Here is a 63,188-nt window from a genome sequence, read left to right as displayed (position 1 = left end):
GAAATTGTAAAATGTGATTTTTTTCGATATCATATAGAATTTTATTCATGCAAAAAGGATAAACAAAATATAGAACAAAACGAAAAATTTAGTTTGGTCGTGTCTTCCTTTTATCAAATATATTTACAATATATGCTCGTGTGTGTTAAAATACAACCGCAACACGTATCATACCTAATTATCGTGCAATAAGCGAGACATCCGCGCTCTAAAACGGACAATGTAAACCTCGTGGCGCGACGTGTGGACGAGCAAAGACGAATAAACACAAAAGTCAACAAGCAATCGGCTCGATAGGCAGGGCCCCTTCGTTCTTCCGTACGGATCGGCTTTACGATTCTAAATGCCACGCCACCACCGGCCCGTATCGTATCGCACCACTTTACGATCTCTAACCAGCCTCGAATTTACGCGGACGTTTATAACCGGGGCCACGTGAGAACGGGTCGCGCGTTTCTGTTTCCACTTGGATTTCTGAAGCGCGCGCGAGTCGAAAAGCACGGCTCTTTACAAGATATAAATAAGGTACACACGCGCGCCCTGCCTTCTCACCCCCGCCCGATGCGACACAGGTGTGTGACGGTGCCGTTGATATGTTACGTGTTAATATACCCAAAATGCGCCGTTCGCCGAATCCGACCAACTTTCCTAATTCTAGTTCCTCAGGAAAGATATAATTTAAGACTGAACGACATGTTTTTTTTTTTTTAAATTTAATTTTTTACTGAAATCATTGCGGCGATCGTCACTTTGCGGTCATTTTGCTTATCATTATTGAACGGCCATATTAGAGTTGTTTGATTTATTCTTTTCTTTTTCATTCTTTCTATTTTTTTAAAAAAGATGCAGAATTAAATATTTGGAGGGTAAATTGTAAGTTTCCTTTACGCGCACACACAACATGTGAAATTTTGTAACAATTAGTTCAAAATTTTGTTGGGATTATTAGAACTTAATACAGGCAAAAGTACTTTTACTCTTTCAAAATTAAATCTTGTGCTTTACATAGGCATAATTTATGTTTTGCATTCTCAACTTGCGCCATATATATGCTTAGCAAAACATCTGCGATTTTATGATGGATCTTTATATTCTTTATCAGTCTGTTATCTGGCGAGAATTATGCGATGAAAATCCGAGATAGGAATCGAGGGCGAGAGAAACGATGGAAGGAGCTTGCAAGCGACACACGAGGAGAGGATGGTGAAGGTAAAAGCGAAAGGGACGAGGGAGTTATCTACCTACCTAGCGGAGGTAACAGTGGAAATGGTGTATATGTGTAGATATAACGTGTGTGGAAGGAGGAGATGGAGTAGAATCGGAGAGGAGTCGAGCAAGATGGTAGGTGACTGAGGGCGAGAGGGTGATACAGAAGGGGACGCGGTGACAAATGAGAGCGACTACAAATTGCGCTCTCCGGCTCTCGTTCTCATTCGATTCTCCTTTCGCCCTCGCACCTCCTTCTCCTTCTTCTTCTTCTTCTTCTCCTCCTTTACCCCCGTTTGCCTCTCTCATTCACTGGATCGGAGCGGATGGGTAAACGTTCTCTTGGCCCTCCTCTTCTTTCGTGTCTCTCTTCCACTTTCTCTCTCTCTCTCTCTCTCTCTCTCTCTCTCTCTTTCACGCACTTGTCTCATTTATCCTTTTTCGCAATAATACCTCACACTCGCGGATAACGAAAAGCACTCTCAGCGGGTTTTGCGCAACTTCAATTATCGGTGATGACGAACGCGATATACGATGCATATATTGAGCTCGTATAATAATATAAATTTTGAGTCACCGAATATCTTGTCAATAATTCAACATTTTTACGATTTGTGAACTATTTTCTAAATAAAAAAAAATTGTGTGTGTGTGTGTGTTATATGATGTGTTAAAAAATATTATGAAAAATTTTATTTCAAAAATATTATTTTCCTCTAAGAGAAAGAAAACAGAAGGAACACTGTACATATATACATATAATATATAGGATGGCCTATAGAGATAGGGTACAGATCGATTTCTATTTCACTCGTCGTTTAAACTTTTATCGCCGCACGTTAATCTGCACGCCTATTGATTTTTCGCGCTTCAATGTCTCCGAGATATATCGATTGTTTCTCTCTCTCTCTCTCTCTTTCTCTCTTTCGGTTAAAAAAAAAGAAAAAAAAAAAACCAGAAAGAGACATGCACTCGCGACGCCCCGTTACGACTGGAATGCAGCAGTCGCAACTTGTGTATTTACTCGGTAAGGACTTCGGTACGACGACGACGTTGGGACTGGGATGTTATATCGTGGCAGGGGCCAAAGAGTAGAGAGAAGCCCTCGATGTGGTATTGCCAGTGAACATCTCGCGTCGTGCCTCGTTGTAATAACCTCCGTAGATCATACCAGCACACGTACACGCCCACGTATAGCTGTTCTGCGTACACTGGATATATAACTGGATGTATACCTTAACATTTGCTAGATAAACGCTTTTCAAATTAACACGCGTGTAAACACTGATATGATGATTTTTATAATTTTTGTAGAGAAATAGACAACGCGCGTTATTATATTTTGAATCTATTTATTCTATCCTCTTTCTTACGCCATTTTTATCACTTTCTTAATCGGTGAAATCAGAATACATTCAATTCAGCAAAAAAAAGAAAAGTGAGGGAAACAAGTATGGCAATGAATAAAGATTTCATACTGTATTATAATCATGATGGTGTCTTCTCTTCGATCATTTTCTCAAATTGTTCATCAACTAACGAAGATTATGATATTTTGAAAGTTGAAACTTTATATATATATATATTTTTTTTTTTTTTTGACAGCTGTTTCAAATAAAAATTTTAATACTGATGAAATATATTAAGCTTTATATTTAAATACAATCTATAAAATATAAAAATTTAGAACAGTTTTTTTATAATTTTTTTTATACGGATGCATGGATATTATCCAAATAATAATTAACAAGAATTTCATGTATGCATATACGGTATCCGATGCTTGAGAACTTATTAATAGAGACGACGTGTTAATAAATCATTATGCGTCGGTCAGACCGGATAAAGCGAGGAAAACTTAAGATTAATAACGAGCTGCCGCTAATTAATGATTATCAGATGTTGGTTATCTTTGATAGTCTTGGTATTTATTACACTAGCGTGTAATCTATTTAAAATGCGTAAAAACCGTTGCAAATGCATACAATGCAACTCCGTGTTAAATGTTGCAAGAATAAAAAGAAATTAAAAGAAACTTTATAAATCGTATATGTATAAATTGCCTATATAATTTGTCAAATTATTTATATCTCGTATCAATATAATTTTTTTAAATGTCTTCAACAATTGCACAAGATATGATATAATCTAAACGCTAAAAATTTTTATTTTATCAATCAACGAATTAGAATTTTGCAGATAAAGGATTAATCGTTTGGTAGAATAAAATGATAAAAATTTCAAACTCGTTTTTTCTTACAGCTTAAAATAACTTGCGCTATTGTATGTGCATGATATTACAGTGATTTATTATTGGTATTACGTAGAATTTATATTTTGCCAAGCCAGTTAAAACCGGTCGAACATCATAGAAATTTTCTTTTGGCGAAAAATTTATCGTAGTTACTATCGGTATCGATCGATTGAAATTGTTTTTATAAAAATTGTTTTTTTTAAATTAGGAATTTTGATTAATCCCTCGACCAGTAACGTGAGACTTGAATCGCATTTATCGATTATTGTCGCGCGGCTTGGATTTAAATTTCGATTCGTCGTTGAACTTTCTGTAAGCTCGCGTACTCGCGGAACTATCGTTAACGCGATGATTTATCAACGGCTTTACGGAGGATTTACAACCCTGGACAGGAGCGGTAATAGGAGCCAATCGGCTGAGCTTGTTAATCCTCTTACATCGTTTTACGCCGCTTCCGCGGAAGTACGTCGGTGATGGTGTCCACGAGCTGCGATTCCTTCTCGCTTAACCGATTTTCACGCTTTTAACTGTGAGACATAATCGATAAAGATTTAATTTATAACACCAGAGCCAGCGCGTACTCTGTCCGCGCTGCGTTTTTAAAAACCTAATGGCAAGTCATAACACGATTAAAACTTGGAAACAGATTTGCATATTTGCAATGATAAAATTGCGATACAATCTCCTCAGATATAAAGTCGTTAAATCTGGTCTATAAGTATAAGGATTTTGCACACAGATTCGTATAAAAAACATATTCCTTTTTTTACTATTTACAATTATATTATACGAAATGTTTAGAAAAAAGAATCATATAGCGTATTCTGTGGTATTGCGAGAAGAAAGGAGGGCGGATAATTATTCGGCCATTAATTCACAAATTTAATTGAAGCGTTTTCCGCGGTCGCACGCCTTCATACGCACGTGCGTTGCGGCACGCGACGCGTCTGTACGCATACGCGCTTACGTGACAGGCGTATATACGTGCTACAAAAATGCGTGTTTCTTTGTAAATCGGGATATGTATACATTGGTGTTCTGGGCATCGGCTCCGCGTTCTTTCGTGACCGTCGGACATTAATTATACGGGCCGTGCCTTTTTAATATGAATCTCGCCTTTGTGAAGGGGAGAAAAAGGCGAAGGAGGAGAAGGAGGAGGACGACAGCAACGCACGAGACAAAAGCGCGTGTACCTGACGATGGAATTATTATTTTTTGCATCCACCCCCTCTTGCTTTGTCGCCTTTGACCTATCCTTTGTTCTCTTTTATCCGTCTTGATAGCGAATCTTTATCCGTCACGAATACTCGTCAATTCGCGTTCGGAAAAAATGAATATTCCTTCCTCCCTCTTCTCTTTTCCCCGCTCACTCTATCCATTACGATTAGCATATCCAAAGATTAGCATATCCAAAAATCATCGATCATACAAATTCACGCGGAGACACCTGGCCTCATCTCTATCGGTATCATCATATCTCCGGTGATCTTGCCTAGAGCCCGCGTGTCATCTCAATTCTCGATCCGAAAAATTCCGGGGTATCGTACTGTTCGGCTAATAAAATCATCCGCATCGAGACTGGGAATTATCTGATGAATTCATCTGCTTATCGAGCAATAAAACGCCGTAGTCGTCCCGATGCCGATGCTATCTCTTCTCCATTTTTTTTATCTCTCTCTCTCTCTCTCTTTCTTTCTCCCGTAGATAGATAGGTGCCTAGACACATTGTGGCGCCATGCGAACCGAACTCTTTCCAGTTCGTATATATGTCTCCCCTTTCTTGCTTACTTTTTTATCCATTCAATACGCCCCACGAGATATTTCCTTAAGTTCGGGGAGGCCAGTTTAATAAGAACCTTGTATCCACTATAATATATCTATAATTCACTGAAGAAACGATTGTTATAATCTTACCTAGAAATCTTGGAGCCGAGATCTCCGTCCGTCATTATTCGTATTATATAGAGAGGAGAACGAGGTAAAGAAGGAAAGGTGTATGTATTAAATCGAATGTAAAAATTTTTATTTATTTTCATCAAAGAAATTTATTTATCGTCTCTGCAATACGCGTCTCTTCAATCATATTTCATAATTTAGTGAAATCTTTCTTAAAGCACGAGGCTCAGCTGTCGATATAATATACAAATAATTTTGACACATATAGATGCTAATTGCAAAAATATTAATTGTTATAATTTTAAAAGATACAGTGAAATTGTCGAAAATGTCTATTGCGTTACATTTTTAAAGAGAGTAGGCGCATAATGTAGGATTTATCACACTTGAAATAAGTAAGACTCTTTATACATTTAAATATATTTGTCTTGTATATAATATATAATATATATATATATATATATATATATATATATATATATATAGTTTGGAGATCTTTTGCAAAACAAATATAATATGATACAACCATTCGTGCTGATGACTGATATTTTTTTTCCGCTATCGACATAATAAGCATGTACACGACGGAAATAATAATTATTACAAGAATGCTACACACTCTCACTTATCTACACTGAGAAAAATAGTTGTTAACTTGACTAAATCCATTCAATTAATTACTATTTTTTTAAATTGAATTAAGTATTTAAGTCAAATATACATCATGTTAAATTTGATATATCGTATTTGTCTTAAATATTTAAACATTTCAATTAAAAAAATGGTGATTAGTTGAACGGATTTGGTTAATTTAACAACTTTTTTTAGGCTCTTCTGAATATCCAGAATATCACACATAATAAATCCTATAAGTATCTTACATTGAACACTTACTCCATCATAATCCGCGTATGTTTACATTTTTAATTTTATATATGTACAAGATTTAATAGCATATTCTTTATCTTCGTATAATAGACATTTTTTTGCACTTAAAAATAAAGCATAATTAATCAATCTTTCTTGTTTTTTCGCTAATATTATGATCGTAGTCTATCGCTAGATTCGAGTAATATGATAAGCGCGTGTGAGGGATCGTTGGTTCATAAATGAACAGATGAGATTATGTGACTTGCGCTATTACTTGGCGATTAATAAATTGAGGCACGAGCGTGACGCGTATATTTTTATATGTCTATATTTGAACAATTATTTTATATCGGAAGAATTAAATTTTCAAAATGCCTTGCTTCACTATTTTTGTTCGAATGTATAAAATTATGAATATTTCTAAACAGTTTCTTCACTGGCATATCTTGGATCATCTAATGTCAGCAATACCGTAAATACGATAGTTTATAAAAAAAAATTTCTTAACGAGTTTAATCAAGCTACCTTGAAAATGTCTTAGATCGAATAAATCGTAAAAAATAACACAGTTTTTATTCTAAAAAAATTCAAGTTAACTGTCACACGAGTTCCACAAAGTGACTCGAAATCAAAATAATACTATATTATTTGATGCATCATTTGAAGCCTTATAACTTTTGTTCAAACATTTTTTTTTCTAAAATCTATAATTTTTTAATAAAAATAATATGAATATATATTATAGTTGTATAATAATCATATAATCATATATACATACATATTGTTTCGAATTGGATATCTTTTATGGTCAGCATATTATTCTTCTTTCGAAATTTTAATGTTATTTTCATTTTAAGGTTTTCAAAATTTTTCAAGATTATTTTCATTTTTAGAATGAAAATTTATGGTTTTTTTGACATTAATTAATTCTTCTTGACAATTTACGTTACGCATACAAATTATTAAAATACTTTGTGATTATTTCATGTGATTTCTATATATGAAATACGTTACTAATATATATCATATTAAAATGTTCTTAATTAATAATATTATATATATTTACATATATTAATATAAATGAAATAATTTAGAGAAATATTTCTTGTTAGAATATAAATCACAATATATACAAAATATTATCGGAATTTTTTTATGTGTATTTAATTATCTATCTATTTATATGCATGTTTATTTTTGTTTTGTGTTGGATTTAATTCTGCACAAGCACCTATTTTTTTAATAATAGTTTTAATTAATACACTGTTAATTTAAATTATATATATTTTATAATATATTTTGCGAAGATATATACACAAATCTATTATATATAAAATATTAAATATTGTAAATTGTTTATTTTTTGATTATGATTTTAATATCTTTATACGCGAAATGTTAAGAAGAATCGTTTTAATTTTTTTTTTTTTATTAGAAGAAAACCAATATATTAATTTTATCTAAAAAATAAAAGTGCCTTAAATCTCGAAAGTACTTCATGTAGAATATAATTGTACTGATTATATAATATTATAGATCTGTTTCTTTGTTTGCATTTTCCACATCCAGGTTTTTCGTTCTCTCTCTCTCTCTCTTTCTCTGCCTCTACAATGCCCGAATTCACATTTTATTTCAAATATAAATAGTTTTAAAAAATGCAAGCAAGACAAACAGATTATGTCTCTCAAAACAAAGTACATTTAAAGATTATTTTTTGATGCTTCTGGTCCCTTTTATTAATGTTATATTATGATGTAAGAAGCGAGAAATTATGAGTTTTTTTCTTTGCAAAATATATCAAAATAAATAATTTTCTTTTTTAATGCAACTATTCGTGTTCAATAATATGGATTAATAAAATACGCTAATAACATTTTTTTAATTCATGAATTATTAAATAGTTGTAGAACTTGATCAATCAAAAATACTTAGAAAGATGCTTTAAATATATTTTACTCGATGTATCTTAAACATCTGTAAGCTTTTTTATAAGATCAATTAGGCTACATTGATGCATCATATTGATCATATATGTATCATATATGATCAGACTCGAAGAAAGAATAATATTTTTGGGCTCAATTTTACAAAAACAAAATACGGTTCAAATTAAAATTTTTGATTGGCTAAACAAAAAAATTGCTTCAGGCTATTTTTTTGCTATTTTGTGTGGAAGTTATTACAAATTAAAATATGTTTGTTAGAAAAAAAAATTATTCTTTCAATTTTATTACAAGAAATATTACAGATTTCTCTGTTGAATTAAATTTTGATATATAAACTTCTTTTGATTCAAAATTATTTTTAAATCGAAATTATTTTCAGTATCAAAGTAATGACATTTGTAATCGTAAAAAGTAATGATAATAACGAGAGATTGAGAATTTTTTATAAAAAAATGAGAATTAAACATTTTTAATTTATAGATTTATATTATTTTGTTATATTCATCATAAGCTTAAAATTGAATCATGTTTGATTGATATAAATTGGGCCCATTTTGATTATCCTTTTTTTCTTTATTTGTCGAGAACTTGAATTTTTTTCGAAAGACTATTTTCGACTTTGATGATTGTCATTTGAATTTTTTTTCGTAAAATCGTCTTCATTTTCAGCAAGGCATTTTGTTTCATATCATTATCTCGCAGTGAGAGATATGGGAAGAAAAGAGGAACGGATTTTAGAAAAACTTCATTATGGATCTTGACGAGCGAGGAAAATACGAGTTTAACACCTCTCAATTATCAGCAAGCACTCTTACTGAGCGCTCTGATATTCCTTTGCTCGCCTAGATATCCTTTCTTTTACTATAGTTTATCCATTTTCTTAACTAAACATTCGTGCGTCATTCGAACTGAAAGCGCAGTTCATCGTCATACAAAAACGGAACGATACACACAGCCAATCCAGCACATCTCCAGATTTGCCGAAATCCACTTCGCTTAAACTTTGTTCATGGGCGAGCAAAAGTTTCGGTGTGCGTGATACCATAATATGCGGAACTCGAATCTAGGCTCTTCCGATAATTCAACCAACCAACAGTTTGAGAAACAAGCACTCTCCCGTTGGGCTTGCCTCGTGATGCTAACACTGCTTGTTGCTCTACCTACTAATTTTTTTACTATTTTACTATTGACTATGTTGACATTTATTCATTCAGTTAATACGCAGCTGCTTGAGGATGTATTAGCTGATTGAAATGATGTCCAAGATGATGTGGGGGTGGTGGACCTGGTAAGGGTCCTGGTTGAGGCCCGACCGTCGGCGGTTGACATACGTACCATTCCAACTCCGTTGTTCCGCGACTCGACGGATGATTCGTAGGCGGTGGTGGTGGGTTAGTCGACGTCGTCGTTGGGGCGACCGAAGGTGGTTGAGGCGATTCTGTATGATCCGTTACCGATACGCTACAGACGCTGCTGCTGCTTTCCTCGCCCTCGCTCTCATACATTCCCATCTTTCCTTCGCTCATCGTCACACCATGTATCTGCATGGAGAAAAACGATGTAAACAGTATTTTGTATTAGAAATTGCGAAATAAATTTTTTTTCTATAAATTATTATCTATCTGACAAAGAAAGATTTATTTCGCAATTTTATATATACATATATATATATAATTTATCTCCCACATATTTTTATATATATATTTATCCCCCACACACATATATATATATATATATATATATTTATTTATTTATTTATATACACTGTGTTTCGCAAAAGCTTGTAACGCTGAAATCGATCATTGGGATATCGAGGCAGGGATCATGAGGAGATCAGCGAGGAGAGCAGCATCTTGACTCGACCATTAAAGCCAAGACGAAAGTAACAGGGATCAAGGATTCGCTTCCATCTCTTTTGGTCCTTCCTTCATAATTCAGTGAGCAAATCTCAACGACCGTCTTCCCCGAATCACGTCTGCGAAACTGTGTGGAGTACTAAAATCGCTCCGTCAAAAGTAACATATCACGCATATATCTCGAAAATTGGTCTTTAAATCAGTTTTCCTATAAAGTATTTTATAATTAAAACAATTTTATGGCATTGTATTTATTTATATTAAATTATACTAAATGAATACATTGTTCATTTTGACTCATGATTATATATTTCTTTTGTTCTGTTGCGTGAATCTCGATATAATATATTTCAAAATATGATGCCTAAAGAAAAGATATACGATCCGTACTACAAGTACGTATTACGTATCATAAAGCGAGGCATAAAAAGCGTGAAGTGGAAATAAACATATGTATTATTATAATATTCCGACCGGCTTTTTTCTCTCTACACTGATGAGATTGGATACTGGATTAGCGATAGACAGTCTCAAAATAACACTAATACAAATTACACTAACCGGAAGCGCGCATATTTTGCTATCCTTCTTATCAGTTGGTTCGCTTAAAAAATCTATTTTTACAGAATGTTTTGCGTAAATCAATATTAAATTATCTATCTATTATAATTATAGAAACTTATAGCGACGTGATTTGGAAGCTTCTACTCTTCCTTCCCCTTCCCCATAGTTTGATATCTTATATAAGTCTTATATAAATAAAAAAATTGTCTTAAAAAAATATTGAGGAAATTTATAATGTATACGTCAAGTAAAATTTTCGAACGTGCGTATATCATTTGCGAAACACAGGCAATTAGAATGCGTAAATATTGAATTTCAAGCATATCCTCATCGACATGAGTGAGCATCTACATATGTGTATGATTATACTAATATATGATGATATACCTTCATGTGTTTGCGTAGCGAACTTGGATGAGTATAGGATTTATCGCAGCTCGGCTGTCGACAAATATAAGGTTTGTCCGATGTGTGAACGTGACTATGTTTCTTTCGATCGCTGCTGTTCGCAAACCTCCTTTCGCAGCCGGGGAATTCGCATTTAAAGGGTTTCTCACCTGAAAAAAAAAAAAACGCAACAATACAGATTCAAATAATGTTTCAATTAAATATAACGCATAGCAAGCGGAGCAAGAGGTTGCTGCTATAAACATAAAATATAAAATCGAGAAGGATCCGATAAATAAATTAGATTGAAATTAATTTATAAGAATACCCGAGAGAATAATTAAAAGTAACGTCAAGGTGCTAATCTCAGATGTGTTACGAGTGTGATGAATTGGAATAGAGAGAAGTCAATTCGCATGATTACGTAGGTGTCAGTAATTAAAGGATAGTAATTACGCAAGCGCGCGCGTTACACCATAGACGGAGAACCTCATCTTGATAATAGTGTATCTTGATGAGTGGCGCGGCGCAATTCCTTTCGATGGCTTCTCTTGGCTTAGGCCATGCGAAGAGAAGAAGAGAGAGATATCGAGAGATAAGGTCCCTTGCACACGAATGGCCGCCGTAGTCGGGGCGCAACGAGACCCCGCGCGCGCGCGCGCGGTGGCGTGACTCTTATTTATTTCCAACGGAAGTTGACTGGAATATATTTTACCGTGTCGGTCCGCACCCCCGCATTCTACTCCCTCTTCCGGAGCTTCTTCCTTCTGGCGCTCTCTCGAGAAGAGCGGAGACGCGCGAACAGGAAGCGCGAACTTGGCGGATTTTTTATGGGAAAAATGGCGACCGGTCTCATTCTCTCTCTTTCTTTTTTATGCTCTCGTCCTTGGACGAGTCACGGCTCGAATTGGGAATATGTGTTACCGAAACGCATAAAACCGAGATGAGCGTTAAGGGGAATAATTCTGAGAGCAGAGTTGAATCTGTATACAATATCTCGGAGTTTGAAATGGAAAAGCTGATGACGTAAGGCCTTCTTTTTTCTGCTCAAAATATTTCGACAAAATAATATTACTGGATCATGATCAGTATTAGAAATTAATAACTTTTTGATTATTTTGTATTTCTATTTCTATTTTATCATATATCTTTTTTTGCCTTTAAAAAGAATAAATAATTATTTATTGTTAATAAAAATGAATTCTTTTTCAAAGAGCTGTCATTTTATTCAATTTTATGAGATTGCGAATATATAATGGATTGTCTGATTGTCGCGATTGGCAATCTTGTGTTTCTAAACTTATTATTTTATATGCATAACGATATTATATCACTCGCCTTACGTGTGAAAAATATGTGTGATAAGATTATGAAGACAAGAGTGACATGTATATCATGATACGCATATATCATACAGATTATATTCAAATCGTTCGACGGCACGCATCATAAGTAGGTGTCTTAAATATTTATGAAGCCGTGAAGAGAGAGAGAGAGAGAGATAACGGTTTTCACGCACGGTGTCACCTGTTATCTCAAACTACTCTGCTGTAACTCGGTTTCATTTTCCTTTCCGTATTCGTTAAGGAGAGGAAACATCTCGATTCTCGGATTTTACGACATTTTGCTTATCTCGATTGCAAAATGCGTTTGCACCATGGAAATCATCGAGATATGCTTAACGATATGCAAAATATTTGCCACGATGTGAATATTTATAAGCATATAAAAAAGATGGCAAATTATTTGGAGCGCAAGTTCAACAAAAAAAAAAAAGTTTCTCAATATCGGGACATGATAGAACAATTTCAAAACGGAAATCACATGTCAAAAAAGAAAAAAAAAATTACTTTTTTTTTGTATTTGAAAGTAAGAATTATTTTCTGTTGAACTCTATACTATATTGTATCTATAATATATTATATAATATATTGAACAATTAGAATATTTGCGGCAATTTTACGATTCGCAGCGAATGACAGCGGCCGATATATATATTCGCGTGTCTCAATCTAGATCCCTGTTTTACAAAAGAATTGCCCTCGACTTTTTGTGGCCGGTCTCCACCCATCGATTCACACCTCCTCGAGAGGAACCCTCTCGTGCCGAACGAAGAAAGGGGCACGTTTGCATCGTCGCGGCCAATGCGCCATCGTCTGGTTAGCCAACAGTCCGCGTGAAAAGAAACCTCCTCTAGGGAGAAGGGAGGAGGGGAGGTGGAGGAGGGGAGTGGAGGGCGAGAAGCACTCCTTTCCAAAACAGGACGATTAATAACTTTTCAAATCTGTCCCCGGCAGGGCCGGGGAGACCTTCGGTAGCGCGCGCGTTGGCAAATAAATAGCGGATAAATAAAAGCGCGCGCGCACGTCTCTCCTACGTCGTTGCATTCTGTCGTGCGCGCGGGGTGCGTGTGCAGATGGCAACAATATGCCATGAAATATTGCCGGCGGTCAATGTGTGCTACCGCCGCGATACGTCACGCACACAGCGTCAGCGCGGGACGACGATCGGTTGAATATAGGGTGTCCCAAAGATGCTTTATATCTTCAATTTCAATAGCCGATCCTTCGAACAATCTCTGGAATCGATTATCTTTTGATTAATATGTCAAAACAATAGTTTCCAAATTAGCAGGCAGTTGAAGGCGGACGGCCTTCGCGAAATTATTCGTATTCTTCGATTGATGCAGAATCAAGTACAGGCAAAACTTTAACTAATGACATTTAAATAAATTATGCACAGATACACAGTTTTGATTCGAGATAATTAGGAGACATCTGAATTTGTCTCTGAGAGAAGAAGAGACGAGGAATCGGTCATGAAAGTTCTCATTCGGTCTTTCTAGACAGCCTGTATAGGAAAATACACAAGTGTTGTGCATGTAGACGTATGCTTGAAAGATAATCATTCGTGTATGCGTGTCGTTACGCACACGCATCTACGTGCACGGTCACAATACGAATTTGCGTGGCCCGAGATATATATATATATATATATATATATATATATATATATATATATATATACGTACGTACCGCGCGAAATGTGTAGATGCGGAGAAATCCGATTGTGTGTCGGGTTCGCATCCCCGGACACGCATACCTGCGCCAGACTTGAAATTCATGGTGCACCAGGTTACAACGCCGTGATATAGCACAGGCAAAGGGGAACTATCGAGGCAGTTCCCGAGGAGCGTAGTGTAGGCACAGACTGTTATGACTTTCAGAATGGGGAGGCACAATGGCCCAGATCCGCGCCGGATAAAATAGTTATTATAATCGTTTTGGCTACGCGCGGGGCTGAAATCGACGAGCGATACACGCGCGGATCCGCGCGTGTAGGTAACACATCCGACATCGCGTGGATGTGTTAAATTTAGACACTACATTTCAGATAGTATTTCATATATCGGGATATAGTATTGCCATACAAAAGATACTTACGATTGAATTGTAAAACAGAAATGTATATTTTAAAAGTTGAATAATGTCCTGCGTATCTAATTGTAAATAAAGTTTTAGGTATATATAACGCGACAAATAATTTGATCGAGATATTTAGGACGGATTATTTACATCACTATATTTTGCAATGGATGTCTCGTTTCTAAACATTTGTTGCAGGACTTCATAATTATAAATAAACATAATTAAACATTTTAAAAATCATGTAATTATTTTATATGTTAATGTAGAAGAAGAGAAATTGCATAATTTGAAATATAATTTTATATAAATCAGTTATTATATATATATATATATATATATATATATATATATATATATATATATTGTATTATTATTTTTACTTTAATATTTTTTTTTGTGTTTCCTTTCCTGGAAAATATTTTTATAAAAATTATATTTCCTGATTTTAAAATAGACGGATTTATTCTTAAAAAATAAAGGTCTTCTCTCTAATTCTTTAAATTTCGTGTGTTAAAAAACCTAAAATAACAGTACTTTCGTCGAAAATTTTTCGAACGAGGCAACAAATTTCCATAAAAGTCAGACTCATCCGATCGGAAGTGGTTCATCAGCTCGAAAAAGGCAAAAGAGCGTCGCAAAACCGAAGTATAGAATTTCGGCTTTTCTTCTCCGCATCTTCGAGGAAAAACTCATTGAACACCGGTTTTCGGAAAAATCGGTCGAGTGATATATGGGCGTACGCCATTGTCCAGGGGCCCGAACTCGCAGCCTCATCCTCTTCCCTCGTCGTCTCTCTCTGAGTCTCTCTCTCTCTCTCTCTCTCTTCTCTGTGTATAGTGCATCTCCCGCGTATAATGAATGATTTTCGCGGCTATTGTATTCGTAGAGGGCAGTCTTGGGGCCCGCCGGACATTGTTGCGAAGCTCGCCGAATCGAGAAAACCGAATCCTTCTCACCTTTACGGCGACCTTTCGACCTCCCTCCTCTTCCACGTTCTATTTTTGGGAGCCCCTCAAGTGGATAATTTTCTTGTTATACGTTCGGCATTAGTGGAGAGATCCCCGGAGATTCTCTTCTGTCAAACATATACGTATATCGATTTCAACTATCGCGATCGAGCAACGAGATACGAAAGAGTCGCAGCAATATCGTTGCGACTCGATCTTACTTGATCTCTACTTGATCAGGACCACCAGATATCTGGATCTCTTTACACGAGTCCGGAACGTCGTGTTTCGCAAATCTCATCTGCTGACTGTCCTTTTCTGTTGCCGTTCATATTCCGTCGAGCAATTTTCGTTCCGCGGCGCGAGCAGATTCGAGATTGGTGATTTTTTTTTGTTCACGCTGGAAAGTCATCGAAGTGAGAGTGATAAACGTTGTGATATGAATCGGGGATAGACATATATTCGAGAGGAATTAAAATCTCTAACCGCGCTCTACGGGAAGATAGTGATTTCATTTGCGACGTGATATCGCGGGAGAATGAAAACAATCGTTGCGCTTTAATCATCGTTCACGATGGCGGATGGAACGAGAGATATCATCTCTCTCTCTCTCTCTCTCTCTTTCTGTCGTAGATATATCTCCGAGAATTGCGAAATCCAGCGTGCGTTCGATATATTCAACGATTCTCCAATCGCGTCTGTCATTCCGGGTCACTCGACACCAGCTCTCCGCCAGCGGCATGTTTACGTAGCACCTGCATTTTGTGTACAGATTCGTTCACGATATTACAATCACGACGGGACAAGATCCCGGATCTGTATTAGCGAGAAGGTTTTCTCTTTCCGCACGAGCGCCTATTCGCGAGAGGAGGAGAAAGAGAGAGAAAGAGAGAAGAGACGGAAGCTCGAGATGTCCTGCGAACGTAACCGGAGTTTTTGCCAAGATGATCGCGCGCAAAGAGCAGATAACGGGGGAAGGGGGGGGGGAGGAGAAAGGGGAGGGAGAGAATAAGTCGGCCGAGGGAAAAAGAGCACGGGCGAGGAAAAAAAGAACCGCAGATCCGTGGGTAAACGTAACTACCGGTTGATGCGCCGATCATTCTGCCATGTTGGCTTTGAAAGGGAGAGCGCCATCGGCAGATGTTTCTTTGCCAAGGTAATTCGAGTGTTTGCTCGTTCCCTCTCTCCTTCTCTCTCTCTTCTATTTCTCTTTTCGTCTCTACATTCTGTTTCGCTCGCGCCAACGCTCTAGGTCGAGCCTCGGGGAGGCCCACGGGCCTCCATGATATACCCACCTTTTGATGTCTATTGGAAAGCACGAGGCTGCTGCTACCTCCAAAGATCGCGTCAGGATAAGATAACGGTTAACCCAAATAACGCCGTGATGGAACTAGAGGCGGATCTCGGTTTTTTTTTTTTTTTCCATCTCTCTGAGAACCGCCTAAGAAATTACTATATCATTCTAGATTTAATTACGTATCTCGAATTTCGGGATCGGTGCAAACGATAATGCTTAATGTGAAAAAAGATGAAGTTTATATTATTTGCTTCCCCTTCGCTATAGGAAAAAAAAAATACTCAGCGAAACATGTAGAACGATCCAGCAGCCCAAGGCGTATCTGCGCCTGCGGCGCGACGTAATAAGAAACGTCGTCATCCTTGATCCGGTTTCGCGCGAGCGTCTCTTTAGCCGCTCTCTATCTTAACGTTTTGTCGTGACTTCTTGAAAATTCGGTAGCCCAGTGTCCCCGCACGTAGGTGCAGTTTAGGACCGTATATCCCTGCGCGTTATCTGAGTCCGGGACCGCTACCGTTGCGGATCCTCTCACGGACAGGAACACGCGCGCGTGCATCCAGAAGGAGCGGGAGGCTAGTGTCGCGTCGGTTTTACACGACATTTATACGTGTTTATGTAAACGCCGCCGCCAGGTCCAGCGCGCGCGCACGTGGTGCTGCTGTCGCTGACAACCGATTTCTCTCTCTCTCTCTCTCTTTCTCCTTCTCTTCTCTCTCGCCTTAGTCTCCACGATCTGACCATCTCCGTCTCCCTTGTAGGAAGATCAAACTCAAAGATTTTTCAGAAACTGCTGGCATAAAAGATAGGGCGCCACGAGGCCCGGTATGTCGTTGTCCGTCTAGAGTTACCAGGGTCGGTACCGTCGACCTATCACTTCCACGGAACGAGGACATCGGTACAATTCTCACAGCATTCCTCGCGGCATTTTTTATTGGGCTGAGCTTTGGGCGACGCGAGTTATCATTGTGACAGATTAATTACATCGGATAACGCGATGTGATTAATTATCTCGATATTTATATTACAAATCTTATTTCTTTCAAGTGATTGTCGAAAGTGATGACGATTTTTATGATACTATTCGTTTGGAATAATTGGATCGATATCAATTGATTGATAACGATCGATATCTATGGACATCGCTGTGCGATCGATGAGAAGCGAAATTTTTTTTCCCGCGCTCCTGTACGTCCCTGAACGCCGAGAGATATTCGCATGCAAAGCGCGCGGTACTTATTCGCGGAAGGTGGCATTTTTTCGGAATGACTCACGTGCGCATATAGTTGTCACGGTGCGGAGTATCTCTTTGCGCCCATCTCTAACTCGTAATTGTATATCTTCGCTATACCGTAGGGAACGTGTTTCTGTGTTTTACGCATCTCTGAAAATCGTTCGGCCGCCCGTAAAACTTGTGCGAGCGACGAACGCCCATCCCGGTTTAGAGATCTTGCGAAATATTAAGACTACTGTAGGTGGTAGTGTGTGTGCGCTCCCAAGGAGAGCACGAGAGAAGAAACTCGACTCCGAGTTAAACTAGTTCGTGACGCAGATACGCGTTTCGTCGTATTTTCTAATTGACTTTACTCTATAAATGCTTAACTCTCATTTGCGAGGAGTATTCTCGTAAAATTTATCGCGACATGTAATTTAATTAATGCATAATCAATTTGCGTTTGTAAATAATTTCGCGAACGATATGATTTTTTTACACGTTTTTTGCACGCGAATGTCGGATCTGGAGAGTATCTCTCTGAAAGCCAACTGAACAAGCCGGAATGGCAATCGTCGCCGTTCGAGGGTCCTTAAGAGGGATCAAAGATTCTCATCGGGGCGAAAGGTACACGCGCGCCTAGCTCTTATTCCTCGTTCAAGGGCTACTGAAAGTCTCGTCAATTTTTGCGCGGTGGCACTCTTCGTGGAAACAGCGTGCAAACAGTCGTCGGCCGCATGCTTCGGCACGGCTCCGAGATTCTTGGAAAGGAAAACGAAAATAGGCCCCGCTAGGCAGGCTTACAGCAATGGAATTCAGCGACGTATTGTTGCAGCTTTGTGCACTGGTGCTAAACGACACTGGCAGAAGGCAAAAGAGAGAGAGAGAGAGAGGGGGAGAAGGAGGAATATTGGAATACTGACGCGACAGAGGGCTTGTTAGAGACCTATTGTGCCGAGAGCTTTTCCGCGTCGAATCCGCCGATGAACCGAAGATGCTTTTCCGCGGCCGTCTCGAACCACCGAGACATTGCCGGTTACATTTTTAAGAGGAAGCGAGAAGGCGAGAGGAAGAAGAAGGAGGGAGAAAGGGAGAAAGGAGGAGTGACCGGTCAAAGGGAAACATCGGCGGATTAGCAGTTTTGGGTTTTGAGAAGCGGAACGAATTGTGTTTCGAGTAGCAGCGTGTATATATATATATATATATATATATATATATATATGTATGTATACTTATATACTGCTATGTAGAGGTACCGCGTTTCTTCTATATATTTTCTTCTCATCTCTTTCTCGTCTACGAGTAGTATTTTGGCTATATTCCCTCGGGCCATTATTCGCGGTATTCCGTGGCCCTTTTGTCCTGCGCGTCTAATATGCCGCTTTTTCTTTTCTCGGCCACCTCTCGGCCGCCTTCGAGGATCAATTTTTGCGAGCGAGGAAAGATTTTGTGCGGTTACGTTGTCGTTTTGTATAACTTTCACTCTATCCGTTCATAGAGCGAGAAACATGCGGACAAGTTTCGAGGAAACAGCTTTCCAGAAAAGTTTCAATTCACCTTCCTCTCGTCCTCCCCCGCGCGCGTCTCCATCCTACTCTTCCTTCTTGTGGAGAGTCCTGCCAAGTACCCTCTCGCAGACGTCGAGAAGGAAGTTCATGATTTACGTACGGACAGGGATTAAGTGGGGAAACCTCGCGCGACGGATACTTGAGAGAATATAAAGACGAGGGGGGAAAAATGACAAGGAAAAGGGGGAATATATATATTAAGAATACGAGAATATACATTAACTGGTAACGGCAAGTAATCTCGGAGAAGTTTCATTAAACGTCATGGAAATAAAATTTCCTCGATTGCGCGAGAGAGTTCTTTTTCTGTTTAAACTGTAATTGTTATTAATGGAATATAAACTGCGATAATATCGAAAACAAATGATTTTTGATCAAAATAACTATGTGTATATTATTAGAATATTATTTTATTTTATTTTATTTTTTTTTTTTTTTAATGAGTTAGAAAACATTTATATTTCCTGAAACTTTTATTTGAAACGTTTGTAATATTTTTTAGATTTTTTTTTATACAAGCCTCCAGTATTGTCGGAAATATTCGTTTGATGTAAAAGCACGTCTCAAATTGAATGCAAATTGCAGATATTTAAATTAAACACTCGATGTTAATTCTTTTTTTATTAGCACAAGAAGATTCGCGTCAAAGAATATTATTAGTTCGTCTTGCAAAATCACTGGCGAATCACGGTCGCGATTTATCCGCGTGATAATCGGAACATAAAGCCGGGGGCGGCTCAAGGCAGAAACAATGTTACACGAGTACGGGGAATGCCGAGTTAAACGCACTTTAGTCACGGTTAATTTGGTTAGCCGACGTTTAGTCATTAATAGACGCTGGCGCGGGATCGATCGGTATTTATTGACGGTCGATGATTCGACGGTTTCTCGCGTCGATACATACTATGTATCATCGATGGATCTTTCATCTCCGGCTCGGGAGATCTCCCTCGGCGGGGCACTTCACTTCAAGCTGCTCTCGTGTGTGGGCCAGTTTTAGGCTTATTAATGAACGGCTCCGAAACTATCTCTCTCTTTCTCTCTCACACACACTCTTTCTCATCTAGCGATTAGACGCGAGGCGTGGCGGGAAGATCGCTAAATCAGATCGCGGATGAGTCGCAGGTACTTTATGCTTTAGACATCGGATAGACGCACGAAAATGTTATCGCTTTCGTGAATGTGACATTTGGACGTAGGTGTATTGTATTCTATTTCATAACGAGTGTATAACTTTTCTTAGACGATTTGACGGAATTCCATTTCTATTTTTAAGCACTCTACATAGAAAGAAAAAACATTCAAAAAATACATACTAATCAAAATACACGATACATAAAATAATAAATAAAATTCTATTCTAAATTCTTTTGAATATTATAAAACCTTTAAAAAAAGTAGGCTTAATACAGGCAGATAAATTTATATAAATTTCTCAAAATATCATAAAAGAAATTGTGCCTTTTCAAATATTTTATCAACGGCTGTTATCACGAAATAGGTCACGTCCTCGCGATTCATAAACTGTCCTTTTTCACCAATCATATTAGATACAATCGCGCGTAACGACACGGTTATATCGCGATCGACGGAAAAATTGATATCGGGAAGGCTGCGTTCGAAGCCGTTTCGACGTTAATACGATTGCGGTGCGCCGCGCGAATTTATTTGCGAATCGTGACGTCGGTCTGGACGTCGCGCGGGGGTGAGAAACGTGCGAGGAACAGGCTAGCGGGGATGGGGAAGGTGGCCCGTGTGAGAGGGTGGACAAGCGGTTGGGAGACACGCGGGTGGTTGAAGGTGGGAACGACCGGGGGGAAGCGAGAGGAGGAGAGGAAAAGGGACCGAGAACATAATGTTTCCCACAGCGCGCGGAGTTGTATATTTTACGATATGGCGAGCAATTTGACATCTCGCGCGAGGCATAATTCACGCCCGTGCAGCCCGTGCGTCCTCTCCGCACCCCCACTTCCTCCCCCCCCGTCCCTCTCTACCCATCGCTGTCGCGAAGATCGTGCGGGCGTGTGCGCCAACACGCGCGCGCGCATGAGGAATCGCTCCATGTACGCGTTACACACACAACACATGTGTGCACACACGTACGTACTTCGCGAGACAGGTACGCGTGCGTCCAAGCGCATCGAAACCATTAGAGTAGTAGAGACTCTTCGCAAATATAACACGGACAGAGAGAGAGAGAGAGAGAGAGAGAGAGAGATTTGTCTCTCTTCTTATATAGATGAAAAGCAGAGAAAGAAAAAAGGTGAGAAAAAGAAAAAGAGAAGAGAGGAAAGGAACTATTTTTCTCGGCATTCCACCTAATATTTAATTTTTTTTATTATTTCATATTTTATTATTACTTTGTTACCTCCTTCAAAAAGAAAAATGCAAAAAGCAGAGACAATTTTAAATATTCGTACAAGAAAATATAATATACGTAATTAGATCTTTATGCATTTACGCACATACGGAAATGTTTAACAATCTTCGTATCTTTCTCTCTCTCTCGTGTATATACATTTCGTAAAATTTTCATAAGATATACATCTTTAGCTAATTTCGTTTTTTACTTTTCTCGCACGATATGAATTCTGTGCATTTTATACATATAATTCTTATTGACACGCCGTCCGCGTACATTGCCGCAGGTTTCTTTTTATCACTGATACGCCGTTAGCGTGCCTGCACGTCGTTTCACGCTGCAATTTTATTTATCGAGACTTTTCGCACTCGCGAGATAATTTTGCTGTATTTCGCGTAAGAACTTGGGTAACACTTTTTTCGCGCGATAGCAATGACTAATAGAGAGACCGCATTGAATCTTTTATGCGCGTAGATCCGCGCTCTACAATAACGGATGTTTTTCTACATGCACTCTATTGTTGTCTAAAATATAAAAATTGTAATATACATAATACGATATATCGTAATGTTCAGTATTATTGCCCATTTCTTTAATATTTGCGCGGAAATAAATGGTCTTCCCTTCTTTTGTTACTGAGATTATTTGAAGAAACATCGTAAATTTGTCATTTTTATTTATCTACGCAAACGTCATTATATTTAACATTATAATTGACACATTTTATTTATTTTTGTTAATTAAAATAGCTTGATTCCAGACAAGATTATAATTCTACAAACATATACGTGCGATGAGTATTATTATCAAAAACTTATTACCTTCATTTAATTACGATGAATATAACATTCTTGTGTCCAAAGCTTTACGTTTATTAAGTGGCAATTAAATACGCTGCATAGAATTAACAATCTTCGCGTGTAACCCGCTGCGTATATTATCGCGATTCTCAAACAAAATATTACTTGTCATCTACCTATTTATTATTCAACAGAACTGTCATTGAAATTATTTTCGTAAGCAGCAAATCGTACTCTGAAATCGCTGAGTGAATTATAGTGATAAAGCAATTGTGCCTTTAATCAAATATATACCCACGACATATGATTATAGTACGATTGTGAGACATAATTTGTATCATTACATCCTTTATCTGCGTCATAAATTTTTAGACGCTCGTGATGTGTGTCGCTGCATACAATGTTAATTTTATCTGTCCACAGAAGAACTATTTCTTACGTGCATAGATACTTTTGATAAAGATAATTTTATCCGTGTTTGAAAAAGTTTCAGAGATCGTTGAATTTCATTTTTGAACATCTCGAAGCTTGAGACTATTTCGTCACCGAGCTTCTTATGAGAAAATTATAATGTATTATACACGCCCGTTATAATTTCCCAGGCAGAGAGAGAGAGAGAGAGAGAGAGAGAGAGAGAGAGAGAGAGAGAGGGAGAGAGAAGGGGGTCTACGAAATTAAATAACAATACACGAAATGGCCGGTGTGCCTCGTCGTCAAAACGGTCTGAGACATGTATCCGTATGATTTTTGACATGGCCCTGTAGGTCAATCTCTGACGTGAGTCCGTAGGACAGGAGGTTCGCCCGATCTTGTCCGTAGATTAGAGGAGAAATTTGTAGTGTTCATCATTGGCTATATAAAAGAAAAATAGACTAACGCGTATTTTTTATAGCATCAAACAAGATGCCAAGATAATAGAGTTTTATCCATTAAAATTCCAATATTATTAGATTTAAAATTATATTACTTATATATATATATTGCACGCGCGTGGATAAATTTACGAATTAAATTTATATTGAGGATAATGTGTTTTTTTTTTAAATATGCTACATTTTTGTCACTTTGTTGCGTTTTTTTTAATATTAATGACAAAAATATAATTGAAATGAGAACTGTATTTGTTCTCTTCAGTAAGTTTAAGATTGAAAATATAAAAAGGCAGGACATTCGCCAATAAATTATACACACACATATCGTCACCATTAGAACATCTATGTTAAATCGAATCTTGGCTTCCATCCATTTCTTAAAGAAAGAAAGATTACTCGATCACATATCGATTACTTATACAATCGACGTAAATTTGAAGATTAAAATTTTTATATTACATTTTGACACTCTGATTATTATTTTGAAGCAATTAAATCATTATGAAAAACATTATTTCCGCGCACAACGAGTTGAGACGAAATCAGAGGACTTTCCATTACGAGCTTTGTTTATTCGCAATAGCTCGTGAATTCGCGCTCGCGCGCGACGTTAACAATAGGAAGTCGATCTCGGTGCCGAGTTGCGAAGTCTCAGGAACCGGAGGCACAAGGTGGACACGCGGTCACCGTGGGTATACGACGCGAACGCGTCCCTACATCTGCCCGCACTAACGACCTATGTAAATGTTCTATCTGTTATCCTTGTCTCTTATCATTCCTTTGCTCCTCCTTTATCTCCTTCTTTCTCTTCTTCTTCTTCTTCTCTGCCTATTGCCCGACGACGATTCCACCGTGGACGAAAAGGTAGAGAGACACAAAGTGAAAGTGTGGAGGAGAATCCCGAGAGAAGGAAGGAGAGAGAACGCTATACGAGGAAGAGATGCAGGGAGGCTGCAAGAGAAAAGAGGATATTCGAAAAGAGGAGAAGAAGAGGGCCCCGGCATTCCAGAGCCCGGTCTCGACCCGCGACCCTCGCCCCCTAAATCATCCACCGCAGCTAGGCCGCAATTCCGTTTTGTTTTCTCCGCTCCTCTCTGCTCCGTTCCTCCTTTTTTCCTCCCTCCGCGCGCGCGTTTCTCCCTTTCCTTTTTTTATTTATATCTCCCCCCCCCATCCCTCCCCCTCTCCTCTTCTCTCCCTTTTTCGACCTTTTCTACCAGACCACGGAGACAACCGACCGATCCTCCGCCTCCTCTTTCTCCTTTCTCGTCTTCTTTCTTCTTCTTCGTCCGCCAATGTTCCTCCGGCGCGTTCTGACGGCAGAGAACTGTGGGAAAAACGTAGAGCCGCGCGACCGAGCTGTTACAAGGGTGACTGACGGGCTACGATAATGAGCCCCTCGTAAGGATTCGACTTGATCTCTGACTCGGTCGACACATCGTTCGCGAGAGATTGTATTACGTGTTTCGGTTTTTCTAAAGTTTGACGTTTGACTGACTGAATTGGAACAAGTCGATACAAACTGTTAATAAAAAAGAATTAGATTGAAGCTAACGTTGTAGCATATATTTAGTGTCAACAGTTATCGCAAAAATATGGCGGTGTACTGGCTTTCAGATACCTTAATCTCTCAGCTTATAAGGGACATTAATTGAGACACGAAATTTTTTTTATCCTGAAATATGTTGTTAAGCACATTAAGATTTAAACTATGTATACATATCTAATTTCAAAAAGATAAAGATAATAAAGAAATAAAGATGAATCATCAATGAATATGTCATTTTAGATTCACACCGGTGTATTACACAATACGAATGGTGTACGTTAAACGTTTATTGTATCCGAAGCATTAAAAGTCTCTCCTAATAACAAATCGCGCGTATTCTCGGAAAGAAAAAATCGCGGATACGATGGATCGATAGACGAATCTTGGCAATCGGCGCATTCCGTTCAAAGTGCGAGCACCCTGGATCCTCTACAAGGACGATCGAGAACTACTCACGATCGCGGTAGTTTTACGCGCGCGCACGCCTCGACACCGACGCCGGCATTTAAAAACCGCACCGAAAGTATAATGTTACGGACACTCGATATTTTCTCGATGATCGTCATTGTACGACGGCGTCTTTAACGTACGATCGGAGGGAAGCACCCCGGTATTATTCGGCCGGTAGCTACCGTACCGGACGATGGCGAAACTTAGAACGATTTACCCCATCTTCGGTTACCGGTTCGTGTATATTGATGCAAGATGCACGCTTCTTTCCTTCTTCCCCTTGCTCTTTCTATATAAAATGATTTCGCCGTTAAGAAAAGATCGTGGATTTGCAAGAGAGACTGCTCGATGACCGCTGCGCGGTCATTTCAACCCTCCGGGGCTATTCTTGCGACATAAAGTCAGGAATTAAATTCGAGAGATTTTCCAAGATAATTAGAGATATATGAGATATATATATTTTTTTATTTGTTTTTCGATTCTTGAACCAAATAAAACTAATTTGTTTTTTAATCAAAATTTAATTGAACAATCAACCTTTTCTACAATTTTTCTTTAATCATATATATATATATATATATATATATATATATATACTTTCTTTTAAAAAATTGATTCTCTCTCTTTATTTGTAGATTGTAATCTAAATATGAAAACAGTAATCTTGAAAAAAATTTCTGTGACAAAAAAAAGATAAAGCTGATTACACAAAATTCACTAAAAAAACGAATAATTAATGAGTAATTAGCGCAACTCCGTTAAAACTGAAGGATATATGCTAATTATATCATAATCTTTCTCAAAATCCTCTTAAATCAGGAGCATCACAGCTTGAGACGCGTGTATCGTTGAGAAAACATCACGTGCCGGAAAACGGGGCATTTAATCATCCGATAAATAGGTAGGCGCATTCCGCGCGTGTCGTTCAGCGCGCGTTCGTTAAAATCCAATTCCGATTAAACAGCAGTGTGGAGCACGGGGAAATATCACGCGCGTGAGCAAAAACGTCCGCACGGCCGCCAATGAGCAGCGGACTTTTTCGAGATCTCGCAACATCAGACCGCGGACGTCTGGCTACAAACAGAATAATATACAGTCGCTTAACCGGCGCTTAAATGCTCCCCCGAACTATTTTATACAACACCGCCGGTTGATCCGGCTCGCTCGAGCCACCAAGCAACCTATATCCAGTCGAAGGAAAGGACGGGAGAGCAATAAGAACAGAGTGGAAAGAGAGAGAGAAAAAAGAAAAGGCGTTTAATTCCGAACAGAAGAGCGGAGCGCGGAGTTATTTTCTTGTCGAACAGCTCATCCTCAGCTCTGGAAGATAACCAGAAATGTTTGATTTCTTTTAGCGCACGTTTCCCCTGCCCTCCCCTTTCCCCAGCCATCCCGCGCACGCGGCATATCTCATCCAGCATCTTGCACCTACGCATTTACGTCAGCCGGCGCGAAACCGCGCGCTCTCCCGGAGAGAGCATCTCGAAAAATTGGGAACGCACGATCGTAATTTGCGGGAAAATCGACGATTACGCATTTCTGCCACGCGATCGAATTTGCACAATCGAAGGCATATGTGTAATTTCGTTTCTATAATTATCCGTAACGTATGTTCGCCGTTTGCATGCATAAATGGTCATATATCGTTGAATAGTTAGCCCCTCAGCTGGTGCCTTTCGGTGTAAGATGTCTTACCGTGATATTTCTATAAAAGGCGACATATATATAATCGCAATGAAATCCAAACATTTTCACGCAGACGCGTATAATCGGAAATTCAAGGAATTTTTTCGCTAATTAATTTCTAATCGCTCTGCACTATGGAATGCGCATTATTTCATCGCAAGGAAAATACTCGACGATTTATGATTTGCTTGATAATCGCACGTTGATTTGCAACGATTATAACGAGGAACGCGCTGTCAATGCAAATAAGATTGCAAAGATTGACAAGCGTTAATATCCCGAGATGCGTGATGTGAGTCGCGAGTGTTTCGTCGCGAATGAGGGAGATTCTGTGTCTGGTAGCTGTACGACATCGCATCAGTTAGCAATTACCGTTGCGCATTCCAAAAAGAAAATCTGTCGTAAAACGGCAACGTTAATGAGAAACTTGTTTGTCACGTCGTGAATTTCTCAAAGAGACATTGTATACATACGATACACCGTATCAATTTATATGCAAAAAGATTAATGTCGATGCGACGATCAATTCAAAGAATCTTTTCGGTAATGTCAATGTGATGATATCGTAAGATGTAAAATTTTAATCATAAGATGTAGAATAATTTTCTTTTGAACGAGAGGAAATTATCAAAATCAAGGATCGATATAACCTTAGGACAATGTATGCTTTTATATTTTCCGGATAAGAAAGGCGAGCGCAAAAAACCAGATAAAAATCAGAAAAATAATTCGTAAATTGAAAATTACGATATGTTAAGAAATAAGGGACGTTAATTCTTAATTAATATTAAAAACGCGATGTTAATGATGGAAGTAATTTTATGTGTACATTGTAAGAGAGTGAACGTGAAAAAGGTCCGATAAACGTGGCACCTCGTTATTTTTTCAGCTGAATGATCAAGAGAAACCAGCTAATACAGGCGTCTATCGCCAAACAGTATACCCGTATTTAGAAAGGCAATTATCTCGTCTTGTTTTTGGAGAAGCCACTCACATGCTGTTCGACTCTTAATAGGGCTGCCTATAGTGATTGACTAATCTCTGTATACTGGAATACGTTAGCAAGACTCACTGGATGTGTCTAAAATTAAGGACAATATTTTTTATTCAACCGAAAATTCAGTATTTGTGTAAAAACTGCTAGAATATGCATTTACTCTATACAACAGAAAAGAAATTTAATATAAAATAAAATAAAACGGCCGCATTTTATTTTATTTTATATTAAAAGTAGAAATCTTATAACCAATTTTATCCCTCAATTTTTTAAAATTATTTTAAATTAAAATTAATTATACAATTGAATAATATCTAGAAGTGTCTGGATATTCAATAATATTTAAGAATAGTAATATTTAAGATATCGAATATTGACAATACCAATTTTCACTAATCTGCGTTTATATTCTTTGACGTTCTTGGCTTTCATCGTTCGAGTCTCGATTCAATTGTTTCGATCTTTATTGACTACCTGTCAATGTCGACACATGTTATCAATTGTATCAATGCTCTCTTTCGACAAACCAGGATAGACTTTGGGTTTATAAAGCGCAATCATGTAATCTCTCAATATTTAATATTTTAATTAATTTATAATAAATATTATATAAAATTTATAATATAAACATTAATACAATATTTTGGTTTTAAATTGTTCATTGATGTATGTGTTCTTAGAAAAAAGAAACAAACGTGTGTGTGTGTGTGTGTGTGTGTGTGAAAAGCTGTTGTTTTATTTATTAGAGAAAAAAATTATTTTCTTCTTAAAATATTAATTTAAAAAAAATGGTTTAATATAAAAACAATGACATCAGATTTAAGACTGTTTAACACTTACATTCTATTTTATTCGATTAATTTAAAAACACATGGTTACACATTTTACTAGCAACCATACGCGATATATAATAATAATGATAACAAACAAATAAAAATAAATGTCATCGTGTAAAATAAAAAAGTTTCTTTAAAAATGTTGTATTAATATAAAATATTGTGTTAATATAGTAATATTAAAAATATATTTGCAAAATTTTTAAATTGCAATATTATTATTTTAAGATAAAAATACGTGTAATTCGACTCTAATCAGCAATACATGTTATGCATCGCGTATGTATCATTGTTGTGTGCGTTAATCGTTACTTGTCTATTATTTAAACGCGTTTGAGCTCTATCAATTCGCATGAAAAATGAGTTATTCAATTTTTATAGACCGTTGCGAACTAAATTGACGGGTTAAGGGCGCACTTTCGGCACCGTCGCTGCACCACGTAGCTGAGATCGTTAGAGCTTTCATAGGTGAGAGAATGCCGGGGGCCACGACTAAAAGATGGTCTGACGACCGGACGCCCGCCACTTTTGCAACAAATCTTTCTGTCTAAATCAGTTTCGAGTGAGAGATAAGTGTTTCGACATCGGACCCTCATAACTCGAAAAGATGAAAGAGAGAGAGAGAGAGAGAGAGAGAGAGAGAGAGAGAGATGCTTGTAAATCAGGGCTACTAATTCAATACGTTGAGAATTATTTTCTTTGCGATAAAAGCTAGAGAATATAATCTAGATTAATAGAATTTACTTATATAACATGGTAGCTTTTTATACAAAGCATGTAGAGTATATGTCAAAGAGAAGATAATTTTTCATGCAAAAATAAATCGAAAATGTGGAATGATATTCTTTTGTAGAACTTTTTTCTAATTTACTCTACATTAAATTACATTTTTTACAATTTTGCAAATATTTATTTCTACACGATTCGTCAGCCTGCGATTCTTAAAAATTAATTTGCTGATTATTTAATATAATTAATTATAAGAAAAAACGATATAAATCTATTTTTACGTATGATTTTGCGTTGATTATATTCATAAACGTTACTTTTCATAATGTTTGGAGTCATATTTGTGTAGCACATATATGTATATTCGTATGTATACTCATATATGTATAAGGCTTTGGAGTACATTAGCTCTTGTTTGAAAACAATGTTTTATAGACTAGTCAAGAATGTGACGAAAGTTTTTATCGTTAGCAGCAGATTTGTTGATGTAAGCAAAGTTGTGGACAAATTCGAGAAATCCCTGGAATTTGCGAGCGAATAAATAAGATTACTCATGATAAAGAAACGTTTATAAAGCCCTGACAAATCATAAAAATAAAAATTAACAATGTATATATGAGAACTTAAAATAATATAAAGTAGATTAGATTAGATTGGATATATTGCAGTTATAAATATTGATTATTATAAAACTATATATTTAATTTTTCAAACATTTTAATTTTTGCTAGCTATCTAAAATTTTGTGTAGATAAATATTTGATATGATACAAGCTATAATTCAATTTAAAATTTCTATTTGGTACAAGTGTGAGCCATTTTATTCCAAGATGCCATTTTTACGATAAATGAATGTGATAGTGTTCACCAATTAATTTTTTGTATTCATATATTGGTATATAACGTTGCGATTCGATCAATTACAGTTACTTGTTCTTCAATAATATGTACAACGGAAACATAAAGTTTTGTCTCTCTTCGCTTTTTCTATCGTCTTGTATTTTATACTATCAAAGATGAGCAAACCCGCCGTGTCGGACGATCGATGAAAGTGTGGGCGGTCAAGTAACAAAGCATGCGGTACAAACAGAAACGAGGGGTGGTTTTTTATTGACGGCTGCTTTTCGAGGTACAGGCGCGAAGAGGATTGTCTCGGGTCCTTATCGACCCACGAGGTTGTTCATGGACTTTTCCGTGCTGTTTACCATGCTGGGCGATTCATTTTGCAGCGCATTGAGAAAATACAATCGCGAACGTTATCCTCTCTTGCGCACTTTTTTCAACACATGAAGTTTATAATTAAAAGAAATTTTTGAAAGAGAAAATTATCGGAGATAATTTTGATTATAGAAAATCTACTGAAAAATTTTTGCGCAGAGAATAAATGAAGAATGCGAAAACAAGGCTTTCAAACAGAATTATTATTTTGTTTCAAGTTTTATTTGGCCTAACTTCTGGAATATATTAGTTATTGTTTCAAAACAATGTTTTATAGAACGCTTGCCAAGAATGTTCAATAATAATTTGTATATATGTGTGTCATCAGTGCTGCAAATTTACATAAATAAAATTATAGGCATATTCGTGAAACTTACGAGCAAAATAAGTAATTATATTTTTCTTGTGAGAAAGGAAGAAAAAGAGAGAGAAAGAGATAGATGTGATCGAGAATGCATGAAATTCTGACGATTTTTTACTTCATGCATTTCATTTAATCTCGATAAGCAATAAATCAATGGACGCCAAAGAAGATTAATTCAAAGATTAATTTTTTTGTGTTTTGTTGCCGAGATGGTGTCAGAGATACGCAATGCATGCACGATCTATCGATCTTCGTCGGACATTCTCGAAATCGCAGATTTGTATTATCTGTCAACCGCAGATCCGCCATTCGGACGATAGCGGACCGATTTCACGATGTTTTATCTCCAAATCGAGTTTCTCGATCTGATCGAGGTGCGCGCGCCATCGTCTCGTTCCATCGATCTTCCCGACAGAAAAGATTCCGATAAGTCGTCGATACGATAATCTCGCGTTCGCATCGTTCCCCTGTCTGACCTCGGTGCAATGCTGCTGTCATCGTTCCTAGAAAAGTATTTCTCTCCACGGCTTTGTTACGCAAAACGCATAAATTTCGCGTGGCCTCCTCTTCGCCTAAATCGTGCCTCTCTAAATAGGTTTACGGTCTATTAACTTTGCATCTTTCCCTCCAACAACTAGCACAGAATGATACAGAAATCTACTCATCACCCCTTTCTCCTGGTATTTCGTATGCTTATCTGTTGATCGAAGTATGACTTATGCTCAAACTATTATAAAATAAATTTTCTGATGCTAATAATGTTATCGTTTTAAAGTTTTTATAGAACTGTCATTTATATTTCGAGATATGTTTCCGAAAGACGATATTTTGTAGTAAATTAAGAATGTAAAAATATAATGGTGTTTTATAGATTGATTATACCTTGTCAGACATAAGAATTTACATTAATTTTCGTGCAAGTTTTTCCGATTTATAGTTTTAGACCGAATCTCTCTAACATACATTCCATTCGAGCCATCTCAAACTTCTAGATACCAAAGTTTGATTTCGCGAGAATACGAATTCCGTGTCTCGATAAGTTTCTACACATGTTCCATACAAATCTGCGTGACTCGACTCGTTTTCCAAATATTTCCGAAAATGTCATTATTTACGCTCGTAAATAAGTACATCCGACGTTGTCGATCGCCGTCGATTTCCAGCCGGTAGCTCTGCGGTTGAGCAAATATCGTCTCGCGCTTCGGGCAACGCTCCTCGTGTGGCCTCGTACTTCTCTTCTCATAATTTCTCATGGCCTTTCTACCTATCCCGACTCCACCTCTTTCTTTCTCTCTCTCTTTTGCTTTTGCTTCTTCTCTCCTCTGTCGAGACGCATCTATCCTATCGCTCGACACGAAGCGAGTACGAGAGCGAAGCACCAGTTCTGTACTTTTCCGTTGCCGTGCCCGTTGTTTCTCTCTCTCTCTCTCTCTTTCTCTTTCTCTCTTTTGCCAGGATGTTTTACGCTCTATCCCGACGATGCAAGAGTATACGAAATATGCCAGCCTCCGCCGAGAGTAATTGCCTTTACGCTGGCTGGCGGCGACTCACGATCGCGAGCCCTCCGGATCGGTCGTGAAAACGGTAACTCTACCATAGCCATTTCAGGAGACAGCGTGACTTCCGGCAAAATGGTAGCGATTGCCGATGATATGTATTATTCTAAGATATATCGAACAAAACAGAAATATAATTCAGCTTCTTTTTACAAACATAGACATGCAAAGAAGGCAACAAATAATTCATCATTTCGATTCGCCTGATTCTCAATTTGTCATCCGAGTTCATATTGTCTGTTCATATACGTCTATATAAAAATTATCCGAAAATCCCGATAATTAATTAATTGAGACATTTAATCGATCTTCTTTTGTGGTTTACATTTATCGATTTTTCCCCAAAAAGAGAAATCTTATTTAATACAGATTTCAATTTATTTTGTATTACTTTAACGCATGAAGCCTCTCTTAAATTTCAAAAAAAAAACAAAAAAAAAGAAATTGATTCAACAATTCTTCTCAGAAAAACATCGACGAAATTAAAAAAAGAGAATTTAAAAAAAAATATTTTCCGTGTTTGTCATCGGCGGTGGACAATTAAAGGATCAACGAAACCGGTTCGCGTAACTTTTTCATCAGCCAAGTTTTGTCGCAGCTTGAGCGAATAGCCATTTACTCGCCTGTGTCGTCGCGCATTCTAGCTCTTCCCCCGACACAGTATTTCGCCCCCTACTTAACGCTTATTCTACGACACCCCTCGTGACGACTCATCCCAATATCATCCCCCTATTCTCCGTGTCTAACCCTCCGAAAATCCTGACCAATGGCGTATAAGCTAAAGGGATCCATTGTCGATCTGACCAATCGGCGTTGCTTGTGCTCCACGCACAGATCGGTTCTGCGCGTGTAACAGACTATTCTTCGCGCTTCCTTTTTATTTTTTTTTTTTTTTGCTCTCCCCCTACCGTTGCGAGAAGGAGTAAGCTGCTTTAAAATGCATATCGATTTATGCCTAATGACCGGGTCGTCGCATCTGCGGATTAATAGGACGGATCTTCTCTCCGGCAACGAAAACAATTCGAAGCAGTGTTCACGTTGTTTACCTATATTCACGGCAAACAGATTGCGACCAGTTGTTGACGATTTGCTTTTCATGTGCGCGAAGACCGCAGAGAGGACGGCAATATTTTAGTTCGTCTCAATTCGTTCGTATTCCGGCACAACAGTTACGGTACACTAGCATTTCGATACCGCGATTCGAAATCATTTCTATGCTAATGGATGCTGCGCTTCATCGATCATCGTTAAATGCAACGTCACCGAGTCCCGTACTTGACTATTTTGTGCTTGGAATCCTTATGGTGCTAAAGCACGATATTATCACATTATGATAATATCTACACAATCGTGATGCACTGTTATTATTAGAAAATAAATTATTCCTATATATGTTATATATACAAAATAAAAATATTTAGAGTTGAAGCTTATTATTAGATAATCGCGGAAAGCAAATCAATTAATAATTAAAAATAATTAATAATTTAAAGATAGAATTAAAAAGCGCTATTAATTCTGAGTTACATTTCAGAATTACTAATGTAATCGCAAATATATATAATAAATATTTTTGTTTATTCATAATTAATGTACAATTATCGATCACATTTTTATAATATTATTAAAAATATAATTGATGTTGATAATTAATATTAAATATATATATATATATATATATATATATATATATATATATATATATAATATTAAAGTGAAAACAGAAGAAACTCAATTTTGAAAGAGCTTAGCTTTTTAAAAAATAATCTTCTTTATATCTTTATATCTTTATATATATAATTAATAATTTATTCTAAAATTTTAATACTTCTTTCAAGCATCGATTCTCAAGATAACGACGAGTAGAATCACACATCATTCAAATTTGTCCTCTGAGGAAAACAATGGCACAGAATGTGTGGAATGGAATACATATCGAGGAAAATATTTACCGTGCCACTTGCGAGGGGACGAAGTAGCGCTGCCAAATCGTATTTGTATTTCGACGAACGGCAAAAGTGAAAAAAGCGTGCGAGGAGCAGGGAAAAAAAAAAGCGTAATAAAGAGGCGTGATGCGTACACGCGATCGTTCAACGAGCAACGTGCGAAAACAATGCGTGAAGCCGTGCGTGGATTGAGGATCGTTTCTCGAAAACGCCAATTTATTTCGAGGAGGGTCGTACGAGGGTCGCCACGAGCAGAAATGAGTTTTTATTCGTCACGACGTCTGTTGGCGCCTTCGATCGTTTTTTAAACGGAGTTTATTAAACATCTTTCGCATTAAGAGGCGTCAATATTGCGTTTATAAGTAAACATCTTGCAGTCATGTTTGACGAAAAATTGTACGCTTGAGAGAATTTTGGATGCTAAAATCAATATGAAACGATCATTGATTGCACAAGAGAAAATAGCATTGATAATATCGTTAATACAAAAAGAAAGAAAATCTTCCATTAAATCTGGAATTGTGATAGCAATCAATATTTATATAGCGAATGTATAAATATCCAAGCGATTTTGAAACACGGTCTCAAGCTCTCCGTAGGGGACACAATAGTTGTTATAACAACATATATATCTCAACGTACGATTTAGGGTGGCACAGCGTCGATCTGGGCGAGTCCCAAACTGTCAACCGGAGAAAGAGAGAGGAAAGGGAAGGAGGGAGGGTGGGGCGGGGAGGGGGTTCACGGAAGGGAGAGAAAGAGAGAGCTCACACACTTCACAATGGCGTCGGAAGGGTGGCGTTTGTTATAAATGAAAACGAAATTTAATCACACGTGATATACCGCCCTCCATCTCGGGGTGGAGTACGACGATGAAGTGCACGAATCCGCATCGTGCAACCGAAGATACGGGCACCTGCGGATGTCGGTGTGTACACCCCGTACGCGATTTCATTATTAAAAGTCATTAAGAGCGGGTGGATGAGCGCGAAATAATATGCACATTTTGGCGGGTTATCGCACGTGTTTCTAGATTACGTGATGGGAATAATAAATTTTTCCAGAGAATCAATTAAGAATTATTATACATTTTGCTGATAAAAATACATAGTCTTTTTTTCAATATACGCTTTAAATTATTCATTGAAAATTATCTGTGTGTGTGTGTGTTTGATGAATTATGTAGATACAACATTACATTTGATAAAAAATGAAGAATAAGAAGGCCAATTATTGTATTTAGTTTTTATAATCACATGAATTTTATATTTAATTGCATTAATTTTAAAATAATAAAAAATTCATGTATTTTTATAGAAAATTAAATCTTCTTTTTACATATAATAATAATGATAAAAAATAATAATTATTACATATTGATTTATTATTTTAGATAAAACACACACTTACTGCATATTGAAAACAACATTATATCCCAATTTTGTAAAATAATTATAAGAAAGAAAAAAACACAGGCGACTCCTATAAAAAACAAACTACAAATATAACCTCAGAGAGAAAGAAATCTTTTAAAAACAGCAGATTCAGCGACAAGACAGCTAACGTCTAGCCGTCTCGCATCGACCAATGATGGGATGTCTGTCCAACGAATAAATATGCAAATACATTGCCCAGATCTGTCGGGCATAAAACGACACGATATACGGCTCGGTAATTTCTTAATTGCGCCCCGAAAAATTCTTGTCATCGTAAACAGCCGGTTGATTATATTGAAGCGGCTCGAGGCGCCGACGGCGTCTCGCGGCTAAGACAAATGGATGAAAAAGAATGATCCGGGAATATGTAAATATTAGAGAGACACAAGATAGAGTAAACTCTCCGCCATCATCGTTTTATTTACATGACTCTAGTATATAATCCGCGTGATCTCGCTACATCAGTGGAAACCGTTAACACACAACACAAAAATCGTCAACCTGGCTACCTATCTCTCTGTAATCTTCGCGACGGAGAGTAAGTGACGTTTCCCGAATTAATCATTCTCTCACGCTCGACCGAGTTCCGGCGAGATTCGGAGATGACTCACGAAGGAGCTAGTTTACACGCGGGATGTAATTTATACGACTCGGCGGTTTGCGGTAGATCTTTCGAAAACGGAGTTAATACGGCTCTCTCAACGTCGGTCGAGATGAATCGATTCGTGGAAAGGGCACATTCGAGTCTGAATCAGATCTGAGAGTAACCCGGGCATCCAAATCGTGAACGTCACGCTGATGGCATCTAAAATAATGCTTGAGAATGGAATTCGAGAAAGCGCGACGTTTTGTCGTGTTACGTCTTTCTGATTTCTCGCATGAATAAAGTTTATACGAATCTAATTTTCGATCTTTTTTTATTTTATTTATCATTTTCTGATATTGATACCTGGCATGATACCTGATGTATCTGTTTCTTAGGAAATGATATAATATTATAGTCATATAGAAATTTATAATTCTAAAACGTATTTATATTATTTACGCATATTCTATCGTAAATATCTAATGATTCCTACATGATATACACCTACATCTTTCATTTATCACAGCAATTTTAAAATTAATTTAAAGATTATATTTACATTTCTCTCTTATACGAAAATCTTTGTCGTACACATGTGCAGAATAAAACCAATTTAAATATAAAATTAATAAACCAATCATAGCACGATAATGCACTAGTTGTCGTCCAATATAAAATCCATAAAAGATTTATGGAAAAAGAAAAATAAAATTTTTGTAAAATAATTAATGTAAAAGTAGTAATGACGCGATAATAACGATGCTCACCGGTGTGCGTCCTCTTATGTATTTTGAGATTCTCCGATCTGGCAAAGACCTTGCCGCAGCCTGGATGTATACAGGGGAAGGGTTTTTCGCCCGTATGCACCCTTATATGATTGACGAGCTTGTACTTGGCCTTGAAGGCTTTGCCGTCGCGCGTACAACCCTGCCAGAAGCACGCGTGCGTTGTACTTTCGGCTCCGCCCACGTGATCCATCTGCAGATGCCCCACGATGTCGGAGAGGCTGTTGAAAAGCTTGCCACAGAGCTTTCTCCCCGAACCGGCGTCCGGGTCCAGCCACATGCACGAATACTCCTGATGTTGACCGCTGCTGACCACAGGGCCGCCAATCGGTCCGTCGCTGCTCCTCATGTACCTCATGAAAGGATGACCCGGATGAGGCATGCCCGGATGCTGCGGATGCTGAATCGAAGATGGCGGCAAGTGTGGCGAAGCGAGATACTGATGATGATGAGATGGTAACCTGGCATCCTGGGAATAGGGTGTCCCAGGATAGTGACTGGCGGCCAGTGGATGCTGGCCGGGATGATGTGGAAACTGCTGCATCGTCGTGGCCGTGCCATCGTGATGCAGCGATGTGAAAAGACTCAATCCACTTTCGGGCGTGGTAGGACTTGCCGTCGCGTTGAACTCATGTTCCCGTCGCAGAAGAAAGTCGCGCGCCGCGTAAGACGGATGTGGACCCATATGATGCCCCATGTGCGAAGGGCCCATGTGGGTGGCCGTGTGAGGATGATGCGGCGGGTAAGCCTGATGATGGAAGTGGTGAGACGGTGCCTCGACACCCGGGGGCGGTTGAACACTGGCGACGATGTCTGTTGATCCACCGGTCGCCCCGCCGCCCCCGGGTGACAGCTTGATACCCAGATTAGTAATATGATGCAACTGGGATACGCCGTCTATGTAATTCATCGTGTTAGGCTTTTAATGTTGATAAAAAAAAAAACTCTCTCTTTCTTTCTCTTGAGAAATTAGCACCAGACGAAGACAGTGTCGGCGTGTAATGTAACACGTTGTGTTAGATAAAATATATCCTTATTCCTAAGTAGTAAAGTAATGAGTCAAGTATTTCGACGATAATATACAATTGTGAATGCTAAAATATCGATTCGTTATCAGGCTTTTATAGCCCGTAGGTGCACTTCCAAATTCCAGATTCACTATTTATTTTGTCGTTCTAAGCTTTCGTGAAAACACGTAGCGTCTAACAATTTCATATTAATCCACCATTGCGTCCCATCGCGACTGACACATAATTTTACACGTAATAACAACAATGATATCAATGATCCCCCGCTTGGGACTACTCGTTATCGCGCGATTGCGCGCGAATACATTTCGGACGAGTTTTGACAGCAAGTACGGTATCTCCGATCGATCATACTTAGAGACACTCGACGAGCACTCCGCAACCGTGCGCACGTTGTGCGCTTACACACACGTTTCTCACCGGGCGTCCCGGCGCCTCGTTCAGAGATGGTAAAACACCCGTTGTGTGCTACTTGCTGCGTTCGCAGCGGGACTGAAAACTTAGAACTCCTGCCGAGGTAACGCGGTCGAGGCATCCCCTCCTTCCTCTCTCCATTGGGCGTTCTGGTCTCTTTTTTGTCTCTTACTGTAGCTCCACCAACCTGGTGCTTCTCCACCCCACCGTGATTAACACCGCCTTACATCCCTACCAGATCGCCATTTCCTGAACCGAGTCTGCACCCACTGTTGAACGCTTCCCCACCGGTACCAACGTCCCATTGGCGCCGTCAGCGTTGGTGATCATCGGATGGAGAGATGGTGATCAACCTATCACAAGCAAGTAAGCATCATGCTCACCAAGGCGCATGTTCCGTTCTCGGTTCACGCCCAATATCGGGGGAAGGTGCAAATGATAAGATTCCGCGATTTTATGCACGACGAAGAAGTGTTTTCCCGTCTCTTGATGCATAAACATCTCGTTTGGAATGTAACCGCAGACATTTTATGCGCTAATTTTCAAGCTGTTTTTTATTTTGTAGTCGTTAAGTTTAGTTTTTATTATGCAATAGCTCTAATGACAGATGCGCAAAAATTAGCACAATTATAAAGATTCGAGTCTAAAGATTCGCACCGCGTATATGAAAATAAAACAAAATTAGATAAACATAATACTTGCTATCTAAATTTATTATGTTTTTGAGTCTTTTTGCCAAATTAAACATTAAAAACTTTTGCAAAATTTCTACAATTATGTTGAACACAAATTTTATGTCAAAGTTAATTTTAAAATGTTCAAAATTAATACATCGAATATCAAATTAAAAAAATTTTTAGATTTTTGTTTTATAATAATTTTTTAGTTACGAGAACCTCTGTTATTAAAATTAACAAATATAATTTGATAGATACATATATGGCGATAGTAAGATAAAAAATATAAAATTTCACAAGAAAAATAAGGAAAAGAATAATTATTTTTATAGCTTTGTTAGTGTTAAATATACACACACATATACATAAATTCTAAAATCCAGTTTTAGTTGAGAATTATTTTTTTTATTCAAAATTTTTAAAATTGCATTATGTTGAAGTTTTGTGGAATTTACAATTAAAATTGCAAAGGAAGATTATAATATATTTTAACACATTACGTCATGTAATGTATTGGAAAATCATTTTTTATTCAAAATCAAGTTTATATTGTTAGAACATGTAGTTTGTGTAAAAATTAAGGTTAATAAGATTTTTGTAATTAAACATCTGTCATACCGCTGAAAAAATATGTTATATCCTTAAAGATTATCCGCCCTTAAAGATTGTTTATATGTATATAAGAGTTTTTGAATTTTTACTGAATATAAATTTAATATTAAAAAACAATTCAAAATTAACGATTATTAAAACATTTAAACATTTACCACAAAATTTACTATTGAATTCTACGAGATCGTATATATATTTATATTTCTTTTAATTTACAAGTTAAAGAAAATTATGTTATACAGTACTTTTTAATGCAAGAGCAATGATTTATTAGTTACTTTCTGAATGTGGAAATGTGTTAGTTTTTTTAAAAAAATTGGATAATACAGATGTGTGTACACATGAAAAATTGCAAGACAATCTTTTTATTCTAATGTATAAAATGTAACAAAAGGAATGAAAGACAACTAACAAAAACAAATAAATGTCACTAAAAAAGAAGAAAAAAAACTATTCTTTTTTTTTTCTTCTTTTTTAAATATCTGATCTTTGATTTTGTCATGCAAAATTATTTTCCAAAATTTTGCTTTCCTTTTTGTGCCAGGCAGGTAGAAGCTAATTCGTTAAGGTCAGAAAATCGCATAGACCACGCTTATTCTATAAATTCTAATTCTACAAACGCATTAGTGAATTCCAGCGAAATACTTAACAGTATTGTTCGGTCGAGACAGTTTTACAAATTACTTTTTAAAATTTCTTTGAAAAAGAAGATCGGACTATAAATCTTTTTTATAAATACCAGATTTAACAATATTGTTATGTTAATGGTGGCTTATCGTAACTAAATTAAAAAAGTGTGTATATTGTATCATTATTCTTAAAAAGAGCAATTATATATCTATTGACTTTCTTTGTAATTTCTTTTTTTCTCTTTCTCTCTGTTGCATTACTTGTGCTTGCAAACTATCTATTACTTGTTTGCGTTAGAATGGATTATTTGCGAGTTTGAAGTTCGTTGAATTTTACAGATTCTTTCTCTTTTTTTTTCATATTTTGATATATACACGCTACAGCTATTGTGGCCTTTGTTTAACACTATTCCGCTCTATGCCATGTCGTTGAATATATTAACAGAGCTTAATCATCAGCATAAATAATGCAAATACATCGAGTGCTTTAACGGAGTGCCTCATTGTCGCGGCAAAAAATGAAGTCCCATTATGTCCGTAATGGGCACGGTGGCTGACTATTTGATATTAATAACTACCATAAAGGCAGACTCGCGTGGCTCTTTCGTGTACTTAGGAGGCACGGACTGAATGATGTTTTCCATCCACCTTCTGTTGCTTTACTAACAGCGCGAGACATCGAGCGAAGACAAATCTATGCATATAACGGGTGAGCGAGTTTATGAACTCGCACTGGGCGCACCAAAGATATACATTTTTTCTCACAAGCATATTATAATAATTTAAAGGATACATTGTTTTAGTACAATCGGAAAAAACTTTTGGGATTTAATTGGAATATAGCTAGATTTTCTAAAAAAATCATGTGAGTTTCCGATTTCTATTTAACATTATAATCGAACAAAATATTTTATTATTTAATATAATATTATTATTATCACAAAAATTTTATTATAAAATACTTTGTCCCGATTAAGATTCATTATACAACGCTTTAATTAGCATTATTATTAACATATTTTTTGTAGCTTTAAATTAATTTGCAAATGACACCTAGCATACGATTTCATTTGATTGCAATAATTATTAAATTACAAGCGCAGTCATGTATATGTGTCTGTACATTTGAGACTCGCCAACACAAGACAGATATTGTCTCAGTGGACTCATCACTCATGACCACTGCAGTCATTATATTTAATTAATCATTAGACTCGATTTATTGCGTGGTCATGGCCAATGGCACGAAAAGGTTCGAGGATATTGCCCGCCTAGCTTTCTGACTGGTAACTTCGTTCTTTTCATTTTTTTCATCTGCGTGTACGAATGGCGTAGAAAGAGCACGGAATTAATATCAAAATATATTAGAAATGTAGGAAATGATATTACAAACCCTTACATAAGCTTGACTTTTATTATTAGATATTATTACATTTTTCTATTTTATTATAATATAAAAATTTTATATATTTTTTATTTAATAAGACATTTAAAAGTTTCAACTTTTTTTGCAATTATCAGGAATGCCTTAAAAAGAAGAATTCTTTTATAAACACAAGTTGATTCATTTTTAATATCTAAAATATTGAATTTAAATCTTGTCATTAATTATCGCATTTAATTTACATTAATTAAGAAGTTTCACAAAATGTTTAAATTATTGGAATATTTTCTATAGAATACATTATATTCTATTTCATATTTTTCTGAAAAATATTATTTCTCAGAAATATTATAAAAACAAAAATATTTTAAGAAAACACAGATTATTGAGAAAGACATTTGACATTTAGTAACTTTTTTCCCATAGTTTCTTGTTTATCTTTGTATTTTCAAATATGTTTGGAGCGATTGATCAAGATTCTGAAAGAGCATTATCTTTTACAGTATGTAGAAACACGAATAGGTGAAACTCAACGCGAAAACCGACATAATTGGGAATGTTGACGGAATTTACGGTCTACTAAAGTTCCGTTACGATCCACTAAAGCGTACGTCTCTTCTTCCACAAACGTCGCTCATGTGTGTGGCATCAAAGTCGGTCGCCACAATGCGTCCGACACGCAAAAGTTTGTAGATTCTGCGGTAAGATTGGAGATAGAAAAAGATTATGCCGTTAGAGCGAAGGAATAAGGAGAGAAGCGGCGATCTGGATCCGAGATCTTGTCTCAAAGTCATTAGTGAAATGACAAACTCTGTCGGCAAGCCGTATTGGTGGTGGCATCTTTTCTCTTGTTGCCATCGTCGATGCATGCGAGTCGATGAGAAATCTAGTAAATCGTTTGTTGAATGCCACGAGCGTGTAAAGTTGTAGATAAAAAGCATTGGCTTTAATGAAACGTCACTATATCTATTTTTACAAGCGAGAGTTAGAATAAATTTATACGTAATGCTCAATCTGAGAAAATCAGATTTCTCTTTTTACACATATTTATATTTATATAAATTAGTTTTTATTTTAAATATAAAAGTGTAATTTTTAATAATAATATATAATTGTTTTATACGATTCAGGATTTCTTTTTTCGTATTTTATTGATGTTTCTTGAAGCATATTTTCACGGTTTACCTCCAGTGATATTTGTTGGGCGCATACATAATCTATGCGACTAATTTCAGAGTTAGGTTGTAAGTGGCCGTGTCAGTCCCTTGATTGTCTCGAAGTAAACTCGAAGCGAGGGATCAAAGCAAAATTCGGCATCATAGGATGACAGAGTGGCAAGCGGCTATGGTGACTCTGAGATAAGATTTCTACAAGCGATGTACGGTCAGATAAAAGCTGATAGGTATCTTTAAGAAGGATCGCCGACAAAAATATGGTAGGCCATCCCTTCGGGAAGTTTCACGAGGGCTCACATACGTAAAATATGAAAAATCCTCGAAATATGATAATGAAATTAACAATTTTATTTATTTTCTTCATATTTTCGAGACTTTGGTCACTTGGGAATTCAAAATGCTAAATAATATATTTGAGCCAGCACTCTTCCACAATCCGTTTAAAGCATGTATATTATCTTTTCTCTCCCGAAACACAATAAAAGAATGTTAATATTTTCAGTAGACAATTCCTTAAAACTTTTCGCGAAAAATATCAGAAAGATAATTTAAAAAATTCATACGCATATAGAAAAAAAATTTTTCTATTATCACGCGGTGATTATCTCAGCATCTCGTAAAAACTGCGAAAGGGATCGACTTAGAGAAAGATTACAAATATTATTTCTCTATAGAAATTATATACATTATCTAAAACACAACAAAACGACAAAATTGAATATTTTTATGCAAAAAAAAAAATTTTTTTTTCAACTTTTCATTTTATGCAACTTATCTTTCATAGTAGAGCATAATGGAAAACGACCGAAGGGGGGATGATATCATATCCAATCCTTGATACTGAAAGAAAATCGCGGGTGCCGAGAGCAATGTTTCTCGACGAGCAAAAGAGATTCTGGCATCTAAAACAAACTCTTCCCCCCTAGTCGCCTTTATCCGCCGTATTTTTCGCTGACAACCTCCTTCTAGCGGCTTGATTTACGACATCGTTGCGAGGAAGCGAGAAGGAGAGAAATAAAAGAAAAAAAAAAAAAAAGGAGGAACGGAGCCAAAGGAAAAGAACTATTTTTGGGAAGCATTAATATTTATAGTTTTGCACACGCGTATACGTGCGCTGGTCGCGACGAGCATAATTTTACGACGGGATTTACAGTTTTGCCTGTTGTCACTGCACGGCGGTTTACGGCATATTAGTCAGCCGAAAATCAAAATGCCGCCGTTTTGTCATGACGGCATACGGCGCCTTTCTTAAAGGTGTGTCAAGGTTAAAGATTGCGATTCGTAATATATAGTTGAAGAAAATCGAGAGGGACTAATCGAAAATTAAGATAAACAAACATTACATATTTTTCGATAAATTATTTAACGGTAACTTGGCGTTACGTTGAACTTTTGATCAAATCATCGTACAATATATGATGTTTCAAAACAGTCAAATATCTTTTCAATGAGACTAATTCTAGAAATAAATCAGGAAACATAAAAAAATAGAATAATTACACAGTCGAGATTGAAGAGAAATTTTAATATCTTAATTTTTGAATTTAAATATAATTCAATACACTCTGTTTTTAATAACTTAATAACTTTAATAACTTTGTTTAAATTGAAATTTAATATACAACTTAAATTTTTAAAATAGTGAATATAAATCAAAAATTAGAAATTATAGAAATTGTGATTATAATCAATGAAGATATCTAAAATATATATTTATGATATATATATTTTGTTTTAACAGAAAACAGTAAAATAGAAAAAAGAAAATTCTAATATATTATGAAAAAACTTAACCAGCGATATTCTATTAACGATTGTTCGAAGTGGATTTTGATTAAAAATCCATCTGGAGTCTTATAATATATGTTTAATAACGAACTGATAGAAATAAATTATAAGATAAATGACACATACACGGACGTCTATATTTTAATCGATACAAATATGCACGACGCAGCGTTGTAATAACATCATCCAATAAGTTTTTCGACAAAAACGTGCCTCTTTACTCTTACACATTGATATCTGTCGGAGCCTCTCGGGAAGAAAAACGATTCGTTAGCCGACTTACCCCCATGAACACGAACTTACCCCTTAAAAAAATGATCGGACGCCCCCCGTTGAGCGACGGATGCAACTTCCCTGGCTCGGGGACATAACGGTAGAGCTGTGGGTGTGAATGCGATGCACGTACGCCCCTTTTTTTCACCCCCTCTCATCTATATATATTTTTCGGAAATATTATATCATTAGGCGTTATTGAAAAGTATTCTATCGTATCCATATTTGCCGTGTCAAACAAATATTTCTCGATTTCATTGATGTTCCGTTACAAGATGCTACGGTCGACAACTACACGTGGCACAGATGTTAATATTAATTATTAATTATTAAAAATTTTAAAATTAAAAAAATTAAAAAAAATTAATAAAAATTATTAACAATTAAGAAAATAAATCTAATTTATAGTATAATAATTTATTATTATTATTATATATATATATATGCATATATGTATATATAATGAATTTTATAAATTTATATATAAATATAATTATATATTTTAATATTAATAATTTAATTAAAGTTAATTATTTATTATTAATCATTTATATTATTAGTTATTTTTAATAAAATTAATAATAATATAATTAATAAATATAAAATGCATATAAAATAAATTTATTATATATGATTTTATATGATTTTTCGGAGATATATGAATTTTCAGTTATTCATTTCCCTGATTTTATTTTTAATTATTTCATTTTCTCAATCGCAACTTAATTGTGAATATTGCACGAAAAAAATTTCAAATTATATACGGATTATATTTTGTTCGGAAAAATTGTGGGCGTATCCAAAAAATCCTCGCAAGTTTTTTCCAAGTTTTACTTCAAAGAATAGATTTCAACAGTCATCGGACCGTGCCACGCCCCTTGTTTTCATCATATATCGATCTATTTTCTCTTCTACTTAATCTTCCGAATTGCAACACACACCTAACCGTGAATATTTCACAAAAATTTTAAGTAACATAAATATGTAAATAAAAATAATCTAAGTAAATTATATTATTTTGTTTTAAAAAATTGTGCGCATATCCTTAAAGACATTTCATATGTTTTCTAAATTTAAGTTAGAGGATGGATCCTATAAATTATCGTGCCCATTTATTTTCGACAAAATGGCCATAGCAATTCCATTTTGTGAACCTAAAATATTCAAAACGAAGAACCTTGAAACTAAACCCTCAAGGCAAGATATGTCAGATACTTCTTTCTTTCGTCTTCACGTTTATCTCGGCGTGAATACGCTTACGTTTACTTTATCTTGATCTTGTCGCGCCAAGAGCATCCTTGACGATTCAGTTTGCTATTTAATTGAGAGATCTTGTTCAAAAACGGTTGTAATTGTCTATACCGCTGATCTTACGTGTGATATAAGATGATGCAACAAAGGCATACAAGTGCACTTCTCTGAATTCGCTTTCTCAATTCATAGTACGTTCTACTTTGAATGATGTATAATGATACTTTATTACTCTCAATTTCGATAGATAAGTCGATGGTACTTTATTACTGTCCGTTCTATATAGATAACAATAGCTTTTTATGGCTACGTTTATAAATTTTTTAAGAACATATATATATATATATATATATATATATATATATTTTTAGTATATATATTTTATATTTATTATATATATTATATAATATATTATTTTATATTTATATAGTATATTATTTTATATTTAGTATATATATTATTTAGTTATATATATATATATTTTTTTTTTTAGTATATATATTTTATATTTATTATATATATTATATAATATATTATTTTATATTTATATAGTATATTATTTTATATTTAGTATATATATTATTTAGTTATATATATATATATATGCTCCCTCACTTTTAAAAATTAAAACTTTATAAAGATTATAATAATAAAAATAATAATAATTATAACAGTTAAATATGCAATTAAATTGGTGTTTGCAAAGATATTTTTCTTTACACTCTTCTTTTGATAAGAAATCATAATTGTGTAATTAACTAAATGTAAATTTGTTGTAAATATCTGAAACTATTATATCGCGCAACCCACATCGAGTTATATTGAATCGAACGAAAACAGAGCTCCATCTCCAATCATTCGTTTGCACATCGAGGAGTAATCGAGTCTTGCGGACGGAAACGAGCGCTAATATTCTTAGGAAGAGTCTCGTTCTGATTCGAGTCTCGGGGTCACCGGAAAGAACGCTAATGAGAGAATAGAGGAGGAAGGGCGAACGGTGAATCGGAGATGAAAATGAATTGAGTGAATAGACCCAAAGTGCTCCCGAGTGGCGGGAAGTGAGCAACTTGAACGAGAGCGAGGCTTAGCCCCCTCCGTCCGCGCATTTGTCCTACGTTTCGGGATAACTAACGTAATCAAGCTAATGCGGCTAACTAATGGCCATGTCTGACGTTTCCATACAATACCCAATGTTGTTTAAACATTAGTTCAGTAAAAAAAAAAAAGTATCTACTTTTAAGTAAAAATCTTGTTAAAATCTTCAAATCTCTCGAGAGAAATTTGTTTTAAAAATTATGATTACTAAAATGCGTCTATTATAGTATAGAAAACTTGTAATTAATAATTAAATTTAATTACAAGTATATAATATGTAATTTATTATTTAAATATTGATTAATTATAAAAATGTCTTGTTAATCTTAATTTTTACAATACATTTTTTTTAGATTTGAATATTCTAACAATATATATTTAATTTTATGCACATACATAAAATAAAATTATCTTGTGTTCATCTCGACTCTATTTGCGATCTCTCTAATCGTGCTATTAATCGGGATTCATAGCATGATTAACGTTAATTGCGGCTGTTGCACACGTAATATCCTCTCGCTTTGTTTATCATTCTGAATCCCAATGAATTGCAATCCTCCGTAAACCTATCAACGTTCCACGCGTCACGTGGAAAAAAATGCATCACGATCGGCAGGCTACAATACGTATCGATTCGAGTTACCTGTCTGCACCGACGAAACAGAAAGAGAGAGAGAGAGAGAGAGAGAGAGAGAAAGAGAGAGAGAGAGAGAGAGAGAGAGAGTGAAAGAGGAGGCCTCGGTTATCGTGTGGGTGATGACTAATAGATTTCGAGACCTGGCCCATCCATCTCGCTCTCTCGAAACCCCCTCGATACAAATCGATCTCGCTGCGGTCTCGTGTGCGCACCGTGGATATCGTCTATCGACGATAGATTCCTAAAGGGGGTTCGTGCCGCTTTTTTTCGACGATGCATTTATAACATTGGCCACGGCCCTGAACCGCCCAAGTGTCCGTCCGTACGCGAGAGACCAAAGCGGTTTGTCATTATAGATGTTCCTTGAACGTTGAACTGTCAGGAACGAACTAGAGAGACGTCGTCGATGTACTTCTCCTCGGCCGCAACGGAATCATATGTTGTTCGTATCGCTCGTATATAAATCATTTACACGTCGAGGTGTAAGGCTTTCGAAAACGCCTACAAGTCCACGGCCTACGTAAACTAATTATATAAGATGGATAAGTGTTGTGCGATTATAGAAACGGCAACATGATCTCAAAATCTGCTTCAAATCCCTGGTTACAGTTTTCGATCAAGACTTGAATCTCTGCTGTGCGAATGAAAATTCAAATTTACGTCTCTCGTAAAATAAGCTAATTGTTATAGGATATTTTGGAAGATGCAGAAAACCATCAAAAGTAAATTATAAATATTGAATTAAAATAATAAAAGTCCAATATTATTATATTTGAAATTAGTGTATAAGTACTTTACGGAATCTATGAAGTCGTATTAGTTTGAGTAAAATTCAGAATCATTCTGACAGTTTGATATATTTCTGTAATAATTAACACGTTATTTATGTCTCATTAATAACGCGGATTGGGAAATTCATTGTTATCAAGAATTGTTTAAATGTCTGCAAGAGAGACGCGATAATTTTTATGCGTGCATTTTATTCATGTGTCTAATACATAAAAAAAAAAAAAATATATATATATAGACAAGTATTCAAACGTATAGCGTCGCTGAAGTTTTTCTTGTCATTGCCGCTCGCAAAATTTGCTTATTCAAATTATCGCGAGTAGAAACAACGGAAAGGGAGAACAGAGAAAAAAAAAGAGACAGAAGAAGAGAGAGTGGCATCTCGATTAAAAGAAACATAAAAATACCGCTAATTTACGGGCCATCCATTCCCCGCGGAATAATTGTCATCGACGATGTTCCGTGGCACCGTGGCGCCACTCGGGGCCAATTAGCCGGAGCAATTAAAGAATTACCGTCGTGTTCACGTCTACAGGTATTCTCCTTTAATCCTGAATTCTGCAGTCGCAACCGGCTTGGTTCAAGGCAAGCCCATCGAATGACCGCAAAGGGTAACGATTCCATCTCCGTCAGACATACGTCCAGATTTCCTTTATTTGTATATTTTTGATCTTTTTAATTTGAAGCTTTGAAACTTTGTTCTATATATTTATATCTTTATCTCATTGTTGATAAACACACTTTTGTCAAAAAACATTGTTAAAAATCTTGTCTCTTTATTACTGCAACACGGTTCTCCCAGACATTGTCGTTGCAATGCTGATGCAGAAATTCGTTTCGACGGTGTTGCCGTTAATTGTAGTCTTTTCCTGTTTTCCTGCGTTAGTAGGAATTTTGCGGAATTTTTTTCTCGTGGGAATGCGTGTAGCTGCGACATTTAATAAATGACTTTTTTATTTATTCTTTCAAGTAGAAAATTTGAGCTCTCTGTGGAATTGTCATTGAAAAAGGTGCTAGAATTCATCGAGGCAATTGGCGATTTTTTTATCGGCAAAATTTAAAGTGAGATAACGTCGAGAATCTTGTTTCTTCCATATGATTCTTCCATACTCCCGATCGTGCGAAATAAAACCGCTGCATTATTTGCTACGTCGCCGCCGGCGGAGAATCCCGCACAGCTGTCACATTGAACTCCAATCGTCGTTGCTGCGGCGAGAAGCTATAGAGACGTCTAAGATATTATGCACGGGACAAAATCGTAAATGGACAATTTTACGAATATTTGCTATTCGCTTCATGTATTTTTTGGCGTCGGTTCACCATGTCGGTATCCGTCGTTCCAAGACGCAATCAGACGAAAACGACATTGACTACAATAGATAGCGACAAAGAAAAAGAAAATGCATTGTTTCTAACAAATATAGCGTTAGTATATTGTACGATAACTGAGAATATTATTTTCTGCAAATTAATTTACTTGCATACTTAGAAAATATAATTATTTTTTAACAATTTAAGAATATATAATTATATAAAGGAAATATAATTATTTGTAATATTGAGAAAGAGGATTAAAAAAAAAAAAATCTAAGTTTCGCGTTTTGAAAAAATTGAAAAGTTTTCCCTTATATAAAAAAACACAAATGTCTATAATTTATAGATTATTTACAAAATGGCAAATAAATTATTAAGACTTTAAATTCTTATTGAAAAATCAGAGTGATTAAGTGCTGCATTTCATGAAAGTAAAAAGATACGGCTTTGTAAAAATCAGACAAAAACTTTTGAATATCGACTTGCGTTATTCGTGAAAAATCGCTTCTCTCTCAATTGTTCTAAAACTCATGTTGAACACATGCCGGAAGAGAAGTCATCTTATTCTATAGACATATTGTCGCAAGATTCCGTACGAATATTCTCGGAATTTTTTCTATAATGAGAAATTAATAAACTCGTGAAAATAGATGTGGATGTAATGTACCAATTCTTGATAATTGAAAAAAAATAAACATAAACAATAATACATACATATATACATTAAACATAAATAATAAATATAATAAATTGTCAAAATTGTATCACATTATGCATTGGACGAGACTGCGTTGTATTAATTAATGTAAAGTTCTATTTATTAATAAATATATTATTTATTAACAAATAAATAAATGAATATATATATATATATATATATATATATATATATATATATATATGTTTCAATTTACGATGCCTAGTCTGATACTTTTGAAAAGAGAAACGAAAGAATTTTAGAAAAAATAAATTTTTTATTGGCGGTTACGTAGTTCGATCCCAGAGTTACCGAGATCTAAATAGTAAATCAATCCGAGATGTGTTTATGAGCGCATAAAATAAAACCAAAGAAAAATTGAAATCTCGAAAAAAAGAAATGCATTTTACTGCAACCCTTCTCGTAGTCCATGAGATGGTCACTTTAACGGGTTTCGTCGTCTTCTCGTGAAAGAGAAAAAAAGGGAGGAAAAAATCACACGTACGACGCAGCAAGTTCTCGAAAATACATGCGCGTACATCGTAAAAGTATCCGTTAATTGAGAGAGAGAGAAAAACACCAGGCGATGTTTACGTTCGGATAATTTCATGTTAATTATCGAAATTGTTAGTACGTGATATTATTTAGCCGTAAGCATTGATTGTATGTTTATACGGATATTTCGTTTATAAATTTACAGTTTATTCGTATCACAAAAAAATACAAAAAATAAATATATGTATATTGAGCAGCATGCACAGAAGAATCGCTATTCAATAAGTCATCAAATATTAAGAATACAATAAATGATATCATTTCTCTTAAAGTTATCTAGTTGTTAGTCTTTAAATTTATCCGATTATTTCGTTTATCGATTATACAAGTTTAAATAAGAGCATTTCTTGTCAAAATTCAATGATTTTCTCTCCATAATTTCAACTAATAATCTAGATTATTTAATTTGTGTAAAAATCTTTTTGTGATCCTTTTTTTTTTAAATATCAGAGACGTGTCTACGCAGTTCTATACAGTACAGTCAGTAAAAAATCATGCCAAAAAAGGATGCTCTAAATTAGGAATTGGGAAAAGCGTAGAAAATCTTGACGCAAACAAATTCGTTAAAGCTACGGGACGTCCATTATATTATCGTACTGCGAATAAGTGAAATGAAATCGAAAAAAGCTGCCGGTTTTTGCGGTGTCGGTTCTTTGGTTGTTTTTAAATGCTCGTTTGTCATTGATAGAATTGAAAAATCGATACGCACAATACGTCCTTGTAAATTTTAGAGAACAAGAGGGACCACCAACGAAAGCTTAAAAGTTTTTAACAGAAATAAAAGATCTATATGGCAAATAAATATCGGCCGGTAGAAGTTTAAACGCAAACGTTTGATGTTTTCCAGTCGATATCATGACTCATGCTTACAAAACGATTGATCTACACAATAGTTACGTTTTTATCCGATTCATAGAGCTTATTGTGTGTTCTTTGCTTTAACTATTTTTTTCTGAATACATACAGATTTTCTATATAAATATTGGATAGATATTTGCATGAGCATTTTGTATTATCGAATATTTAGCAGTAATTAAAAAGGAAAACGAAATAATAATGGATATTTTAGAAATAAAATAATAATGGATATTTTATTAAGAAAGAGATAGAGAGAGCATTCTCTAGAATTATACTTTATAAGTCTATTAATTCTCGTGCCTCAAAAATTAATGCGTATCTTTATATACAAAAATTTTATTTTTTTATTTTATTTTTATTTAAAATTATGTTTTATTTAAAAATTAATTATTTAAAAGAACAGTAAAACATCAAAAAATATTTAATAAAATTATTTATAAAAATAATTTTACAGAAACTGAGATTATATACATATATATCTGTAACAAGCGAACGTTAATGTGATGTTAAATCATACAACTTCCCTTTTTTTTCATTTTATACAGAATTGCTGATACGAACGTTAGCGCTGATACGAATGCTGCGAGCCTCTTAATAATAATAACCCCTATAAAGATCAGCATCAGTTCCGGAGGCGAACAAGTGAATGACATTAGCGTGATGTTATCGATATAGCGTGCCATAGAAAATCACTTTTGCTCGAACGAGAGACCATACATTCGACAAAGCGCAGTTCCGAGTACACCCTACTGTGGATACATGAAAACTATTTCAGTCTCTCATATATCGGATATACACTCGTTCCAGATAAAATCTATCCTGCTTACTTTTTATCCATCCAAGCTGCTATCGAGTTACGCTGATGAAAGTTCGGTATATTATATCACAAATTATTGTTTTTAATTTTTTTCACAGAAATCTTCTTTTAAATGCGCAAAATCATCTCTCGCAATAATAATTTTAACTCGACGGAAAACTGTTGCTTATCAATTATTTTCGTAAACGATAAATGGTCTTTTTTCTGTTAAATTATTTTTTGATCTAATACACTAACAATAAGTTTTCATTCTGTGAAGAAAATTCTAAAATGATTATTCTTTAATCTATTCTATTTAATGCATGCATAGTCTAAACATATACGTGTTTTTATTTTTGTATTTCATGGACATAGAAAAAAGGATCGGCAATTGCTAATGCTTTTTGTTCGATGAAACCGCTCTACGTTTTCCATTCCGATTAAATTTATTATAAAGATGTCTCCGAGTTATATATGTCGCACCTGTACGCGATTCGTTTTCCCACACACCTCCTCATGTCTTTCCTTTTTCCGGGCGTGACTCTGGAAACTAGTATCCAAACAATTCATCGAATTCAAAACGATCAAAGCGCATAAATAAAGCTGAGAGAATCCCTTCTAGTGATATATAGATATATAACCAGTCTGCTATCTATATAGAATCTGTCAAAATGTTAAACCTGCCTATGATACAGCTTGGATGATGTTAAGGATGTATTGAAATTATCTTAAAATAGTACAATATTGATGAAAATTTTGATGAGATTGTTCTTTACGTCATTCTGTGCTAAAAAACAGCTGAAAATAATTCACTAAACTGTTAATAAGTTATTTTTAATTTTCACTTATTTTTTTGTGTGATAGGCTTAGTTTTTTATTCTTCTGTTATAGCCATAACTTTTTTTCTTAATTTTCCACATTTTTGTTGCAAGTCTTCTTTCATACGTACGTTTAGTTAAATTTTGTTTTTCCAACGATAAAATGTTATATTTTCCATTGAAATATGAACAACGCAACTTAGCCACTAATCTCACTTTGCGTAACTCTTATTTTATAAAGTTAGATTCAGAGCATTTTCACTTTTAAAAGTTATGTTATATAAATAAGAAAATTTGCAAATAAAGCTAAAATAATATAGAGAAAGTACAAAAATATTTTTTTACAAATAAATCTGTAATAATGCTATCATTTGTGTCAGTCATATTTACTTTTACTATACATAGGGCATAGCCATTTAAGAATTTATAGAATTTTGAGTATTTTTGTCTACAATTGTATCTCCAATATATCCTTAACATGCCGGTATCGGGTTCGGAAAAGCATTTTTCGGAATCTTTTATAGATATAGCGAAATATACCTGATTTATAAAGGTTTTTTTTAGTCATTGTTTGTTGCGTCATTGGCAGAATTGATTGACTGACCATTGAATATATTTCTAAAGAATGACTTGGATATATTTCTAAAGAATTGAATGTCTCTAACCAAAGACTATATCCCATTTTAAGGCTACTTTCCAAAACGTACTCTTCAAGAAAAATTACTCGATGGCCATACCAAAATTTTTTTGAATGTTTCTGATTGGTTTCAGGCCGAGTAAAATTTTCCTTAGAGAGGAAATTACATTTTAATACGTAACCTGAAAACATACAAGAATAATTTACTTCTCTGCTTAATCATATTGTCTTTCTTTCTTTCTTACTCGCTCGCGCTAGAATAGACTCTTGGGAGGGGAATTAAATGACAATAAGATTAGGAGTGACAAATGTTCAAAAATGAATTTGTCGATTTTTTCATTAACAAGTTAACATGTGAAACACAATTTTCAACGTTGATACTTTTGAATTTAAGTTAACGATGATATTGAATGACATTGACATAAGATTTTGGCATTAGATTGGCATAAGATGACATTGAATGACTAGAAAGTTACTTTATGTGTGTCCTATGTGTCCTTAGCAAAGTTATCTATAGAAATAGCAGAGGATATTTTTACAAGCTTATAACTCAACGACTAACAACGTTGTCTATAGAAATAGACAAATTGATAGTTGCTAAATTATAAGCTTGTGAAGAAATCCTCTGTATTAAAAAAAAAAAAAAAAAGAATTAATGTATCTCTAAAAAAAGGAGGAATTTATTATCTATTTAGTTACACCCTTTCTGCGATGTTTGTTCAAATTTTTGTTCAAGTTTTGTTCAAAGGAGTATAAAGAATGAGGATCATATATAGTAAGAAAATATTAAACCCTTTAACTATCAGACTTTCACTTTTTGTAATTTTGCAAGATATAAAAAAATCTTACAGAAAAACACACAATTATAATTATTATATCTTTAAAAAATTTAAAAAAATTTTGCTTTATTTATTCAAACATGCAACATCTCCGCTTGCGCCGCAAAAATGCTAGATTGATAAATGAAATCTGTTCGCGCAATAAAATATAAGATTTACTTGTTATTGAATTAAGAATATTTGCAACGATTTGTCTTAAAGCTATTTTTAAAAGAAATATTTTTATTGTTTAATTTATATTATTGAAAATTGCACTTAAACTATATTCATAAAATTATATATTTACACGATGTTGATATACGCTATATATTCGGAAAAATATTTTGCAGTAAGAGGAGAGGATATTTAATTCAAAACTTTATACACATAATGTATTACGAATCAAATATTGCAACGATAACAGTTTGAATTCGCAGAAAAATTTTGCATTATCAAATTATCAAGAAGAATATAAAAAATCATATTTTTGATTGCTTAATCAAAAAGATGTTCTATAATGTTCGAGATGAGCCGTGACATAAAACGAATTGTATTATAAAAATAAGCGCAATGAGCATCGATGAAATGTGCGGGCGACAAGCGATAATAATATTGTTCCGTCAATTACTTTAGATCGAATTATTACGCTTCGAAGAAATAAAGATTGATTATCGCGTATGAGAGAATGTCTCTTATTCAATCTATGATACTCTCTATTATATCGGAAAATAGAAAAGGAGAAAGAATAAGAGAAAAAGAGAGAAACTATCTCAATTCAATTACAATCAATTGCCGAAGAACTATTCGCACGCGCCGAAAACGATCGATTTCGTTATATCTCGATGAATTATTTGCGAGAAACGAGAACGTATTCGTGAAGCAATATAAATCTTCGAAAAATCATCGCCGAAGGGTATCCCGTGTCCGACGGCTTTGACCAAGTGCTTTTGCTTCGACGCAGAATCCTAAAAAATGAACGCGCTTCCGAGATGAGAGCGATCTTTCGAGCCAGGTAAACGTATAACGATCTTCTGTCTCCCTTCATCTCTCTCCCACCATCTTGGAATATAAACTGTTTCTAGGAAGTCGGGAGTCGTATATCTTGCTGAACGACAATGCCGCGACGGAGTCACTCATCTGGCTGGACCTATCTCGATATATAGACGAAATCTGCTCCAGGAAGGGAAGATCGGATTGACGTTTTTTTTTTTTTTTTTCTTTTTTTTCCAGGTGGTTTCACGATCACGGCCGAAGAGGGTGCATGCAATGATCTCTTTCTTTTTTCTTTTTTTCTGAATCTCTCTCTCTCTCTCTTTCTCTCAATTTCGTATTCTCGAATGATCTAATATATTTTTTATTTTATCTTTTAAAACATAAAATTTCTCTCTCTTGCTTCTAATTAATTAATAAAAACTATTTAATATTTATACTTAGGCAATTTAAATAAAATATCTTTATTTTTCTTGATATTTAATATTTTTAATATTTTTTTATAATATAATATGCTACTTTGACTGCTATTGTTTTAGTTTGTAACTCGTAATCCATTATCTATAAATCTCTTTTAAATGCATTTTTAATCGTTTTGTATTTTCATGTTTTGCAAGATTGTTGTAAGAATGAAATTGCATTCTCTCATAAGATCTTGTAATAATTTTGACGTCGCTCGTTTTCTTACATTGGCAAGCGCGTGCAATCTATTTCGAGAGAAGTAGATAGATGATTTCTCTCACACCGGCATCACCTAATCGTTACGCAGAGAGATACAATCGCGCGCTGCGAGTCATTAAATGGCAAATCTCCCGCGGAAGCAGAAAGAAAGATAGAACCTCGGATACAACATACATATTCTTTCTTGATAAACTATAGCGATAGTCACGTCATTACTCAACAAGTACCAAAGTGGCGCGAAATTTCTCAATTTCCATTCCTCGCTGATGCAAGCGTCGGGAATGACTGAACGTGAGACTGAACTTTGGAGGCATTTTATCTGGTAGTAAGTATCTTGTCGTCCGGCATTAGTGCCAGCCAGTCATTGGGGGTGACAGATTCTTATCTAGGAGACACGCCGTCTCACCCGAGGCTGACGGTTTCTCCGTCACACCTCCGTTTCGGGATTCATGAATCGCGACGCGTTCCTGCTGGAGATCCTTCATGCAAGATATTTCGAGCTCCTTTTCTCACTCCGTGCATTTCTAACTATAATACAAACTATATGGGAGGATGCGATTCTTTTGCCAGGTAGATCAATGCGATCTCTCCTCGCAACTTTTTATCGAGAGCAAGAGTCAGATCCAACGCGCGCGACTGCAACATTTGAAACGTCAATCTTGCTGCTTTGCATTCGCCGGGGGAAATCTCGAATCGAAGACGCTTCAAGGATGTAAAAAAAAGGGCACCTTCTGTAAGCTAATGAGTTTTATTTCGAGATTTTTTTGACAAGTCTGTCACTACATGTTAATTCGCCGTTCGTGAACTATCTCGCAGTATCGTTCTTAGGCGCTAATCCTTTCGCATTCACAGACAAGTTGTATCGCGTGCCAGTGTCATTCGAAGGCCTCGGACGAAATATCTCGGCGATCTGATATCCTCTGACTGTCGCTTTGAATGAAACGTCGTATATTGATCAATAGGATATACCGTTTAACTTTAATATTCTTTGATAGTAGATATAATCAAGCAATTATGTGTGGAGGAAAAAGTCGTCTTGTCTTAAATCGAGTCAAAATTTTGTTTCTAATCAAAAGTTTGTTTTAAATCTTAATTTTTGCACGGAATTCGTGAATTCTTAAGAATTATGACAAATTTAATTTATAGAAATCGAGCTTCTCTTTTTTATATCATAAACAATATTTTTTTAAACTCGCAGTAAAAATGTCAATTAGTAAAGGTGACAAGATTTCACCAAAGAGCAACTATTTTATTGATCTTCAATGAAAACACATTTTGCTCCTTTGTCTTATATTTCACTGATTAGTAAGATTTTACTGATTAGCTATTACCATTAATTGTAAGTATTTCTTTTCGAAATGTTATTGTTTGTAGTGCTATACTTATGTATATAAAACCACATATCAGTAATAATATACTGATTCCAGAGAAGAAATGAATAGTTTTCCATTTATTATTAAAGGTATAAAAAAGAAGAATTATCGATAAAACTATACATTAAATCGTATCAACAGAGATTAAATCTTAAAGTATCAAAGTAGATGATTAGAAAATTGAGATTGAAAGTAGAGGAGAAAAAGAATTATAAAAAAAAAAAAAAAATAAACGAGAAAGCACTCGCGTAATTATTTTGTTCATGATATTATTAATATTTTTCTCTTTTATATATCTAAAAGCGTTTGCTCCGCATTAAACAATAAAGTTAACTACAAGCCACGATAGTAATAAATTTTTTCTCGCTGCTTTTATACAAAAAATCGGTGGTATTATACCGATACTAAACGTTCGTTTAATCGTTCGACTAAAGCATCGTCACCAAATGTTCGTAATACGGATCGTCGCGATTTCATCACAATGATTCGCGCGAACCAAGGGTACGGGTAAGAAGAACGAGAATACGATCGCCGCGATCTTAATGATCACCGAGCCAATCGTACCTCGTCGTACACCGAGAGTCGGCAGCAGCCGATCGTTTGAATGGAATAATTAGATGATTATCTTTTATTTATCCGCGGCTTTGATCAGCCGCCCTTGCCGCATAAAAGGACGCCATTTGCAATTATCCAAGAGACGAAGGAAGATCGCCCATGGGAGAATGATACCTCTATTATAATCAAGCCTTCCATTACGAGCCACCCTCTCCATTCTGCGTGACCTCGACGTTATGATAGGGACATATATAAGTAAGATACACTTTTCTCCATTTCTACCCCTTTCTACATTCTATTACGTAATAGTTTGAAAAATTGATATATGAAGATTGTGTTAGGAATTTTTATCACACGAAAGAGTTGCTTTGCATGCAAAATAATAATAATTAATCAATAATTCTCAGTAATTCCATAGTAATTAACCTTAAACTTGCGAGATAAAGAAGTTTTATAAGTACATCTCTTTTATAAATACATATACATCTCATCTTCATTATTATATTTGGTTATAAATCAAGTTTCATCATAATAATTAATTCCAGTTGAAAGCTACATAAGCGAGACATTATAAAAGGCGGGAAGAAGAGATGTCAGCTCTGCTGACTATAAGGCCACGTTTTACTTCGTGATATTCTCTCATTGATCTCGCGGTATAAGTAAAGATCTTGCCTTTTGCTACCAAACATCTAAATCACGAGACGACCGGCTGCATCGATTCTATTGATCGAATCACGGAACGCGCTGCGCGGGGGTCCATTATGCGGCTGTTAGAACGAGAAATTGAGCAGCTTTTGGTATAATTTTCTGGAATCTGTAGTGTGGTCCAAACACACGAGCGGGCACACGTGTCGAGTAGGTGGGCTGATGTCGTTGGATCCTATGGTCAACGAATTCATGACAGTAATGGCGCGTCTGTCGAGGAAGAAAAGTCAAGGAAAATCGAGCAAACTGGATACCTAAGTCGCAAAACACGCCGTTGTCATATATTTTTCCGTGGAAAAAGAGGCGCGGATATTCTGTATTGTGACAATAGATAGAGTTTCGTCAGTCCCCGGGCAAAGGCGAGTGGGGTGAAAATTCGAGCCAGCCCTTCGAGTTGAAAAAGCCAAACCACCCAAGCTGCCCTTGTGCGGACAACAATATCCGCACAAAATTATTGACCATTGAATCAAGATAGAATGATCTGTAATGGTCCGTGCAAGATGAAAAGCGACTTTCATTATCTTGCGTGTTGCGTACCTGAGTTTTCGAATATTATAGGCGCTCTGTAGAACGTTATTTAACGATATTCTCCTTACCGGAAAGAGATGTGGAATTCCAATATCCGGATAGAATAGAATTCCTCGATACGGATCGATAACACTCGACAAAATAAAACTTTTTTTTTGCCTTGAGTTTTATCAAGTCTGATAGACTTTTAATATTTGTTACGAATTTGACCATAAAAATAGCATATTACGTCAAGTTTTTGAGAAAATCTCAGTCAAATTTGCTAAAATAGGCGTTTTTGCGTGAGTTATATTTTTCGATGAAGACGTTCTTATGAAACTCAATCGGATATGCTTCATTTAATATTGGCATTGTATACATTGTAAATGGATGATTATGGAAAATGTCACATAATAATAAATTGATTACTGTAGGCATTTGATTTTGTTGAGTTTTAAATATACTGTGTGTGCGTGTGCGTGCGTATATGGTATACCTACTGAAATAAGAAACATATTTCTTCTAAGTTTTCATTATTCTTTGAAAATAGATTTTATATGTATACTATTCAGAGAGAATATTGTCGAAAAGATAGTTTGAATAAAAATTGTAGGATTCAAATCATTTTGTAGATTTTATAGAAATGGATTTAGATTTTTCAAAACTGTTATTTTTTTCTATTTGTAATGTAAGTTTTGTAAATTTTAAAATCTTTTTAAGGAAAGATATATTTTTAACGCCAAATACACACAATTATATGTAATAATATATACTACATCTATATATGTAATAATTTCGAAATATTCATGTTATAAAGTAACATTTCAAAATTGACAAAAATACTTATATTGCAAATAATTCTTTAAGTCAACATGAGATAAATTAGAGAAAAATATCACACATTTTGGCTGTTAAAAATTAATTAGACCTCAGGCAAGAGAAAATATTTGCAAAGATCTTGTAGTTCTTGCAGAAGAGTTTAAAAAAATTGGAAAAAAAAGAACAAGGACATCGCATTTTCTATGTAAAAGACAATGACAAATGAATAGTTACTAAAATCATAAATCATGAAATATGCGAAATTACTTGCCGTAAAATGTTTATATCCATTTGTCCCTTAATGGCAGAAAATGTAAAAGCTTTCTAAAGAAATTTTTTTCTAGAAATGTTTTAATAACAGTATTTCATTGTATTACAGCAAAAAAAAAAAAAAGGCGAAAGATCGCAAACTATATGAAACTGTCTTCTAAGAATGTAGTTTTGTCTGCTTAAGAATACCATTGAACAGAAACTATAAATTATAGCTTTGTTGAATTTAAAAAAATTACTGAGTTTCTTTTAATAAAAATGCGTGTCATGTGTTGATAAACGTATTTTTTTTTTCTTATTTTTCTAATTACAGAAATAAGTAGTCTTTGTTTTACTTATGTACGTGGTGAAAAAAAGGAAAAATGCAATGCAAATACGCAATGCAATATACTATATGCAACGTGTATAGAAGCTAATTAAAGTAAACTCACTCGTTTATTTAGAATTGCATGAAAAAAAAAGAATGACGCACATAATTTTTTATGTAAGTTATTCAACACGATTAAACGAAAATAATCATTAAAATTCATTCTGCATTATCTTACTATTGCTAAGACCTCTTTCTCTCGAATCTTTTTCAGCTACATTTTTTTCTGAGGCAATTATTTATCAGCGATTTTATGTCCTCTTACAGAAGAAGAAACTGATTCTTGATACCATTGCCATTTCTGAAAAGTTTCAGAAATTTCATTGATAAATTTCGAGCAAAATTTTTTTTCATTTACTTTGTCATCTTATAATCTAATGTATAATTTTTTTATTTATTTTATAATCGATATAATGTCTGCCTAGAATTTATGGAGGCTCGGTTAAAAATCATCGAGTTCGCAATGCTCGAGACAAACATCAGCGAGTAAAGCACCGCCGGGGCACCTTTACCGCAACCATCATCAGCATCAATACCACCGGCATCGGTCATTGCACCAGCTAAATCATTAGATGCTCGAAAGCACGAGCCCCCCGCGGGTTAGCATTAGTTCATCTGTCTCTGGTTCGCTTCACAGCCGTTCTCCTTCTCGAACGCGTCCTTCTTCTTTCTCCCCACTTTTTGTTCCGCCTTCCCTCTTCCTCCCGCGCAGCCGTCTCTTTCTCTCGCGGATCTCTCGATTCTTCATTGCTCACCCGTTTTCTCCTCCTTTCGTTCTTCATCTCGTCATTTTTTTCTTCTTCTCTGTGTGTTTGCTGCATCTCGCGCTCTCTTTTTCTTACGTTGTCGCCTCTTTCTCTTCAACGCGTATACCACGTACATAGCTCTCCCTCGTCTCCGTTATCACGTCGTCCTCTTCTTCTCCGTCGCTGTCCCTCTTACGCTCTTCTATTCTCATATACGAGGTTCGGAGGGTTTCGGCCGCTTAATATATGAATCTCACGCATCGAACCCCACGGCACACCGCGGGATACAGCGAACGACATGTGTTTCTCTACTCTCTCGGGGTCTCTCT

General features: G+C 35.6%; 1 protein-coding gene across 2 annotated transcripts; it reads right to left on the bottom strand.

Annotated features, from left to right (window-relative positions):
• Positions 1–7,413: 7,413 nt before the first annotated feature.
• On the bottom strand, positions 7,414–39,103 carry LOC126849195 (zinc finger protein ZIC 4-like). 2 transcript variants are annotated; one of them, XM_050590820.1, is made up of 4 exons: positions 37,584–39,103; positions 10,980–11,149; positions 9,508–9,713; positions 7,414–9,335 (listed from the first exon to the last, which is right to left on the bottom strand). In XM_050590820.1, the coding sequence occupies exons 1-4, from the start codon at positions 38,509–38,511 to the stop codon at positions 9,329–9,331; spliced, it is 1,311 nt and encodes a 436-aa protein (XP_050446777.1). In that variant the 5' UTR covers positions 38,512–39,103; the 3' UTR covers positions 7,414–9,328. The 2 variants fall into 2 exon arrangements, with proteins under 2 accessions (XP_050446777.1, XP_050446776.1); XM_050590819.1 differs by having other exon boundaries at positions 7,416–9,713.
• Positions 39,104–63,188: the final 24,085 nt, after the last annotated feature.

Source organism: Cataglyphis hispanica, chromosome 4, assembly GCF_021464435.1.
Source record: "Cataglyphis hispanica isolate Lineage 1 chromosome 4, ULB_Chis1_1.0, whole genome shotgun sequence".
Lineage (NCBI taxonomy): Eukaryota > Metazoa > Arthropoda > Insecta > Hymenoptera > Formicidae > Cataglyphis > Cataglyphis hispanica.
Note: the sequence above shows the minus strand (reverse complement) of the source record. Positions and strands in the feature narration are given on the sequence as shown.

Coding starts and splice junctions, on each gene's coding strand:
- LOC126849195 (XM_050590819.1), bottom strand. CDS start 38,511: ATGAATTACATAGACGGCGTATCCCAGTTGCATCATATTACTAATCTG. Junction 11,150..37,583: donor ACATAAGAGGACGCACACCG/GTGAGCATCGTT, acceptor TTTTTTTTTCAG/GTGAGAAACCCTTTAAATGC. Junction 9,714..10,979: donor CGCTACGCAAACACATGAAG/GTATATCATCAT, acceptor TTCTCCATGCAG/ATACATGGTGTGACGATGAG.